This window comes from Dendropsophus ebraccatus, chromosome 1 (assembly GCF_027789765.1).
Source record: "Dendropsophus ebraccatus isolate aDenEbr1 chromosome 1, aDenEbr1.pat, whole genome shotgun sequence".
Classification (NCBI taxonomy): domain Eukaryota; kingdom Metazoa; phylum Chordata; class Amphibia; order Anura; family Hylidae; genus Dendropsophus; species Dendropsophus ebraccatus.
The window spans coordinates 220606648-220671496 of record NC_091454.1 but is presented as its reverse complement, the minus strand read 5'-3'; the positions used below and the strand labels follow the sequence as shown (position 1 = coordinate 220671496).

Here is a 64849-nt window from a genome sequence, read left to right as displayed (position 1 = left end):
CAAACAAAGCTCCCACAGTGACCAAGCACAGCTTCCACAGCGACCAAGCACAGCTTCCACAGCAACCAAGCACAGCTTCCACAGCGACCAAGCACAGCTTCCACAGCAACCAAACAAAGCTCCCACAGTGACCAAGCACAGCTTCCACAGCGACCAAGCACAGCTTCCACAGCAACCAAGCACAGCTTCCACAGTGACCAAGCACAGCTTCCACAGCGACCAAGCACAGCTTCCACAGCAACCAAGCACAGCTTCCACAGCGACCAAGCACAGCTTCCACAGCAACCAAACAAAGCTCCCACAGTGACCAAGCACAGCTTCCACAGCAACCAAGCACAGCTTCCACAGCGACCAAGCACAGCTTCCACAGCAACCAAGCACAGCTTCCACAGCGACCAAGCAAAGCTCCCAGAGTGACCAAGCACAGCTCCTACAGTGACCAAGCACATCTCCCACAGCAACTAAGCACAGCTTCCACAGCAACCAAGCACAGCTTCCACAGCAACCAAGCACAGCTTCCACAGCAACCCTGCACAGCTCACAGGTACCAAGCACACCTTACCAGAACAGTGTAAGAGATGAAAGCTGTGAGCAGTGCGCTGTGAGAGTCATGAGACGCTATGATCTGTCACCCCTAGCAACCAATTAGGTTGCAAGTCTTATCCCTCCAAGGCCTCTTGAAAGTAGTAGTCTGTAGCAGTAGTGGTAATGTGAATAGTTGCTACGGGCAATGACTTCCCCAGGAAGTGTAAGGGGATCACTGCCACTGTGACCGTTGAATTATGAACCTATTTTTGCTTGTGGGTTGGCACGGGCGCTTATTTACACAATGCAGACATTGAAGTCACAGGCTTTGCTGTGATTTTGTGAATATAATGGAAAGAATTTGACTACCCCAGGTTTTCTTATAGTCTTCATCATCATCATCATCATCCTCATCAGACTATTTGGGGACAGGGAAAAAATCTCTTCCCTGATCCCCTGTCTCTCATGTTTTAGTCTTGCTCCATTAAATTATATAATATTATATATTATCTAATAATGTGTCCTCCGCCTCCATATTTTTAAGGGTTTTTAGTCTTTGGGTAACACTAGACCCATTGGTCACTGTTGTACTAACAAGGTCACTGAAATATCTGTATTATACCAGATTCTGGTTGGTCTCACAAACCCTGACAGAGCTCCCTTCCTCGATAAGTGGGAACACGATCTGGATATGTCTTTTGGCGGTCAGTCCTTCCAGAAGATCTGCGAACTCACCCATGGTATCTCCATGGCCGCTAAGGCAAAGGAGAAAAATTACAAGATTCTTTCCCGATGGTATTATTGCCCAGTCTCCTTGCATAAGATGTTTCCTGAGGTCTCTGACCGCTGCTGGCGATGCCTCTCGGAGGCTGGAGATATGCTACATATTTGGTGGGCATGTCCGGGCATCCGAGAGTTTTGGGACCAGATTTTAACCATCTATACCGCGTATTCTGAAAGGACCGTCGTCAATTCCCCACAACTGACCCTGTTGTCACAGATCCCAGGTTCCCTTGCCACCATTAAGAAAGGTATGTTGAGACATTTTCTGACTGCGGCACGTATGGTTATTCCCCGACACTGGAAAACACCCATAGTACCTACAATGGGAGAATGGCTTAGTGAACTTAGGGAGTTGGTAGAATGGAGGAGCTGGTTGCAGAGGCTCATGGTCAGTCTGCTAAATTTGAAAGAGTGTGGTTTCCCTGGCGTTTGTTTATGGAATCAGAGGCCTTCTCTGCCCTCATCCGTTAGGTATGGGACCTTCATACTTTCATGGCTTTGTAACTGCTATAGCTTTTGGTTTCATGGCCGACCCCCTGCCTGCCTCCTCTCCTCTTTCCTTGTCCTCCTGTTCTCTACATCAGTTTCTCTTTTTCTCCCCCTCTTTTTCTTTCTTTCTCTTATAACCTGCATGATTTGTTTTATGCTTTCTGTATTGCATTGTAGGGCACCACCGGGTTGGTGGTGTGATTCTTAGTACTGCTGATATTGCACTGTTCTTTTTCTGTTCTCTATACTTTATATTCAAAAAGTGACGCCTTGCGACTTGCAGGTCGCTATTTACCAATGCTTTACTGTTAATGTATTCACTGTTTTGCGCTTGGTTGTCAATAAAATCAGATTATACATAACAAGGTCACTGAAGCCTCCGGCTGGCCCGTAGGAGAGAGCAGTGGTCTACTGTCTCCACTCTTATTGAGCGACGGCCAGCAGACTGTCAATATCATCATCACTTTTTTCGGTCATGTTTTAAATCAACGGTCAACCTAAATTGTGCATTACCTATTACGCAAAATTATTGGGCGATAATCACTTTGTACCTTAACTCCCCATAGACGCTGCTGGCACTATCTTGTATGTGACCTTTTTTTAACCACTGCCCTGTCCTGGTTCCTCTTCTCCGCAGGTCCACCATCACTCAAGGTCCTCACAAGGCACCTGACTCCCTGCCCCATGACTGACAGTCCTCACTATGTCTCTAGCTTCCCTTCTTTTTATCATTGAACTTTCTAGTTTGGACCTAAGGTCTGACAACCACACAGGGTTCCTGGCTCACCTTCCACATCTTGTTCCCTCGACATGGCCGTACTGATAAGTTCCATAACAAGTTTCTAGCTTTTACATCTTCTGTACCACCAAAATCTTACTGGTAAGGTCCACATCAGGGTTCTGGCTTTGACATTTTGATCCCTCAATATGGTCATATAGATAAGGTCCACACTGGGTTTCTGGCTCTCATATCTTGCTCCCTCTCCATGGCTGTATAGATAAGGCCCACACTGGGTTTCTGGCTCTCATATCTTGCTCCCTCTCCATGACCATACTGGTAAGGCCCACATCAGGGTTCTGGCTCTTACATCTTGCTCCCTCACCATGACCATACTGGTAAGGCCCACATCAGGGTTCTGGCTCTTACATCTTGCTCCCTCACCATGGCCATACTGCTAAGGCCCACATCAGGGTTCTGGCTCTTACATCTTGCTCCCTCACCATGGCCATACTGGTAAGGTCCACCCCCAATTCTTGGCTCTTCTGCATCACCATGGGGCCAAATCAGGGGCCTAGTCTTTCCTGACATCATCTCATGGTCCTACATAACTGATGTAGAGCCATCACAGTAGCTTGGGTCACCTCCTCTCATCTGTATGATGTTGCTCCTCTACGTCGAATAACATAACTCGCAGATTTTACAATGCTTCAGCTACTGGGAACAGCTCTATTCTAACATATTTAATGGAAGACCCATAATAGTAGGCTTTATGGGCAAGAACGGAGTTGTCTGAGGAGGCAGCCAAGATAACTTGATACACCAGCTCAGAAAGTGGTATATCATGAGCTTAGATACACAGCTTAACAACAGACAGCATCACATATGACAGGTAAGTACATTATCCTCAAGTGTAATATTATATGGCCTAGGTGTTACAGTATATTCCACTCACCTCATATATATCCTCCAGTTTCTATAGGTATTACCATATACTCACCTTATATACCAAGCTCTCGTCCATCCGGGGAATTATATCTATAACCACGCAGTGATTTTCTATATATATATATAGACGCTCAGTCCCAGCGCGGATATCTTCTTCAGATTTAAGCAGAAATACATAATTATATTTAATGATATAATAAGACAAAGATCTGTGTGACCTCAGGGAGCGGTTCTCTTAGCGTTATCGGTAGATTATTCTGATTGACAGAAAAGGACTAAAAGCACAACAAATAATGGAAGATAGGAGCTCCATTGTATATTATGCCGTAATTTTCACCCATCTTTTTTTTTATGTCGCCCCAAAAATTGCTGGACACCTACCACAGTTGATAGTGCCAGCAGAGGCTAACTAGAACTGATATATATATATATATATATATATATATATATATATATATATATATATACTGTGTAACAAACTAATTCAGCATTGCTAAGTCAGATTTGAACCAAAATGGGCCATGTGACGCCACAGCCTTCTCCATGGTTAAAGGTTTAAGGGGTTCCTGCCGGTTGTCTCTCAATCCTAGGGGGCTGAAGCAGGTCTGCTAATAAAATAAAAGACAATGGGGAAAATTTATTAAGGATTTTGCACCTAATTTTCGGTGAACAATTGGATTTTTCATCCATTTTTGGTCTAAGTTCTATATATGAACCAGCATTCGAGAAGCAGATATTTTTTAGACGCAACTTTTTTTTTAATCAGCCTGTCAGGATCTGAACCTAGCGACTCCTGCACTCCAGGCTGCAGGTCTACTCACTGAGCCACTTAACCTTGCTGGATTGCTCCAGTTCTGAATATATTGGTCAAGATCATGTCTCTTTAGTTCTCAGTCTTGAATCCTTAATTGGCTCCACCCCTGGACTTCCTAAATAAGCCCCGCCTTTCCATTTCCTCCTGAGATTATTGTGCTTTTGCCCTTTATCAAGCTACTCCTTCCTCTGCTCTTGTTATTATTTACCTGTGTACCAAACTCTGGCTAGTTATCTGACTACGATTCTGCCTTATCCTCCAACTATATTCCTGCTCTCTGTGTACCAGACTCTGGCTAACTATCTGACTACGCTTCTGTATAAACCTCCAAACACATTGCTGCTACCTGTGTATGGACTTCTGGCTGACTGCTGACCACGCTTGTCTCCACCACTTCACTGCAACCTGTGTGCCGACCTCCAACTGACCACTGACCAAGGTTAGTCTCTTGTACTTTTCTCTACATCCAGTGTATAATCCAGGATTAGCGCCACATTTATCATTTGCGACTTTTTAAAAAAGTAACACAAACAGGTGCAGGTTTATGTCTGGGCAGCACCAGGTGAATATAATTGCGCAATTTTTGCACTTTTGCAACTATTTTTGCATCTTTTTACTTAGATACATTCACTATGGCAATGCTACATTTTAATGAATCAGTCACAAGATATTGGAACAAAATACACACCAATCCCCATTAGAATAGTTGCACACATTAGACTCCTTGATAAATGTCCCCCAATGTCTCTACTTTTCTCAAAGGCAACAGGAATTGTGGTAACCCAGGGGCTGCAAGATACAAGAGCCTAAGTCATAGCTAGCTCTTCCTAGGTACCAACACACAATATGAAAACTGTCCCTATTGTTTCTTCCTAGGGTGTGTTGGGTGCAGGAGTAGACATGAGTGTACCAAACATCCTGAACCAAGATTTGTTCTGAACTTTGATTTGGTACCGAACCCTCTTTTTGTAAAGTTCGAAACAAGTTTCGAAAGATGGTGGCTGCATATGTGATGTAACCTGACAGGTGACTCACTTGGTTAACTTCATCCAGGAGAGCTGTGGACACTGTTGGATCACTGGCTTAAAATGACTCAGGGATGTCAGTGATTCACACGCTGTCACAGCTTGGTGTTGGTGAGGTGCAGTAGAAGTCAGCCAACATGGAGACAAGATATCAAGTTTCAACAGTGACTTTAGAAAGGGTAAAAGTGTTTTATCTGTTGAGTACCTTCAAAATGTCCATCGGACAGAGATGGGTGAATAGGGTAAATAAAAGCAGGGTTTTCTCTCAAATACCATTCATATACCTCCTATGCAATATGACAGTAGCATATGTGAATATTCACAAATAAAGTGCAATCGTCATAAATATTACAATCAATAGAAACATAAGTTATAAAGAGTGGAATCGTCTTCTGCCCAATGGGAAACACTCAGAAAATCCTTGATAAGACACTTGTAAACAGCACTTTTAGGCTATGTTCACACTACGTAAAACTACGGCCGTAGTCCTCGCCGCAAAACTACGGCCGTTGTTTTGAGGTTTATACCATGGCTGCAATATATACAAACTACGGTCGTACAATGCACACTATGTATCAGACAATGGCCGTTGTTTATGCGGCACCGTGAAAAAGGAACATGTCAATTATTTCCGGCTGGTAATGCTCCAACAACGGCCATAGATTTCAATGCGGCCGCGCACGGAATACTTATTTCAGCTGAATTAAACTTCGAAATAAAAAAAATTCTGTGTGCTTTATTGGGCTGGGCGCAAAATTCCAAATGAATGGCCTGTATCAGCCCGCTTAGAAACAGGCTAGAAAGCAAAATTAAACAATGGCCGCATTTTCACGACTGGCCCGTATGGCCATATTTCTACGGCCGTAGTTTCAGGCGCACACGTCCGGCCGGGTGAAAACAACGGTCGTTAATTTACGTAGTAGAACATAGAAGTACCTTTTTGTTGACGGAGGTCTTCTAGCACATAGCAAGTAGGGTCCATTCTCTTCATATAGTAGTCACCAAACATGATTCTTTATGAAAGACAGCAGTAGCAGTCACAGTAGTAGCATGTTTTCAAGACACTAAACTCCAAAGGTCCAAAGACCCCCCCTTAACAATAGGCAGTTTTACTGCAACATACACAGTGTTATCACCAGGCACACTTCTTAAATGTTACCTGTTTCCAAAATGGAACAACTTTAAAATTTTGTCAGTTGGGCCTGCATAACATAAAGCTGAACTTCACAAAAGGGTGAACAAAAGAGGCTCTCTAACTGTCCCTACTAGGCGCCTCACGTGTGCAGGACCAAGACACCTCAACCTGTAGACCCTGAGCATCCAATTTTTCCTGATGGCGTACACACAGTTGAGAGTCTGATGTAGAAGTGTAAGTCAATATGGTGGAAGAGACCCCCTTTGGTTCCAAAGGAATGACTGCCAATGGAAGAGATGGTGAGATGGTGCTTCCTTACTTGGGGACTGTCCCTAAAGCAGATGGTGAGATAATGTCTGCCGACTTGGGGATTACCACTAGAGAAGAAGTTGAGAGAGTTTCTGCTGACTTGGCGGCTGCCACTAGAGAAAAAGTTGAGATAGTGTCTGCTGACTTGGGAACTGTCACTAGAGGAGAAGCTTAGATGGTGTCTACTGACCTGGGGACTGTCACTAAAAGAGAAGCTTAGATGGTGTCTGCCGACCTTGGGACTGCCACTAGAGAAGAGAAGAAGGTGTCTGCTGATTTGGAGACTTTCTTGGAAGTAGAAGGGACTGGCAAGGTGAATTTAGCTGCAGTAGGGATGGCTTTTGCTTCTGGAAAAGGTGTTAAGCATTTTCAGCAGGGCCAAGCATTTTCAGCAGGCCTGCGCAGGCTGTTGTGGCCCTTCTTCCTTTCACACATCAGGTTTTGTTGTTGATGAATGAGGTTCCCAAGACAAAACACCCAGATGGGTGATTGTGGCAGACCACCAACGTTTTGGGCCTAAGCATTTCTCTCTTCCAAACACCCTGTCTGAGTCACTTGAAGGGAGGTCAGAAAAGTTTGAATGCTTCAGTGAGACTGCTACACACTCTGTAGCTGGGTGGTGGTAGTGGAAAGGGCCATGGTGGCATATCCTCCTCCTTTTCAGGCCACTCCTTAAAGGACAAGTGCCATGAAAAACTTTTTCCCAGTAATTGAAGCACATTACAAAGTTATATAACTCTGTAATATGCTTCAATCACCTATCTGCCTCCCTTCCCTGTCTTTTCCCCCCTCCACCCCCCACCAAAAGGTGCATTAAACTCACACAGACCTGATTACTGTCCTCACCATCACCAAGCTCTTCTCTCAGCTCCTTCTCCTGTTACACTAGCCTCCCCCCTCCCCTGCCTTGTCAGGTGACTCAGCTTGCTCCCATTGGTTTAACAACTACAAGCCATCACTTGTCACATCTCACTTGCTTATCTTCCCTCAGACTGACTCCGGCACATAGGCAGCTCCCCCCTCCCCTCATACCCTCTCTCCCCCCTCCCCTCATACCCTCTCTCCCCCTCCCCTCATACCCTCTCTCCAGCTGCCGTGGACTCAGTGAAGGAGTCATGTCACTAGAGAAGATAAGCTGAGCAAGCGGAGTCACCTGACAAGGAGGGGAGGGGGGGCTGCTGTAACAGGAGCTAGCCCCGCCCTCCTGCTGATGACTCATCCCCACAAAAAGGAGCTGCCTGGTGACTGTGACGACAGTAATCAGGTCTGTGTGAGTTTAGTGCACTTCCTGGTGGGGGGTGGAGGGGGGAAAAGACAGGGAAGGGAGGCAGATAGGTGATTGAAGCATATTACAGAGTTATATAACTTTGTAATGTGCTTCAATTACTGGGAAAAAGTTTTTCATGGCACTTGTCCTTTAAGCACTCCTTTACTGTCTCCTTTAATGAACTGTACCACTGTCTTCTAATCAGGGGCGTAACTAGGATTCATGGGGCCCCCCAACATGCTCCCCTGTTCCAGTGAAATGGTGCTGTCCCCCCTTCGGTTGCTCTCAGATTCTGTGTCCTGGGATTAGGGGTGAGGAGTAGCAGGCTGCTCAGAGTTTATGGGCTGCTCTGAGTCCAGGGGTGGGATGGGGGATGTTTGACACTGGGGGCTGATCTGAGTCAGGGTGACCTCCATTATACTGACTACTATACAAGTTGCTAGGAAAGCTGTGTGACCTCCATATACCAACTACTAAACAAGATGCAGGGAATACTGGGTGACCGCCATTATACTAAATAATATACAAGATGCTGGGAAAGCTGCCTGACCCTCATTATACTGACTACTATACAAGATGCTAGGAAAGCTGGGTGACCGCCATTATACTGACTAATAAACAAGATCCAAGGAAAGCTAGGTCACCGCCATTATACTGACAACAAGATGCTGAGAAAGCTGGGTGACCGCCATTGTACTGCCTACTATACAAGATGCTGGGAAAGCTGGGTGACCGCCATTATACTGACTAATATACAAGATGATAGGAAAGCTGGGTGACCCCATTATACAGGATGCCTGGGAAGCTGGGTGACCCCATTATACAGGATGCTAGGGAAGCTGGGGACCCCATTATACAGAATGCTAGGGAAGCTGGGGACCCCATTATACAGGATGCCTGGGAAGCTGGGGGCCCCATTATACAGTATGCCTGGGAAGCGGGGGGTCCCATTATACAGGATGCCTGGGAAGCTGGGGACCCAATTATTCAGGATGCCTGGGAAGCTGGGGACCCCATTATACGGGATGCCTGGGAAGATGGGGGACCCCATTATACGGGATGCCTGGGAAGATGGGGGACCCCATTATACAGGATGCCAGGGAAGCTGGGTGACCCCATTATACAGGATGCCAGGGAAGCTGGGTGACCCCATTATACAGGATGCCAGGGAAGCTGGGTGACCCCATTATACAGGATGCCAGGGAAGCTGGGTGACACCATTATACAGGATGCTAGGGAAGCTAGTGACACCATTATACAGGATGCCTGGGAAGCTGGGTGACAGTGGGGTAGCTACCGCAGTCGCAAGAGTCGCTGCTGCGACCAGGCCACTACCAAGGGGGGGGCCCGTGAGGCCCCCCCTTGCCACTGTACTGCTCCCCTCCCACTCCCTCTTGTGACCGCAAGCAATGTTTTGCTTGAGATTACAAGAGGCAGGCTGGGACGGGCCCCCGGCTGACTTGCGGGGCTGGGAGCATCGCGTTGGCAAGAAAAAAGAAAAAACAGGTCCCGGGAAGGCCCACCCCCTGCCGCGGGAAGCTTGCCAGCGCGCATGACTAGAAGACTAGATAAACCATACAGGTGAGTATAGATATTTTTTGTTTTAAAGGGCATGATGAGGGGTGTAGTGGTATGATGATGAAGGAACAAGAGGATGATGAGGGGTGTAGTGGTATGATGATGAAGGAACAAGAGGATGATGGAGGGTGTAGTGGTATGATGATGAAGTAACGAGGACTATGGGGGTCTAGTGGTATGATGACGAAGAACAAGAGGATGATGAGGGGTGTAGTGGTATGATGATGAAGGAACAAGAGGATGATGAGGGGTATAATGGTATGATGATGAAGGACCCAGAGGATGATGAAAGGTATAGTGGTATGATGATGAAGGAACAAGAGGACTATGGGGGTGTAGTGGTGGGATGATGAAGGAACAAGAGGATGATTAGGGGTGTAGTGGTATGATGATGAAAGGGCAGGAGGTTGAAGGGGTAGTAGTAGTATGATGATGGAGGGGCAGGAGGATGAAAGGGGTAGTAGTATGGTGATGAAGGGGCAGGAGGAGGGGACAACATGGGGGGCATCTGTAAGGGGGATAAAAGGGGGGTCCATTTATATGGGGGATAGCATGAGGGAGCATCTATTAAGAGGGACAACACAGGGGGGCCATCTATAAGGTGGACTACACGGGGGGTGTATACAATAGGGCATGCACAGAGGGGGGCATGTACTGTAAGGGGGTCACATAGTGTCAGGGCTACCTACTAAATGAGGGTGTAAAGGGGACAGTAAAGATGTGCAGTGTGTAGAGAGATGAGGATGGTGTCAGTGCGAGGAGCCTAATATTTCTGTCTGGTAGATTCTGTGGATTCGTGGTTCGGAGAGGTTTTCATAATGGCCCAGGGCAGATGGAGAAGATGAAAAGGGAAGAACTCCGATCAGAGAAGACGTCCCCTGTGAGTCACCTGATATAACTGCATTGTAATGTATATGGTGTATAGATCCTGTGTACAGTGCATCTACCTGACTGTATGAAGTGATACTGGTCTATATACAGAGGATTTTATTCAGTAGCAGCGGTGGTGTTAGTCAGTATGTGGTGGTATTAGTCAGTAGCAGGGGGGTGTTAGTTAGTATGTGGTGGTATTAGTCAGCATGTGGTGGAATTATTTGTTACTTGTTATCTGGTACTGTGTTTTATTGGATTTAATATACTGGATTTGGTCAGTAACAATATGGTGGTGATGGTTGTGGTGTGGCGGTAATATTTCCCCTTGCATACTGGTAATATTGGCAATATTGGTCTCAGAAAACAGGATTTGGTTAGTAACAGTATGGCGGTAATATGTATGGTGATAATATTTCCTGTATACTGGTATTATTGGTAATATCGGTCTTGAGATAGTTACCATCCTTTCTGCTGTCCATGGCTCTCTCCTCAGGCCCTCTGCACTCTGCCCAGTAAGCTAATATATCACCCGTGGTGTGCTCAGGGGCTGGGGCTTGCCGCGATGGGGGAGTGGCTTACCGGACATACCCAGCACTGTTGGCAACTAAGGAGAGGGGACATCCCTGCCAGCGGCTGTCGGACAATGTGTGCAAGGGAGGTGCAGGGTCTTAAAGGGGGGATTGCCGCTGCTCCCTTCAGGCCGCTGGCGAACAGTGTGTGTGTTGGTTAGGAGGAGAGGAGGGAGGGAGGCTCCGACAGTACTGTAGTACCATGGAGACAGGGGAGACAGGCCACGCTTTGCCAGGGGGACCCGGGCCCCCCTGGAGCCAGTGCCCCATAGCAACTGCCTTCCCTGCCACTGTCCCCTCTAATGTATTGTACCACTGTCCTGTCTAATGTACTATACCACTGTCTCCTCTAATGTACTGTACCACTGTCCCCTCTAATGTACTGTACCACTGGCACTCCGTCCAAAGAATTGAGATGTCAATTGTTTGAGTGGAGAGCGGAGAATGCAGAGCCAAGCATGGCCCCCCATAGACACGCTGTTTGACACTGAGGCAGACGGAATTCTGCCAAATTTGCCCAGTGTGAACTGGCCCTAATAATACTTAAATGCCTCATTTGCTGATGGAATTCCGCAAAATTTACTCAGTGTTATCTGGCCCTAAAACAAAATTGTTCCAAACTAAGTTTGGTTAAGTAAAATTGCTAGGAATAGGTATACATGATAAATGACACAGTATACATAATCGGTCGAGATACAAAGTAATTACAAGTGATTGTATGGAATTTTCAGTATGTACCGTCACATATCAATACTAATCAAAGAAGTTCTGGATTTTCCTTTATTTACTCAAATCTCCCATCTCTATTTATATGTTACGTTAACCCTTTCTGCAGAGTGCACCATAACAATGCCATTTTATACCCTTCACAAATATATATCCTTTATTGGTAAAATAAAGTAATTCACTTATCTTGATGTTTAATTTCCTTCCTCACAGTGTCTCCCTGGTGAGCAATTATTATTATTATTAACTATTCTGGAGGGAAAACTCATTTGTACACAAACTGGTGAAGAAATACATTTTTTATATTTTAAAGGGAAATACATAAAGTAAGGCTAAAATTATTAAGTAATTTAAATCGGAATTTTATGTTTATTTTGCTTGGAAGCACCTCTCTTTTACATTTTATAATCATGATTACACTGATGTATATATGATATTTAGGGTTGGGAACCAGTTACAGAACCATGTCATCCAAGTATTGGGATCCCACAGGTACATGATTTCCAAAAGTAATTTTATTAAAGGTGTAATCCCATCTGGGACATTTAAAGGGGTTCTCCAGCGTGGGGGCACTTTTTTGGGGGGACCGGTTCCAGCGGCGGGTCCCGCATCACGGCGCTCCGGTGCCCGGTTCCCGGCCGCTTCCTGGTGTCTGACTCCGCCCGAGACGCTACGTCTCAGGGCTGCTCAGCCACTCAGTGAAGGATCCGTTTAAAGTCCGCTCGGATCCCGCCTCCTTTACTAAGTGGCTGAGCGGCCGTGAGACGTAGCATCTCGGGCGGCGTCAGACACCAGGAAGCGGCCGGGAACCGGGCACCGGAGCGCCGTGATGCGGGAACTGGAACTCCTCCCTGGTCCCCCCAAAAAAGTGCCCCCACGCTGGAGCACCCCTTTAACCCCTTAACGACATAGGGCGTATATTTACGCCCTGATGCCGTTAAGGACGTTCAGAGCGGGGCCGCGCGGCGACCCCGCTCTGAACCGCGGCGGTCCCTGGTGCCGCTTGTAGCCCGGGACCGCAGGTATTAGCGGGCACGGTCTGATTGCCGTACCCGCTAATACAGTAATCAGATGCAGCTGTCAAACATGACAGCTGCATCCGATTACCGGATGCAGCGTCATCCCTGGTGTCTAGTGGGGAGATCGCTCCTCCGGGATGTTATCCCAGAGGAGCGATCTCCGTTTCTGCAGCCGGCCGGGGACCGCTCCAAGATGGCGCCGTCCCCGACTCGGCACTCGTTTACTTCCGGCTGCAGCAGCCGGAAGTAAACGAGTGCCTATCTCATGGATCTCTGCAGCATATCTATGCTGCAGAGATCTCTATGAGAGATCAGTGCACTTATACTACAAGTCCCCCAGGGAGAATAACCCTAACCCCAGGGGGAATAACCCTAACCCCAGGGGGGCTTCTAGTATAAGTGTAAAAGTTAAAAAAAAAGTGTTGTTATTAGTAAAAAGCCCCCTCCCCTAATAAAAGTCTGAATCACCCCCCTTTTCCCAGGTTATAAATAAAAGTAAATAAATAAATAAACAAACATGTTTGCTATCGCCGCGTGCGTAATCGCCCGAACTATTAATTAATCACATTCCTGATCTCGCACGGTAAACGGCGTCAGCGCCAAAAAATCCCAAAGGGCAAAATTGCGCATTTTTGGTCGCATCAAATCCAGAAAAATTGTAATAAAAAGCGATCAAAAAGTCGTATATGCGCAATCAAGGTACCGATAAAAAGATCATATCATGGCGCAAAAAATGAAACCTCACCCAGCCCCATAGACCAAAGAATAAAAGTGCTATAAGCCTGGGAACGGAGCGGTTTTAAGTGACGTATATTTGTTGACAATGGTTTGAACTTTTTACAGGCCATCAGATACAATATAAGTTATACATGTTATATATGTTTTAATCGTAACGACTTGAGGAACATATATAACAAGTCAGTTTTACCCCAGGGTGAATGGCGTAAAAACACATTTTCCCCATTTCCCCCAAATAAACAAAATGCGTTTTTTTTTTTTTTTTCTCACCACACATTTTTTTTTTTTTTTTTCTGGATTTGTAGTGTACTTTATGCAAAAATTTCTAAGTGAAAAAATACAAGTGCTATGGCCTTTTAAGCACAAGGAGGAAAAAACGAAAACGCAAAAATCGAAATTGGCTCTGTCCTTAAGGGGTTAAGGCATATCAACAGTGTAAACATGTGTCCTCTAGATGGGTTCCACCTCTGAGATCTGCATCTATTTTCAGATTGAGAACTTATCCCTCCCCCTTCAGCCTGTTCCAGTGCAACAAAAGTGGTCGAGAAGCCAAAAACAGCATAATTGGGGAATTTCACAATTTGCGTAACTTCCATTAACTCCAATAGAAGTTGTGATCCCGCAAGTTATGCAGTTTGTTTGAGTCTCAGAGTTAGTTAAACAGTGTAGCCCATAGACTACCCCATACTGTATGTTCAACTCTCAAAATAGTCATTAAAATAAAAATTCCAATCAGGTCAATACATCAGTAACTAAAAATGTAACCCTAGAGAGGTCTCAATGTCGACCTTGGCTGCAAAATGGATCAATCAACCAAGGATTGACATTTTACTCACCAAGAACCATGCTGCATCACAGTGTAAATGATTGTTGTCCCAATGTGACCTCCAAGTGGCCCCGATCTGACAATGACCAGAAAGAAACCAAGAAGGATTTCTGTTCACGACTGTGGTGTCTTGTGGGTTGTAATACACCCTCATATTTTTTGCTAATTTTAAAATAAAGTTAATGTCAAAGTTATAGTAACATGTACGGCAATGGGTAAACAGATGTTACCCAGTGGTAAATAACAGCTTGTTTACAAAAAATTACACTAGCAGATTTTTTTTATGTTTTAATGATTTGAAGCCGATCAAAAATATATATGTCCTTATAATAACATTTTCCAAGTAGTCCAAAAATTATAACTTTTTTGGAGTATTAGGGTTTTTTTTTAACCTTAAAAGTAAAAATGCTGTGGCTTTTTACAAGCCATCAGAAATAGACTAATTTTGAGGGGTGAAAAAATATCGACATCCTAGAAAGTGAAGATATGGTACACTTAAAGCAACTCTGTATCCACAATCTGACACTGCCTAACCGCTAGTACTTTCAGATAGCTGCTTTTAATGCAAGATCTGTCCTAAGGTCAATTCAGCAGGTGATGCTGTTATTGTCATTAAAAACAACTTTTAAATTTGCAGCCCTGTGTCAAATTGGTGTGGCCTAGATTACCCGTACCCTAAGCTTTTATCGCCTCTCCATCCCTCCTCCCCATCCTCCTTATCGTTAGGAATGCCCCAAGAACAATTTCTCCTATTCATCAACTGTGTGAACACTGCACATGTGCTGGATCATTAAGGCATCTGTGCACTATTCAGACAGGTGATTAATACGAAAAATCATGCCCGGGGGCCTTCCTAGTGATGAGGAGGGTAGGGAGGAGGGATGGAGAGGCATTGCAATCATAGGGTGGATGCACACTCTAGACCAAGTAAATTTGACACTGGGCTACAAGTTAAAAAGTTGTTTTTTAGGGCAATAACTGCCTATGTCCTTGTCTATGTTCAATGGGGCAAAAGATAAATGAATTCACAGGAAATTCATATGGATGAAATTTATAATTTTCAGGCTAATAGTAATGAAAACTTTTTACCAATGTCAAACACAATGTTTTAGATACAGCTGACAAAAAAGAACAAGGGTAAAAAATTTCCTGTTCTAATACTACAAAAAATGTATTACATGCCTAATTATTTTATTAAAAACATAGGCAGAAAGCAGTAAAATGACCAATGTCTCACATTTTTTGTTTCACCATCAGTTTTTCTCTTGAATTCATGTTCGGTCTGAATACAACAATAAAACACTTTGGAAGGAACATGCAAATAACCAGACCCCAGGTTGATGATTGGATAGCAAAGATCTCCATGGCCACCATATATTTTCCGCGGGAACTGAGGGATGCGGGAATGTAGGACACCCAGACACTCAGGAAGGCCAGCATGCTGAAGGTGATGAACTTGGCCTCATTGAAGCTGTCTGGAAGTCTCCTGGCCAAAAAAGCCACAATGAAGCTGATGGAGGCCAGAAGACCAAGGTAGCCAAGCATAGACCAAAAAGCTAAGGGTGACCCTTCATTACACTGAATAATCAGTACTCCTGAATTGCTTTCTGATTTGACTTCTAGGAAGGGAGGAGAGAATGTCAGCCACATAATACAGAGAAAGACCTGAATGAAGACACATGAGATGACTATGAGATATGATACACGGAGTCTAGTCCATTGTCTTAGCTGACTACCAGGCCTTGTAGCCTTAAAAGCTATAACTACCATAATGGTTTTGGCCAAGATACAGGAGACACAAAGTGCAAAAACAATACCAAAAGTCACTTGTCTTAAAATACATATCTCATACTGGGGATAACCAATAAAGACTAAAGAGCACAGAAAACAGAGCGATAATGACACCAGGAGAAGACAACTTAAGGAGTAGTTATTGGCCCGAACAATGGGGGTTGTTCTGTAGTGAATAAAAAGTCCAAAGATCCCCACAGGAACAAATGATGAGAAGATGCCAGTAGCAATTAAGGTGACGCCCAGTGGATCTCCATGTGAAAGAAATTCTTGGCTCTTGGGAACACAATGATCTTTGCTTGGATTTGGCCACATATCCCACGGGCATTTCAGACATTGTAGAGAATCTTTTGGGCAAAAAAAATTTGAAACTTAGTGTAATTGAAATGAGCTTACAATTCTACAATATGGCATGTTTCAGGAGAAAATTAACAATAGACCAAGATTAGAACATTTAATGGTTCAAATATTTTTGATTCCTACCTATTTGGTTGGATATTTCTCCATAAGGGCACTGAATACATTGGAAACAGCACAGAGGTTCACCTCTTCTGGTGGCTTTCCTAAAGCCTGGTTGACAACTGGGGCTGCAAACTGAAAGAGGTACCTGTGGGAAAAAATGCAGAATAATATATTCAAATTTGCAGGTAAAGGGTTAGAGAAATAAACTTGTGCTGATTTTGGGCATATTGATGCCGAACAGAATTACGTTAATTTTATAAAATTCTTGTCTAAACTTTTCCATAGCCCTCCTCTTCTTTGACACAGACCCTTTTTCAGCCACATCTTCTCCCCTCTAATGGATGAATTTGGTAGACCTTTTTTTCAACTGTGCCATAAAACTTGGATTTCCAAATCCTAAAATCTTATTTTTTCCTTTGCCATCAGGTACATCCTCTTTAATTTGACCCACAGATAGAATGGCACCATCGCAGGAAAGCTGGTGCCACGGTCCGTTTTTTGAACTGTGGCACGGTTCCAGTGTATGGTGCCAATCTATACATGGGTATCGGGCTGGGGCTGATGCACTGGAGGCGGTCCGGGCTGGCCCACCCCTAGTGGGAAGGAATTCCCTTCCCTCTGTGACGCGGCTCCTTCAGAATCAATGGAGCCGTGTCATAGAGGGGAGGTAATTCCCTCCCACTGGGGACAGGCCAGCCCGCCTCCAGTGATTCAGCCCCGGCCTGGTACCTGTGGTTAGAATGGCGCCATACATGGGAAACGGGCCACAGTTCAAAAAACGGACCGCAGCACTGACTTCCCCTTGACAGTTTGTTATATTGAAGAGGATGTACCTGATGGTACATCCTCTTTAAGTTTTGTTTGCCTACTCACTGTCAGAAACTGAAAATATTGTCTTGAGGATAACTTAAAATGTCAGAAAATCACTCCTTTTTACAGGTAAAAATATTTCCGTTTTTTTTTTTACCCTGTTTTTTTAACGTTCAGACAATTTTTCTTACACTTTTTTGAGATACAACAAATGTTATAGCCTAACAAATTGAAAGTGAGTCCAAAGGTATTTTTTTCACAGTTGAATCCAGAAAGTAAAAATAAGGATGTTTTGGAAGTGTTTTTCATTCTCCAATCTTGAAATACAATCTAATCCTTGATAACTTGATGCCAATAAAAAGGAAAGTTAAAAAAATACTTTTATTGAAGTTTACCCTGAGGTTTCCAGTTCCCCACTGTATATGGCTGGTGTTAATAGTGAAGACGTCCCCACTGGTTATACTGGTGTCATAGCTGCCCACTTTGACTTGTTGGAGTTTTCCTTCAGGGCTCAGCTGCCAGTTCACTATATCGTACACAGCAGATGGATCTCCATTCTCATCGAAAAAGAGTTGACTACCATCGGACGTGTTCAGACGTAACGTCTTTATGTAATGCAACAACTGTGTGGAAATAATACACTATTCATTATCTTAATACAGCTTCTGGAGTGCACTAAAATGTACTGTAAGCCCCTAAAAGGTAATCTAGAGACAAAACCTTACATTTAAAAGTTCACAGGGAGAAATAATAATAATAATAATAATAATAATAATAATAATAATAATAATAATAATAATAATAATAATTTCTGCTTATCCACAGCCAGTGCCTTTCCGATGGGGCCTGCACAACTGCCTAGAGACAGAATTTCTCCAACCGCGTAGGGTATGCCTGTGGCCCCGCACACTGATTGACTGAGCAGTATGTGCCCCCGGGAACCCCCGATGCAAGCTGGATCGCAGACCAGGTAATGTAAATGCTCCAGCCGGGGGTTTACGGGGTGGTCTTCTGACATACTGGCAGCAGGATGTCCATGCAGCTGCGAGTATGTCTGCCCATAGACTTTACAGGGCAGGATCCACAGCGGATCCATCATGTGTGAAGGCCCCCTTAATGACACAAAGGTGTAGTTTTTTTCCATTATGTACACATTATCTGTAGTCCTTGATATTCATGAGGACATGCTTTTTGATCCATCCTCTTCCCTCCTGGCTCCACCCTTCTTTTTATCTCTATGTCCCTTCATTGTTTAGTTTGCTTTTGCCCTAAAAGACAAGGTTTGCAGTGATATAGTAGATAAAAGGACTAGCTACAGAGTTCAACACCTCTCCTTACTCACACTTCCTGTTTCTTCTGTGTGTGCATTCTCTAGTGTCCTGTGCGTGATTCAGTCTGACATCTCTCTCTCTCTCTCCTTTGTTCATCAGAAAACAGGACCTTTATATTAACTTTGAATGGTATCTATAATGATAAAATTATCCTAAAATTTAGCAATTTCCATTACGACTAAAGCTAAAGCTAAGCTAAGATTTCCTGTTGTGTCTGTTATTATAAGGAGGCTGCTGTTAAGTGATCTATACAATATTAGGCCATGTTCACATAATGTATAACACAGACTGTTCTGTGACCCGGCCAGGTCACAGAACGGCCGGTGTTACTGAAGATAATTCCGGCCGATACTGCAGATGATCTTTACTTTTGCTGAATTTGGATGTGGGCGCATCCGAATTCCCTGCTGCACACAATGGAGCATGGGGCTGGAGCCACATGCTCCATTGTGTGAACTGACAGGTTCTCTGAGGTCTCTTTTCAATGAATAGCGGCCTCAGAAAACTGGCATGCCATTACTATGGGGGACATTTATCAAGCCAAAAAGGTGTATTTTTCGGTGGAAAATGGCCAAATGCAAATAAATTTATTTGCAAATGGCCATTTGGCAAATAAATATTCGCATCTGGCCATTTTCCACCCGGTACGCCAGAGGGGCAGGAAGGGGCGGAACGGGGTGTGCAGACTCGGGGTCCACTTAATTCATCATTTATCTCCCAGAAAAATTATCAGGAAACCTACGCCAGCTCAGAGCTGGCGTAGGTTTCCTGGCGCACACACCGGTGTTCACGGGATTGATGTAGAGGCAATGCGTCTCTACATAAATCTCCATACTGTCGGAGCTGCAGGGACATTTTTAAGTCCGGCAAAGAAAACACCAGACTTAATAAATGTCCCCCTATGTGCATACACTCCAGCTGGGATTCCCTCTAGCTGCAGCACAATGTAGGTAAAGTATTAATCACGGCAGTGTTGCAAATCGGCAACTTAACTTATGTTGTGCGAACATAGCCTTACAGTGAAAGGTGATACCAGCGTATAGATAAGGAATGGATGGTGTTCACATTCGTAACTGCTGTAAAAAATAATCTAAATAATTCCAGAAGTAAGTGTATACAGCTCTTACACTTATCTATGTGAATCCGCAAATTCCTAAACAGTATATTATGAATAAAAAAAAGATCATTTATATCACGCTAACCTGCCAAGGCTTAAAGTTCTCAATATCAGCACATGTTCCATGGGGAAACGGTCCATCTCCCTTCTTGCATTTTTCCAAATTGCTCAGAGCTTTGGCTACTGCATGAACCGCTAGATAGACATTATAGTTTACCCTTAGACTGGATAAGTCATTGTGACTGCTCCAGATGCCCTCAAGACTTTCTTGGCCTGTACATTCTTTTATCGATGAGTTTGATGGAACTTCAGAGGATGTCTGGTCTTGAAATTTGCAGCCAAAAACTTGTTCCCAGAATATTTTTATGTATTGGTTTCCCACAACCATGGATGGATTGATCTTGTTAAGGAAATCTCCAAATCCCGGCATGATTCCACTATGGAGGGCAAAACCGATTGTCCCAAGAAGTAGTCTTGAATATTTACTGACTGACAAAAAAGAGGAAGTAGACCAACCTTCAGTGGCAATCCATACTTTTCCTGTGATGTTCTGCCTCAGCATCTCATCTAGTACATAACTTATGTCTATGTCAGTAGAGAAGATGACCACCACTGTGGCCATTGAGCCTTTAACCACCTGAGCAATATGTGGGGCGTTCCGATCTTGTCGGCTGGAGATTATGGTCTCTGTAAACGCCACACAGACTCCAGCGTTTATTATATCCCTCTTGACTATTTGGATACCTTGTTGCCCGTAATCATCGTCGATGGCCACCAAACCAATCCAGGTCCATCCGAAGTGCAACACCAGCTGTGCTAGACCCCGAGACTGGAAGGCATCACTGGGAACTGTTCTAAAGAATGATGGAAACTGGATACGATTACTGAGGAGAGAACTTGTAGAATAGTGACTAATCTGTTGGAAAAGAATGTTGCATAAGAGTTATGCTTCAATATAACTTATATGTATACCACTTACACAATGTATGACAATATAAACTAGTATTAACTGTACCCAATCATAAATGGACAACTATATGAGTTTTATGTCAAGTCTACCAGGGTAGCATGGTTTTTTGTAGAGACTCTCTTTCGTGGCCAATAAAGTAGCAAACTCTTTAAGGCTATGTTCACACTGCGTACGATTCTGTCCGCAGTTCGTACGCCGCCGTACATGTGCGGCTGAAACTACGGGCGTGGGAAAAATCAACATGCGGCCGGATGCGTACGAACCGCGATCATACACCCGTAGTACAGTTATGCTTCCCTAGCTTTTTTCGAAGCGATCTGAAGCAGGTCATTTACTTGGAAATCTTCGCCCAGCCCAATAAACCACACAGAACCTTTTGGATCGAAAAATCAAGTTCAATTTGACTGAAATAAGTACTCCGTACGGGACCGCATGAAAATCCACGGCCGTGAGTTCGAACATTTCCGTCCTCAAACAATGGTCTTGTTCATTTTTCATGGCACCGTATAAGATTCGGTCGTAAGTTCATACGTAGTGTGAACTGTGCGGCCGTATATCGTATACTTTCAAGCGAACGCATCAACCTCAAAGCTACGTGCGTATATTCGCGGTTCGCACTATGAGCGGAAGGATACGTAGTGTGAACATAGCCTAAAAGGATTTGTATTGGGGCTAGCCATAGAAAATGTAAAATTAGTGTTGTGAATGTCCCAGAACTTACTTGTGGATATCTGTATAACCCCAGGATATGAGCCATTGCAATGGAGTATGTAGATGCAGAATGTCCGATCATTGCAGCCAATCGGGAGTCTTGGTTACATTGATAATTGGGCACAGGTTGTCCATGTCCACTCAACATCTGTAGAGTTCCTGACACGGCTCTCTGGAGGACTAAGTAAGAGTCAAAGATTTGGAATCCCAAGGTGATATTTGCCAAAATGTTGGGAGTTTTGTTGATTTCCTCCACAGCAAAATGCAGGGCTTGGGCGTCCTGGTAGACTTCTAACATGAAGCTGAGGACAATATAGACAAGACGTGAATATTTCCTAATTATATTGTATTTACTGACTTCAATGTGACAGAAGGTAGTAGAATTATAGCCAATCAAAACTTTCTTTTTACGAGACAGCAATACTTTACCGCAAAAACTAGAATGGGAAAAATACATCTACTGCACATGTCAGCTCCTTGATACTAGGAAACACCGTAAGACTTCAAAATTAAAGGGCTCTACTTTCAAACTGGTAAAACAGATGTACTGTACGGCCTATTCACAGGTAGGTCATCAATTATTGATCAGCTGACACACGAAACGTCTTCCAGATGTTCGGCACCCCCACTTAAAAAATGAATGGGGCCAGAAGCAGTTGTCACTGTTCATTGTGTGGCCAGACATGGGTACTGCAGCTCAGCCGCTGTCAACTTAACTCCTAGACGACCCTGGACGTACAGTTACGTCATGGATGTCTGTCACCTGACGACCCTTGATCGATCTGGGTCTCTAAAGTGCTATGAAGCACGCTCCTTTCCGCTGCATAACAGGAGCAGATCCAGTCACTTACCGATCTGGACCCCCGCAGTGTGACTGCGGGTTTCCCGTTCGCTTTCACGGACCACTGGAGGTCTCTTACCTTCCTCCGTGCAGTCAGATTGGCACTCAGCTCATTGAGTCTGCCGCAGGCAGGCTAAATGAGCAGAGCACCTACAACACTGATAAATAGCAATGGTCAGTGTATGCAATTTAATAATTGCATGTAAAAGTTTCCCCTGGGGGACTTAAAATGATGTTTAAAAAAAAAAAAAAGAAATATGTTTTTAAAAATACCCCAAAGCCCCTCCCCCAATAAAGATTAAAATTTCCCCCATCCCATAATATAAATAAAACATATAAAACAATTAAATAAATAAACATTTTATATACCGTAGCGTGCGGAATTGTCTGATCTATTAAAATATAACAATCGCCATCGCGAGCAAAAAGAGGGAAAAAAGCGCCAGGATTACAGATATTTGTTAATATATATTAATAAAAAGTGATCAAAACGTCCAATCTGCACAAATATGGTATTAATAAAAACTAGAGATCATGGTGGAAAAAATGACACCCCATACAGCCCCGTAGGTGAAAAACTAAAACCATTATAAGCGTCACAATAGGGCCACTTTATTAAAAATTAATTGCATAAAAAAAGGATTTCATAATAAAAAAAAATACATTCGAGAATCTGTGTAACCTGCATGTGGTTGTGTTCGGGCTGACCTATAGAATAATGGTATCATGTCACTGTTACCATATAGTGCATTACGTAGACACAGGAACCCCCCAAACGTTACCATATTGCATTCTTTTTTTACGATTTCACCAATTTATATCTTCATAAATAATATAGTTGGGATTCCGTCATACATGTTATGGTAAAATGAAAGACGCCATTACACAGTACAACTATTCCTGTAACAAACAAGCACTTACATGGCCTGTAGATAAAAAACTGAAAGTGCTAGAGCTCTTAGAAGGGGAGGAGGGAAAATTGAAAACGCAAAAATGAAAATTGGCACACTTCACTGGGTCATTTTGGGCCTGGTCATTAAAGGGTTAAAGGGGTACTGGTGTCAATCAACTGGTGTCAGAAAGTTATATACATTTGTAGTTTACTTCTATTTAAAAATCTCAAGTCTTTCAGTACTTATCAGCTGCTGTATGTCCTGCAGTAGGTGGTGTATTATTTCCAGTCTGATACAGTGCTCTCGGCTGCCACCTCTGTCCATGTCAGAAACTGTCTAGAGCAGCAGCAAATCCCTATAGAAAACCTCTCCTGCTGTGGACAGTTCCTGACATGGACAGAGGTGGCAGCAGAGAGCACTGTGTCTGAATGTAAATAAAACAACAGCTTCAGAGGTCAGAGAGGTCAGTGCTGACTTCAGAGTAGATAGCCCAGTGGTGTTGCTGTAAATTAACTCTTTGTTGTCCTGTTTTGGTGCTTCATCTCCCTCCACACCTCCCCTCTCCATAGAGAATAATAAAAAGGGGGGGGGGGCTTCAAACTGCTTTTTTATGATAAAAATGCGTTTTTCCTCTAATAAACCCAATTACAAAGTTTCTTAAAATCGCCTGTACTATTGATTTAGGCACAAAAAAATTAAAAGACAGTGACTCTTTAAGCTGGAACATCCCTTTAATACAACGATGGCCGACTTTTACCCCCACTCTTAGAAAGAAGAAAACAGTCTTACGTCTTACAGGCGGCCGCACTAGGCCTCTCCTTGTAATCGATCTTCAGATATAGTTTGTCGAAATGAATGGGCATCACCACCCCGATCATTATCTGCCCCTCCAAGGCCATGGCTGGGGTGAGCTCGCTGCCGCTCAGTCTGCAGTTAGATTCTGTTAAACTATAGAAATGTTGGATACAGAGAGTGAACAGAAGCCACATGGTCCTCAGTCGTTCATAGATGGAGAAGATGTCATGTGGTTTCGGTATCAGTCCAGAATCTCTAAATAAAATAATAAGAATTCATTCAGCTTAGTTGTTCCTTTCTATCTGAAAATCCCTGCAACCCTTGGGTCATGTGATCTCCTGGTGACCCCATGGAAATTATATGTGTTTCTGTGCTCTCAGTGGGGTCACCATCTCAGATAACCCTGTGTATTGTGAAGATGCATGGACTGCTCCACATATACTATCCACGGGGGAGGCAGAAACTCCTACCAGTTACTGATTATACAGTTATAATTTATGATGGTTACCCTTCTTGACCATTTACGTATGGTCACATATATTTATTACAGATATAGAGAGATGAGGATTATTACAATTTCCGCTCAGCAGGCAGTGATGGTACTGGCTCTAGATGCCCATATGATGGTGTACTGATGCTTCATGGGATTGAAAGCATATATGTATATGTAGCAGCAGTGATTATCTGCAATACTTAGGGGTGGACACAGACTGCAGAGGGCCCCTGTGCAAACCATGTGATTTGGCCCCCAGTAACCTAATCGTACTGGCCGCCCCATGGCTAATGCAAAGTAAATGAAAGACTGGCCCAAAAAAATGGACCAAAGATGGAGGATTTAAAAAATTCTGAATACCCACTTTAATTCAGATAAGCGACATGGGGAGGCTGCACTCATTGTCTGCCATGTACTTTTCACCTGCACAGGGTGATGATGATGATGATGATGATGATGATGATGATGATGATATAAAAAAATTACTGCTACTAACAAGTGCAGTATCTTTATACACAGGAAAAGATCAGATATACAAAAATACACTGGGACAAGAGAAGTGGTACTGTGCACTGTGTGTATATATATATATATATATATATATATATATATATATATATATATATATATATATATATATATATATATATATATATGAGAAAGCCGCACATCCAAAAGCGCCTGAGGCGGGTGCTGCACGGAGTCAGTCCCCTGGCTCGGGGATCCCCAGAAGTATGTCGAGATATTCATGCTTGATAATGATCTCGTGAGGAGATCGAAACGTCGCATCTTTTGCATTTTTTGTACTTTTTGGAATAAATCACCTTTTTCACGAATGCTGGTGTGCTGCGGAATATCTCGACATATACTGAGGATTACACCCAGTATACAGGACAGGAGAAGTGGTACTGTGCAGTATTTATACTGTATATACAGAATTAGGCTATGTTCACACTACGTATAATTACGGCCGTTGTTGCCATCAACAATAACGGCCGTACTTTATGCTCCAGTGAACATTGCCTGTTTCTTTATGGGATCCCGGCCGGAGCGTATACACATTGTACACACTCCATCAGGGATCCCGTGCAGCACCGCAAATAACTGACATGTCAGCTTTCTGCGGCCGCAATTCAATGAATTGCGGCCGTAGGAAACCCTCTCAGTTCACACAGTGAAGCAAGCTGCTAAAGCCGCTTGTTTCACTGTGGGCTATGGGAAGCTCTGATGCGGACGCGCACTGATGCGCCCGCATCAGAGCTCTGTGGCCAGAAAGATGATCTGGGCAGAGACCGGCCGTTCCGTGACCCGGCCGGGGTCACAGAACAGCCGGTCCCTTACGTTGTGTGAACATAGCCTAAGAGCAGATATTGGTACTGTATATGCAACTTGCATTCATCAAGACATAAAACGCACAAAGACAAATAAATAGATTTCTTTCTCTCTGCAATTAAAGATGCTCCAACTTCCTTTTGAGAACCTGCAGGTCATGTGACCTCTGGCGGGTCCTTCAGTCCTCTGCATGATAATGCTGGGCCTAGAGATAATGGTACACTGGGATATTTTCTGTGATTTGCTGCTGGGTACAATCTTCAGGGCTGATGATCTTTTCTCGGGGGTGGAGGACACTTTGTTGTCCCCTGGAGCATTGGGAGAGTGACACCTTGAAGCAAGAGGCTCAGCTCTCCTCAAGGACGGCGTTTGTGATGAGCGAATAGCGAAATATTCGAATATTCGATATTCGTACGAACATCCCCCGAATATTCAATCCCATTCAAGTCTATGGGAACAAGTATTCGATTATTGAAAAACATCTATTCGACCACTTGGAGGTAAAAAACGGACGCTGGGGGATTTGAACGCTTATCGAATATTTATCGAATATTCTGAGAATATTCTATAGATTGAATACCTTACTATTCGATCGAATATCTATCATCACTAGACGGCGTGCCCCTGGACATGCACAACTACAGCCTCAAGTGTTAGCAGCTCACAGCCCCCCCCCCACCCCTACAGGTTACCCATATGGTGTAAGCCACATTACAAGATCTGAGAACACGCTCAGCCTCATGTGCTTTGCAGCTCGCACTACACAGCCAGCTCTCCTCACCCACTGCCACCATCTCATCCCGGGATAAGAGAACCAGTCACATTCTCTCTATAACATCAGATCTGATGGTGAGCGATCACCCCAGCCGCACATGTGGCCGCCATGTTCATGAGTTTATTTCACCGCTCCCGTCCTCCGGCTTACCATCACTCTCCGGCCTCCACCCCCCCCCCCCCCCCACCTATCCTACTGTTTTCTCATACTATGTCCCCTGCCTATTGTTCACCTGACTGGGCCCTCCCTTCAGCTTTACATCACACAGAACCAGCTTAGATATTCAGGTACAGCAAATGGTATCACACCTGATGAGCTTAGATACATCCGCTTAGCAGTACATTGGTCACTCACCTCATATCTCTCTCCCCGTCTCTGCTAGTATTCCCGTCTTCTCGCTATATATAAAAAGCTCTAGACCAGGGAATTATATCCATAATAACACATTCATACAGATGCTCACATGTATATAGATGCTCATATATATCATCATCCTCCTCAGAATATAGAGAAATACATAATGATATATAATGATATAATGAGACAATCGGCTGGGTGGCTCCAAGGACCTTCTCAATTCCTCAGGGAATTCAGTATCTTCTCGTACTTCTATGATGAAAAATATATATGAGACTTAAACAAATCCGACTAATTTTTCCAATATAAATGATTGAGTTCTCCGATAACTGTATCCACACCCTTTCAAGCTCTTTAAAGCAGTTGTTCACCAATATATTTCTTCTTTCAAATCAACTGATGCCGTAAAGTTTCAGAGATTTGTAATTAACTTCTATGAAAAAAAAATCTCAAATCTCCCAGTACTTATCAGCTGCTGTATGTCCTGCAGGAAGTGGTATAGTCTTTTCAGTCTGAAGAGCAGGAGAGGTTTTTTATGGGGATTTTCTGCTGCTCTAGACAGTTCCTGACATGGACAGAGGAGGCAGCAGAGAGCACTGTGTCAGACTGGAGAGAATACACCACTTCCTGTAGGACATACAGCAGCTGATAAATATTGGAAGCCTTGAGATTTTTTTTAATAAAAGTAAATTACAAATCTCTGGCACTTTCTGGCACCAGCTGATTTGAAAGAAATTTTAACTACTGCTTTAAGTAACGTGTATGTGCCGGCCCAAGTGCTGTCACAACCCCTGTTGAGCCCTTCAGCCTACATGTCCATTCTCCGTTGGTATAAATATATACTTGGATATATATCTTTACTTGGATATTTGGATATTTAGGGGAGAATGAAGTATGATTACAATGTGCTGCCTTGTGCTGAACAATGCCACAGATGGATGAGCCGACAAGGAATGAATGCAGCAAGTGCTGCAACCTTATTGATCGTGCAAAAGTGTTGGGAGGTTGGGAGGGCTGTGATATATATATATATATATATATATATATATATATATATATATATATATATATATATACACACACACACAGGGGGAGATATATATACACAGGAGTACATACAGGATACATATGTACAGTAGGATGCATACACAGGAATACATAGAGAACACACATATACAGGAAGAGACATATATAGAGGAGTACATAGAGGATATTTATATACAGGAAGAGACATACAGTATATAGAGGATACATATATATATATACAGGAGAAGGCATACACAGGAGCTGGGCCGTTTCTAGCAGTGGGCAACCGCACGGAGCGCCGTCAGCTAGGGGGCGCTGGTGGCACCCACCACCTCATGTAGCGGCAAACACCCCTGCCCGCCTGCCTCATCACCTGGCTAACTTATCAACTGCCCACCTGCCTCATCACCTGTCCACCCGCCTGCCTCCTCACCTGCCCCTCTAGGACCGCACTGCCCAGCACCCTCTTCCCCGATCGCTCCCAGCCAATTGCTCATCACCTGGCAGGCCACCTCCGCCCCCACACACATCTTCTCCCGCCATCATGCGCAGTGATATGACATCATTGTGTCTGCTGGAGGATCCGGCTAGCTTGTCGCAGACTGGAGGAGAGGATAAGAAGAGAGAGGGACCTGTTGTATGCCAGGATGAAGTGAGTTTAATGTTGCTGGTTGTTGTTTTGTGTGTGTTTGACAATGCGGGGAAGGGGGGAGGGGCAGCATAAGGGACATTTCTACTATGGGGGTGCAGGACAGGGGAGATTATTACTATGGGGGTGCAGCACAAGAGGAGATTATTACTATGGGGGTGCAGCACAGGGGCGGAATGTTATTATGGGGGTGCAGCACAAGGGGGATTATTACTATGGGGACAGTACAGGGGGGATTATTACTATGGGGGTGAAGCATAAGGGGGAATTATTACTATGGGGACAGTACAGGGGGGATTATTACTATGGGGGTGAAGCATAAGGGGGAATTATTACTATGGGGGTGCAGCACAGGGGGGGTTATTACTATGGGGACAGCACAGGGGAGATTATTACTATGGGGGTGCAGCACAGGGGAGATTATTACTATGGGGGTGCAACACAGGTAGGGTTATTACTATGGGGGTGCAGCACAGGGGAGGTTATTACTATGGAGTGCAACACAAGAGGGAATCATTACTATGGGGGTGCAGCACAGGGGGATTATTACTATGGGGGTGCAGCACAGGGGGGATTATTACTATGGGGGTGCAGCACAAGCAGGGATTATTTATGGGAAGGCACAGGGGAGTATCACTATGGGGACAGCACGGGGGATTATTACTATGGGGAAAGTATAAGGGGGGTAATTACTATGGGGGCAGAGCACAGGGGGATTATTACTATGGGGGTGCAGTACAGGGGGCATCAGAACACAGGGGGATTATTACTATGGGGGAAGAATAAATGGGGACATTATTACTATATGGGGGTACAGCAGGGGATGCGACATACAGGGGGCAACCGACATACCTACTGACTGTACTACACATGACACACAAAAAAATGCAATTTGTAAAAGTGCAGAGCCAAAAATGTTTGTCTGGAAGTTTTAGAAGAGATGAATTGTAGCTGCAAGAAATTATCATCATGGTGGTCTGGGCCAGAAGGAGAGGAAAAGCAAAGTGATGCCTCAGATCAAAGAAGACGTCGCCTGTGAGTCACAGTATGACTTTTTTTGGCTCAAGTTAAAAAAGGTTGAGTTAAAAAAGGTTGAGTAACACTGCTCTAGGTCATAATACACACACTGCTTCTTCAAAATTAAAGGTTTGCCCTGTAGTCAACATTACCAAAAACGGCCCTGCACAGGAGTACATAGAGGATACATGTATACAGGAGGAGACATACACAGGAGTACATATATATATATATATATATATATATATATATATATATATGCATATATTCTAATACACACAGAGGATACATATATACAGGAGGAGGCATACACAGGAGTACATAGAATATATGCATATATATATATATATATATATATATATATATATATATATATATATACACACACACAGAGGATACATATATACCGGAGGAGTCATATACAGGAAGAGACATATATACAGGAGTACATAAAAGAGACATAAATACAGGAGGAGACATGTATACAGGAGTAAATACAGGATACTTATATACAGGAGGAGACATCTATACATGAGTACATAGAGGAGTAGAGGTGTTTTGTTTATTGCACACATGAGGGGGTAGTCTGAAGGGAGGAATAAACCATCAGTGTGGGACTGCCTACACCGATGGTGGGATTGCTGGGGGGAAGAGGGGGGGGGGGTGATAAATACTATGGTGAAAGCCCCAGTTTCCCAGCATCTTGTATTGTAGTCAGCATGATGGAGGTCACCCAGCTTTCCCAGGATCTTACACTCAGTATAATGGAGGTCACCCAGCTTTCCCATCATCTTGTAGTCAGTAGGATGGAGGTCACCCAGCTTTTCCCATCATCTTGTAGTCAGTAGGATGGAGGTCACCCAGCTTTCTATGCATCTTATACTCAGTATAATGGAGGTCATCCAGCTTTCCCACCATCTTATACTCAGTGGCTGGTAGCCTTGTGGAGCTGCACAGTAGATCTATACTGTGCAGCTGAAAACCATATCAGAACAATTGTGCTAATTGGTTCCCTTTTAAGGAGCACCGCAGCCCTTATTACCCTCCTCACATCAGTGCAGGGACAGTAGTCGTCAACCTGGACCTGTACTTCTGCCAACGGCAATGTTCCAACAGTTCGGATAACTACTCCAGCCCCTCCGGTCATTTGTGACCAGGGAATTCCTATTGCTCTCTGTGAAGGTGCCAACAGTCACTTTGTCAATGTAAGTCTATGGGAGGGTTCTGTGTCAGCACTGAGCCGTCCCATAGACTTATTCAGAAAAAGTGACTTCCGAACCCCTTCACAGGGCCCAATAGGAATTCACTGATCACAATGACTGGAAGGGCCGAAGATTTTATCCGAACTGTCGGAAGAAGTATGGGAGCAGGTAGTCATCTACCTTCCTCGCACTGATGTGGGGAGCGTAATAATAGGTACGAGCTAGAGTGGTCCTTGAAGGATGAGTAGCCTTCTACTCATGCCCAGTGCTGTGTGCTTGTCCCCCGGGCTAAAATTTCAGTTCAGCCCTGGGGAAGGAAGGGGGGGGGTACTCGGGTTACTAGGAAGAAGCGGTGTGTGTATTGCGGGACAGAGGTCCCTACCAAATAATGTTCTACTTAATACAAAAATGTAATTCAGTAACTCACAGGTGACATCTGCTTTGATCTAAGGCGTTACTTTCCTTTTCCTTTTCATCTGGCCTTGACCACTATGACGATTTCTTGCAGCTACAATTCGTCTCATCAGAATCTGCCAGATAGACATCTTAGGCCTCTACACATTTTCACCAACTTCCTCCCCCTTTTCCCTCCTGTAGGCTCCCAAACTGTAGTAATTGCGCTGTTAGGTGCAGTAAAGTCAGTTAGTATGTGGGTTTCCCCATCTATGTAGGATCCCCTGCTGTGCCCTTTGTAGTAATAATGCCCCATGCTGTGCCCCATATAGTAATAATGCGCCCTACTGTGCCCCTATATAGTAAAAAAGTGCCCTGCTGTACCTCTATATAGTAATAATGCCCCTGCAGTGCCTCCATATAGTAATAATGCCTCCTGCTGCGCTCCATATAGTAATAACTAGAAAATGTACCCGGCGCTACCCGGGTATAAAGTGTCAGTGTGTTAATTAGATTTGTTCTAAGGTGCCCAGGAGGCCAAGCTAAAGGTATTGTTTCATCTAAGTTAATCAGTGGAATTAGTGTATACCTGTAGTGCATAGTTGGAGGGGTTCTGTATACCCACAATGTATAGTTTTTAGGGGTCTCGCATATCTGTAGTGCATAGTTGGGGGGGCTGTATACCTATAGTGTATAGTTGAGGGAGGTCCTGTATACCTGCAGTGTACAGTTGGTGAAGGTCCTGTATACCTGTACTGTATAGTTCGGGGGTCCTGTATACCTGTAGTATATAGTTGGTGCTGTATACCTGTAGTGTATAATTGGTGGAGGTCTTGTATACCTGTAGTATATAGTTCGGGGGTCCTGTATACCTGTAGTAAATAGTTTGAGGGTCCTGTATAACTATAGTATAGAGTTGGTGGAGGTCCTGTATACCTGTAGTGTATAGTTTGGGGTCCGATATACCTGTAGTATATAGCTGGTGGAGTTCCTGTATACCTATAGTTTATTTGGGGTCCTGTATACTTGTAGTATAGAGTTGGTGAAGGTGCTGTATACCTGTATTATAGAGTTGGTGTAGGTCCTGTATACCTGTAGTGTATGGTTTTGAGGTCCTGTATACCTGTAGTGTATAGTTTGGGGTCCTATATACCTGTAGTATATAGTTAGTGGAGTTCCTGTATACCTGTAGTGTATAGTTTTGGGGTCCTGTATACCTGTAGTGTATAGTTTGGGGTCCTGTATACCTGTAGTATATAGTTGGTGGAGGTCCTGTATACCTGAAGTATATAGTTGGTGGAGGTCCTGTATACCTGTAGTATATAGTTTTGGGGTCCTGTATACCTGTAGTGTAAAGTTTGGGGTCCTGTATACCTGTAGTATATAGTTTTGTGGAGGTCCCGTGCACTTGTAGTGTATAGTTTTGGGGTCCTGTATACCTGTAGGTGTCCTGTATACCTGCAGGGTTGTATTTACCCGTATGGCAGTGTTATTCAGTCACAGAGTGTCGGTATTGGTCATGTCTGGTATGGGGGTGTTATCCAGTCACAGTATGGCGGTATTGGTCAGGTCTGGTGTGGCGGTGTTATCCAGTCACGGTATGGTGGTATTGGTCAGGTCTGGTATAGCAGTGTTATCCAGTCACAGTATGGTGGTATCGGTCAGGTCTGATATGATGGTGTTATCCAGTCACAGTATGGTGGTATTGGTCAGGACTGGTGTGGCGGTGTTACCCAGTCACAGTTTGCCGGTATTGGTCAGGTCTGGTATGGCAGTGTTATCCAGTCACACACAGTATGGCGGTATTGGTCAGGTCTGGTATGACAGTGTTATCCAGTCACAGTATGGCGGTATTGGTCAGGTCTGGTATGGCAGTGTTATCCAGTCACAGTATGGCGGTATTGGTCAGGTCTTATATGACAGTGTTATCCAGTCACAGTATGGCGGTATTGGTCAGGTCTGGTATGACAGTGTTATCCAGTCACAGTATGGCGGTATTGGTCAGGTCTGGTGTGGCAGTATTATCCAGTCACAGTATGGCGGTATTGGTCAGGTCTGGTGTGGCAGTGTTATCCAGTCACAGTATGGCGGTATTGGTCAGGTCTGGTGTGGCAGTGTTATCCAGTCACAGTATGGCGGTATTGGTCAGGTCTGGTGTGGCGGTGTTATCCAGTCACAGTATGGCGGTATTGGTCAGGTCTGGCAGTGTTATCCAGTCACAGTATGGCGGTATTGGTCAGGTCTGGTATGACAGTGTTATCCAGCACAGTATGGCGGTATTGGTCAGGTCTGGTGTAGCAGTGTTACCCAGTCACAGTTTGGTATATCTGTTGTGCCCTGTATATACATGTACTGTATGGATGGAGTAGGGGGCCCTGTATATACATGTACTGTATAGATGGAGTAGGGGGTCCTGTATATACATGTTCTGTATAGATGGAGTAGGGGGTCCTGTATATACATGTTCTGTATAGATGGAGTAGGGGGTCCTGTATATACATGTAGTGTATAGATGGAGTAGGGGGTCCTGTATATACATGTACTGTATAGATGGAGTAGGGGGTCCTGTATATACATGTACTGTATAGATGGAGTAGGGGGTCCTGTATATACATGTACTGTATAGATGGAGTAGGGGGTCCTGTATATACATGTACTGTATAGATGGAGTAGGGGGTCTACCACTTATTACTGTGGATGTTGTGAGGCAGCTTCCCTAGCAACCATTGCTCCCTGTGAAAATGAAAGCAGTAATCCTATTGGTTGCTAAGGCTCCAACTGCCGTGTCTGCTGCAGCTAATTATATCACCTGTGTTTGCAGTGAGGAGATTTTCCCATTCATCTCTATGGGGCGCCTCTCGTTCCCCTCCCCCTCCCCTCCTGTACATCTGGCGGGGACGGGAACTTCGCAATAACCTTCCCGGGCACCCAATGTATCTGTGTGCCAAATTTGGGGTCAAACGGTTCAGGCGTTTGGAAGTCTATAGAGGACAGACAGACAGACAGACAGACAGACAGACAGACTTTAATTTTTATGATATAGATGTCCCTTGCTGTGCCCTCCATATAGTAATAATGCCTCCTGCTAAGCCTCCATATAGTGAAAATATCCCCCGCTGTACCTCTATGTAGTAATAATGCCCCCTGTTGTGCCCCCATATAGTAATAATGTCCCCTGCTGTGCCCCCATATAGTAATAATGTGTCCTGCTGTGCCTATTTATAGTAATAATGCCCCTGCTGTGCCTCCATATAGTAATAATGTCTCATGCTGTGCCCCATATAGTAATAATGTCCCCTGCTGTGCCTTCCATATAGTAATAATGCCTCCTGCTGTGTCCTCCATATAGTAATAACTAGAAAATGTACCCGGCGCTGCCCGGGTATAAAGTGTCAGTGTCCTGTATACCTGCAGGGTCGTATTTACCATTAGGCACCCATGGTCTGGTGTGTAGGGTAGCACCTTGCAGAGGGGCAGTACCCTCCTGTTCAGACTTGCCAGAAAATCTGGTGTCTTTTCGAGGGGGGTATGGCGGTATTGGTCTGGTATAGCGGTGTTTTCCAGTCACAGTATGGCGGTATTGGTCAGGTCTGGTATGGCAGTGTTATTCAGTCACAGTGTGTCGGTATTGGTCATGACTGGTATGGCGGTGTTATCCAGTCACAGTATGGCGGTATTGGTCAGGTCTGGTGTGGCTGTGTTATCCAGTCACAGTATGGCGGTATTGGTCAGGTCTGGTATGGCAGTGTTATTCAGTAAAGTGTGTCGGTATTGGTCATGTCTGGTATGGCAGTGTTATCCAGCACAGTATGGCGGTATTGGTCAGGTCTGGTGTGGCAGTGTTACCCAGTCACAGTATGGCGGTATTGGTCAGGTCTGGTATGGCAGTGTTATCCAGTCCCAGTATGGCGGTATTGGTCAGGTCTGGTGTGGCGGTGTTACCCAGTCACAGTTTGGTATACCTGTCCTGTAGTGCCCTGTATATACATTGTGGACATGTCACTGGTAAAGTGCTCGAGGGGATGTACATCTCACCCAGGTTGATACATAGTGTGAGATGGTGAGTCCAGGAGGCATCTGTGCTCAGCAGTGTTATGCTGCTGAGCTATTATTTATTATTGCCGGGCCTGGACTTACATGGAATGGCAGGTAGGTTTTGGTAGTGGGACTTGCCATTCCCTCCCCCTCGATCCAGTGTGGGTTTTGGGATCAGGTGAGCTCTGATCCCAATCAGCCTGAGAAGGCAAAAGGTGGGCTCAGTGTACAGGTCCTTGCTCTCAGACAGGAGTGAACAGCCTGCATGCTGTTTGGTGAGAGCTGGGAAGACAGCCGCTGCTGGGGCCTGTTCACACCCCGCAATACTGCCGACTGAAGTGTCAGAGAGGTAACCTGCTGTGTTAGTTAGCGCCCAGACGGGCAAGACCTTTTTGTTTTGTTCTTAAAGCACAGTATTGCTACATTTCTGTTATGGACTGTTTATGCTGCAAATAAACGCCAAGCTGTTATTTTACAAGTCCAAGTCTGCTGTGAACTGTGTCCAAACACACCATCCCCCGGGAAGATCCCTACAACATGTACTGTATAGATGGAGTAGGGGGTCCTGTATACATGTACAGTATTGATGGAGTAGGAGGTCCTGTATATACATGTACTGTATAGATGGAGTAGGGGGTCCTGTATACATGTACAGTATTGATGGAGTAGGAGGTCCTGTATATACATGTACTGTATAGATGGAGTAGGGGGTCCTGTATACATGTACTGTATAGATGGAGTAGGGGGTTCTGTATATATGTACTGTATAGATGGAGTAGGGGTTTCTGTATATACATGTACTGTATACATGGAGTAGGGGGTCCTGTATGTTTATATATATGTACTGTATAGATGGAGTAGGGGGTCCTGTATATACATGTACTGTATAGATGGAGTAGGGGGTCCTGTATATACATGTACTGTATAGATGGAGTAGGGGGCCCTTTATATACATGTACTGTATAGTTGGCGTAGGGGGTCCTGTATATACATGTACTGTATAGATGGAGTAAGGGGTCCTGTACATACATGTACTGTATAGATGGAGTAGGGGGTCCTGTATATACATGTACTGTATGGATGGAGTAGGGGGTCCTGTATATACATGTACTGTATAGATGGAGTAGGGGGTCCTGTATATACATGTACTGTATAGATGGAGTAGGGGGTCCTGTATATACATGTACTGTATAGATGGAGTAGGGGGTCCTGTATATACATGTACTGTATAGATGGAGTAGGGGGCCCTGTATATACATGTACTGTATGGATGGAGTAGGGGGTCCTGTATATACATGTACTGTATAGATGGAGTAGGGGGCCCTGTATATATATGTACAGTATAGATGGAGTAGGGGGCCCTGTATATACATGTACTGTATGGATGGAGTAGGGGGCCCTGTATATACATGTACTGTATAGATGGAGTAGGGGGTCCTGTATACATGTACTGTATAGTTGGAGTAGGGGGTCCTGTATATACATGTACTGTATAGATGGAGTAGGGGGTCCTGTATATACATGTACTGTATAGATGGAGTAGGGGGTCTACCAGTTATTACTGTGGATGTTGTGAGGCAGCTTCCCTAGCAACCATTGCTCCCTGTGAAAATGAAAGCAGTAATCCTATTGGTTGCTAAGGCTCCAGCTGCCGTGTCTGCTGCAGCTAATTATATCACCTGTGTTTGCAGTGAGGAGATTTTCCAATTCATCTCTATGGGGCGCCTCTCTTTCCCCTCCCCCTCCCCTCCTGTACATCTGGCGGGGACGGGACCTTCGCAATAACCTTCCCGGGCACCCAATGTATCTGTGTGCCAAATTTGGGGTCAAACGGTTCAGGCGTTTGGAAGTCTATAGAGGACACACAGACAGACAGACAGACAGAAGGACAGACAGACAGACAGACAGACAGACAGACTTTGATTTTTATGATATAGATATCTCCTGCTGTGTCTCTATATAGTAATAATGTCCCCTGCTTTGCCTCCATATAGTAATAAGGCCTCCTGCTGTGCCTCCATGTTGTAATAATACCCTCTGGAGTGCCTCCATGTCATAATAATGTCCCCTGCTGTGCCTTCCATATAGTAATAATGCCTCCTGCTGTGCCATCCATATAGTAATAATGTCTCCTGCTGTGCTCTCCATATAGTAATATGCCTACTGCTGTGCCTCCATAAAGTGATGTCCCCTCCTGTCCCCACATATAGTAATAATGTCACCTGCTGTGCCTACATACAGTAATAATGCCCCCTGATGTGCCCCCATATAGTAATAAGGGCTACTGCTGTGTCCCTATATAGTAATAATGCCCCCTGTGCCCCCATATAGTAATAAAGTTCCCTGCTGTACCCCATATAGTAATAATGTCCACTGCTTTGTCTCCATTTAGTAATAATGACCCCTGCTGTGCCTCCATGTAGCAATAATGTCCCTGCTGTGCCCCCATATAATTATGTCTCCTGCTGGGCATCTATATAGTGATAATGTCCCCTGCTGTGAATCCATATAGTAATAATGTCCCCTGCTGTGCCCCAATGTAGTAATAATGCCCCATGTGCCCCCATGTAGTAATAATGTTCCTCCTGTGCCCCATATAGTAATAATGTCCCTTGCTGCGTGTTCCCCATAGTAAAAAAGCCTCCAGTGTTGTGCCCCCATATAGTAATAATGTCCCCTGCTGTACCTCCATATAGTAATAATGTCTCCTACTGTGCCCCCTCCATATAGTAATAATGTCCCTTGCTGCATGTTCCCCATAATAAAAATGTCTCCACTGCTGTACCCCCTACATAGTAATAATGCACCTGCTGTACCCACCATAGTAATAAAGTTCAATGCCCCCCACACACACAAACTACCCTCACCTTACCCCCCTCCACACATTATATCCCACTTGACCCCCTACACACAATATATCCCACCTGACCCCCTACACACAATATATCCCACCTGAGCCCCCTACACACACTGTATCCCACCTGAGCCCCCCTACACACACTATATCCCACCTGAGCCCCCCTACATATACATTTTATCCCACCTGAGCCCCCTACACACACTGTATCCCACCTGACTTCCCCCTACAAACACTATACCACCTGACCCCCCCCCCCATACACACTACCACACCTGGCCTCCATCACAACAGACACACTACCAATGCCCTCACCCCGTTCGGAATTCCCCCACGCACACTACCCGCCAGCTGCCATCCCCCTGGTTGTGATGCTTATCCTCTCTGGGGAACTTGAACAACCCGCTGGGTGACAAGAGGCAGGAGAGAGGTGCCGCAGGAGCGTGGCGCCTCGGCAGCCGTCCGTCCAATGAATGAAGGACATGCCATATGACATCACTGGAGAACCATGACCCCAACACAGAGGGGTCCGGTCCCCGGGAAGGGGGGGATTGGGGCGGGGGACGCTGTTGATGTGGTGAGTGTGGGTGGGTTGGGCACTGCCGGGCACTCCCTAGATGTCGGTGCCCCGTGCGGTGCCCGCTTGGTCCTAAAAACGGCCCTGACTGTAATGCTAAAAAATAACCCCAAACAATGTGTAAATGCAAGAGAAACTGCCTCTACCAGTATACAACAATATAATTATATACAATATGGCTGATGATACAGGAACCAACTTGAGAAAGAGGGAGCTGTAATCCTAAGAGCGATCTGGGTCCCTTTAAGAACGAAATGGGTCCCTTTAAGAGCGACCTGGGTCCCTTTAAGAGCGAAATATGTCCCTTTAAGAGCGAAATATGTCCCTTTAAGAGCAAAATGGGTCCCTTTAAGAGCGAAATGGGTCCCTTTATGAGCGACCTGGGTCCCTTTAAGAGCAAAATATGTCCCTTTAAGAGCGAAATATGTCCCTTTAAGAGCAAAATATGTCCCTTTAACCCCTTAGTGACCGCCATGCTGCCTTTTCACGGCGGTCACTAATGGGCTTTATTCCGATGCGTACGCCTTTTAACGGCGTACGCATCGGAATGAATTGCCGCCTGGCGGCGGCAGTACGGGTGATCAGCTGTCAGTATGACAGCTGACCCCCTCCTGTAACTGCCCGGAGCGGAGGGTTCTCCGCTCCGGGCAGTTTAACCCGTTAAATGCCGCTGTCAAAGCATGACAGCGGCATCTAACGGGTTCCGGTGTGTACCGGACGGCGCCGCAGGTCCACTTACGTGATCGGAGGTCACGCGGCGCTGTCCGGTTCCACCGATGTCCCCATGGTAACTCAGGGGTCCTAATGAAGGCCCTCGGGCTTACCATGGATAAGCCATCCTGCTGACAGGGGTGGCTGTGCTAGTGCCTGTCAGCAGGATGGTCACATGACACAATACACTGTACTGCAGAAGCAGTGCAGTGTATTGTATAATGTCAGCAAAGTCTTACACTAGTGTACAGTAATGTACACTAGTGTAAAAAAGTAAAAAAAAGTGCACCAAACACGATCCCCCCCTCCCCCATAATAAAAATGCATTACATTCCCCATACACTATAAAACATTACATACAAGTGATCAAAAACACAAATCCTATACATATTTGGTATCGCTCAGTCCTTAACGACCAAATCTATAAAACGATATCAATAATTATATCGCACGACACACTCTGTAAAAAAATGAACAAAAAAACTGTACCAGAATAGCTGTATTTTATCAATCTGCTTTAGAAAATACGTCATAAAAGAGATTAAAAAGTCATATACATATAAAACTTGGTATCAATAGAAACTACAGATCTTCCCGCATAAAATAAGCCCAAAACCAGCTCTGTCGCGCAAAAGATAAGAACACTATGGATCTTGCAATGCGGCAACAGTTTTTGTGGGTTTTGGCTAGGAAGATAGTTTCTATTGCGCCAAAGCGGTAATAGTTAAAAAAACCTACACAAATGTGGTATCGCCGTAACCGTAGTGACCCAGAGAATACATGTATTATGTTATTAGTGATCGCCGATATGAATTTCTACGGCGATCACTAATGGGCTCTATACTGCTGCCATCAGCTCTTTATGGCGATGGCGCAGAATAGTGCAGCGGCACCGGTAATGCCTGCAGCCCCCTCCTCTCAGCTACGGGAGGTTGCTGAGGGGTTGGGGCAGAGTGTGGGCTCAGTCCTGGTCAGTCCCCGCACCGACGATCGCCGTTATTACCAGTATAACGGCGGCCACAGTGAGAGGAGATGAATACATGTCCCCCCCCCCCCCGTCCCTCTCCCGGAATAACCTTAGTGTTCACAGTGATTAATTCCTTAGGGTACAAACACACTTGTCGCATCGGCAGCGAGTTTCTCGCTGCGTATTCGCAGCAACACTCGATAAGGATCCCGACCCTGTGTACTCAATGGCAGACAAACTCGCAGCAGGGATGTACATCACTGCTGCGAGTTTGTCCAAAGGCCGACCCGTTAACCCCCTGGCCGCCGTAGACTATACATCACCTGGTCCCGACTATACATCACCTGGTCCTTCGCTGATTTCCGACACGTCCCGCTCAGCCAATCAGTGCGCTGCCCCACCGCAGCACTGATTGGCTGAACGGGCCGTGAAGACGTCGTGAGCCCCGTAGCCGGGATCAGGTGACATATAGTCTCCGGCGGCCGGGGAGTTAACCGGGCGAGCTGCGGACAAACTCGCAGCAGGAATGTACATCCCTGCTGCGAATTTTGAGTTTGTCTGCCATTGAGTACACATGGCCGGGATCCTCAGCGAGTCTCACTGCGAATACGCAGCCAGAAACTCGCTGCTGATACAGCAAGTGTGTTTCTACCCTTTAAAAAAAAGATCAAACTCTCATTCTCTCCACCACCAGAGGTGGCGGAGAGCATGGGGCAATGATCAGGGACTAGCCGATGTGGTCCTGGTACAAGTGATCAGCGGTATATACTATATACAACTGATCACTTGTTCCAAATGCTTCCGGCACTTTTTGTCCCGTCACCAAAAATCATTGATGACGGGATAAAAAGTCAAGTGCCCCGGATTACCCGTAACCACCTCGCATTACCTGTAACCACCTCGCATTACCTGTAACCACTCCGCATTACCTGTAACCACCTCGCATTACCTGTAACCACTCCGCATTACCTGTAACCACTCCGCATTACCTGTAACCACCTCGCATTACCTGTAACCACCCCAGGTTACCTGTAACCACTCCACATTACCTGTAACCACCCCACATTACCTGTAACCACTCCACATTACCTGTAACCACCCCAGATTATTCATAACCACTCCAGTTTACCTGTAACCGCTCAGATTACCCGTAACCACCCCAGATAGCCAGTAAACACCCCCAGATTGCCTGTAACCACCCCAGATTGCCACAGGCTACCCATAACCACTACAGATTGCCACAGATTGCCGTAACCACCCCAGATTGCCCATACCCATCCCAGATTGCCTGTCACTCCTCTTCCAGATTGACCATCACCACCCCAGTTTGCCTGTGACCCCCCCCCCCCCAGATTGCTCGTCACCACCCCAAATAGCCAGTAAACACCCCCAGATTGTCCGTTACCACCCCATATAGGCAGTAAACACCCCCAGATTGTCCGTTACCACCCCATATAGCCAGTAAACACCCCTAAATAGTCGGTAAACACCCCCAGATTGTCCGTTACCACCCCAGATAGCCAGTAAACACCCCCAGATAGCCAGTAAACACCCCCAGATTGCCCGTAACCACCCCAGATAGCCAGTAAACACCCCCAGACTGCCCATAAACACCCCAGATTGCCACAGACTGCTCGTACCACCCCAGATTGCCCATCACCACCCCAGATAGCAAGTAAACACTCCCAGGTTGCCTGTAACCACCCCAGATTACCTGTAATCTCATTTAAAACATTTTTTTTTAGCAACTGCGCTATTCTAATAACCGATACTAGCTGCAGTTTTGCACCAGCAAAATGACGCTCCTTCCCTTCTGAGCCCTGCTGTGTGCCCATACAGTGGTTTATGCCCACATATGGGGTACCGTTTTACTCAGGAGAACCTGCTTTACACATTTTACAGTGCATTTTCTCTCCTGTTTCTCGTGAAATTGAGAAATTTCAAACTAAACAAACATATTATTGAAAAAATTAATTTTTTTCTTTTTTACTTTCTAATTTTGAATCCTTTCCTCTAATACCTGTGGGGTCAAAATGCTCACTGCACCCCAAGATGACTTCTTTGAGGGGTGCCCTTTCCAAAATGGGGTGACTTTTGGGGGTTTCTCTTCGGCGGACACTACAGGGGCAATGCAAACTCACCCGGCACTCGGAAACTTCTTCAGAAAAATCTGCACTGCAAATGCTAATTGGCGCTCCTTCTGTTCTGACCACGGCTGTGTGCCCATACAGTGGTTTATGCCCACATATGGGGTACCATTGTACTCAGGAGAACCTGCGTTACAGACTTGGGCATGCAGCTTCTCCCCTGTTCCTTGTGAAGTTGAGAAATTTCAAACTAAACAAACATATTATTGGAAAAATTCTAGTTTTTCATTTTTACTGTCTAACTTTGAATACTTTCCTCTAATACATGTGGGGTCAAAATGCTCACCGCACACCAAGATGTATTCTTTGAGGGGTTAACTTTCCAAAATGGGGTGACTTATGGGGGGTTTCACTCTGCTGGCACTACATGGGCACTGCAAACGCACCTGGGGCCTGAAAACTTGTACAGCAAAATCTGCACTGAAAAAGCTAATTGGCGCTCCCTTCCTTCTGAGCCCCGCTGTGTGCCCATACAGTGGTTTACGCCCCCATATGGGGTACCATTGTACTCAGGAGAACCTGCATTACAAATTTTGGGGTGCTTTTTCTCTCCTGTTGCTTGTGAAAATGAGATACTTTATTCTGAACGAACATATTATTTGAAAATTTCTATTTTCCATTTTTTTCCTGCCTAATTGTGAATACTTTCCTCCAGCCCCGGTAGGGTTAAAATGCTCATTATACCCCTAGATTAATTCCTTAGGCAGTGTTGTTTCCAAAATGGGGTCATTTATGGGGGTTTCCAGTATACAAGTCTCCTAAACACACTTAAAAAAAGAACTGGTCCCTAAAAAAAATTAGTTTTGGAAATTTCATGAAAATTTGATAATTTGCTGATACATTTCTAAGCCCCGTAACACCCAAGAAAAGTAAAATATGTTTACGAAATTATGCCAGAATAAAGAGGACATATTGGTAATGTGACCTAGTAACTAATTTATGTGATACAACTTTCTTTTTTTTAGAAGAAGAGAATTTCAAAGTTTGTAAAGTGCAAATTTTTCAAATTTTTCATGATATTTTTATGTTTTTCACAAAAAAACACAAAAGATAGTGACCAAATTTTGCCACTAATATAAAGTGCCATATGTTACAAAAAAACAATCTCAGAATCGCTAGCATATGTTAAAGCATCACTAAGCTATAAGCGCATAAAGTGAGACAGGTCAGATTTTGAAAAATGAGCCTGGTCATTAAGGCTCAAATAGGCTTGGTCCCTAAGGGGTTAAGAGCGAAATATGTCCCTTTAAGAGCAAAATGGGTCCCTTTAAGAGTGAAATTGGTCCCTTTAAGAGCGACCTGGGTCCTTTTAAGAGCGACCTGGGTCCCTTTAAGAGCGAAATATGTCCCTTTAATAGTGAAATTGGTCCTTTTAAGAGCGACCTGGGTCCTTTTAAGAACAAAATTGGTCCCTTTAAGAGTGAAATAGGTCCATTTAAGAGCAACCTGGGTCCCTTTAAGAGCGAAATGGGTCCCTTTAAGAGCGACCTGGGTCCATTTAAGAGCGACCTGGGTCCCTTTAAAAGCAAAATATGTCCCTTTAACCCTTTAAGGACCGGGGCAATTTTTATTTTTGCGATTTAGTTTTTTCCTCCTTGTTCATAAAAGGCCATAGCAGTTACATTTTTTCACCTAGAAACCCACATAAGTCCTTATTTTTTGCGCCACTAATTGTACTTTGCAATGACAGGCTGAATTTTTGCATAAAGTACACTGCAAAAGCAGGAAAAAATTCAATGTGTGGTGAAATTGAAAAAAAAAACCACATTTTGTGTTTTTAGTGGATGTGTGTTTTTACACCGTTCGCCCTGGGTTAAAACTGACTTGTTAAATATGTTCCACAAGTCGTTAGGATTAAAACAATATATAACATGTATAACTTTTATTGTATCTGTTGGCCTGTAAAAAATTAAAACCATTGTTTACAAATATACGTTCCTTAAAATCGCTCCATTCCCAGGCTTATAGCGCTTTTATCCTTTGGTCTATGGGGCTGTGTCAGGTGTCATTTTTTGCGCCATGACATGTTCTTTCTATTGGTACCTTGATTGCGCATATACGACTTTTTGATTGCTTTTTATTAACATTTTTCTGGATTTGATGCGACCAAAAATGCGCAATTTTGCACTTTGGGATTTTTTAGCGCTTACGCAGTTTACCGTACGAGATCACGAATGTGATTAATTAATAGTTTGGGCGATTACGCACGCGGTGATACCAAACATGTTTGTGTATTTATTTATTTAATTATTTACTTTTATTAATAACCTGGGAAAAGGGGGGGTGATTCTGACTTTTATTAGGGGAGGGGGCTTTTTACTATTAACAACACTTTATTTATTTATTTTTACACATATACTAGAAGCCCCCCTGGGGTTAGGGTTATTCCCCCTGGGGTTAGGGTTATTCCCCCTGGGGTTAGGGTTATTCCCCCTAGGGGACTTCTAGTATATACAATTTGATCTCTCATTGAGATCTTTGCTGTATAGATATACAGCAAAGATCAATGAGATCGGCACTCGTTTGCTTTCGGCTGCTACAGCCGATAACAAACGAGTGCCGAGCCGGGGACGGCGCCATCTTGGATGTGTCCCCGGCCGGCATCAGACAGGGAGATTGCTCCTCCGGGACAAGGTCCCGGAGGAGCGATCTCCCCCACTAGACACCAGGGAAAGGTTGCCTCCGGTAATCGGAGGCAGCTGTCAACTTTGACAGCTGCCTCCGATTAGCTAATTAGCGGGCACGGCGATCCGACCGTGCCCGCTAATAGCGATGGTCCCGGGCTACACGCGGCACCCGGGACCGCTGCGCGACCCCGCTTTGAAGTGCTAATGAGGACATATGACGTACGGGTGCGTCATATGTCCTTAAGAGGTTAAAAGCAAATCGGGTCCCTTTAAGAGCGAATCGGGTCCCTTTAAGAGCGAAATGGGTCCCTTTAAGAGCGACGTTGGTCCCTTTAAGAGCGAAATAGGTCCCTTTAAGAGCGACCTGGGTCCCTTTAAGAGCGACCTGGGGCTCTTTAAGAGCAAAATATGTACCTTTAAGAGTGAAGTATGTACCTTTAAGAGCAAAATGGGCCCCTTTAAGAGCCACTTGGGTCCCTTTAAGTGCAACGGGGGCCCTTTAAGAGAGACCTGGGGCCCTTTGAGAGTGAAATTGGTCCCTTTAAGAGTGATCTGGGTCCCTTTAAGAGCGAAATGGGTTCCATTAAGACAGACCTGGGTCCCTTTAAGAGCGACCTGGGTCCCTTTAAGAGCGACCTAGGTACCTTTAAGAGCAACCTGGGTCCCTTTAAGAGCAACCTGGGTTCCGTTAAGAGTGACCTGGGTCCCTTCAAGAGCGAAGGGACCCACATCGCTCTTAAAGCGACCCAGGCCGCTCCTAAAGGGACCTATGTCGCTCTTAAAGGGATGGGAGCCAAGTTGCTCTTAAAGGGATGGGACCTAAGTCGCTCTTAAAGGGACGGCACCCAGGATTAAAGTTAAATGGAAGTCACTGGTAAAGGGGCGCTCTTTTCAAGCACTATGTATTTAACTGGAAATGCAAATCTAGTTTCAAATTGCCTTGCACTCAATCCATCTCCTGTGGGTGTTTTAAACAGAGATTAGCTGGATACTTCAAGCCCAGTTGGAGTCCAAGTGAGGCCATTGCTAGTGTGTGGCCATCTCTTTCTGAGGGGTCACCTTAATGTAATGAGATGGTACACTCTGATCAAATAGTTTGCTAAGAACTCGTTTTTTAAAATCTTTGGACTAGGTTTTTATTGTGTGTACACTGGAGGGAGTAGGTACGGTAAGTCCTGGCACTTGCAGATTGTTGTTGCACTTTCCCTTTTTGTGAGTGTATATAGCATAGTCATTATACACAGCATGGACCATGTATACATCATATTAACTATACACAGCATGGACAGTATACGCTGAGCAGATCTAAAGAGATTATGCTAAGGGCCCCATATTTAACGGGGGGAGGGGCGACATGGAATTGCAACCCCCCCCCATTTGTACATGTATAGGCTGGGTTCACACTACGTATATATCAGTCAGTATTGTGGTCCTCATATTGCAACCAAAACCAGGAGTGGATTAAAAACACGGAAAGGCTCTGTTCACACAATGTTGAAATTGAGTGAATGGCCACCACTCAATTTCAACATTGTGTGAACAGATTATTTCTGTGTTTTTAATCCACTCCTGGTTTTGGTTGCAATATGAGGACCACAAAACTGACTGAAATATACGTAGTGTGAACCCAGCCATAGTTTGTATAAGGGCATACGTGGTCTGTCCGATTACCTGTTGTCGACCCCTCTTTCTCCTTACAGTTGGTTAGGTCTAGTTCTGTAATAAAGTTGTTCAGTCTGGCAGGTACCATCAGCTCATTGGCCCACTGGTCGAGCCGGAACTTGGACCCAAAAAGTGATCTGGTTCTGATTGGCTGTTGGAGATCAGTGCAGGAAAACAGCGGCATAGCGGTGTTGGCCCAGTCGTCGCTAATCCCTAAATAAAGAAGATCCTGCCCACCCACCCATGGCTTGGTCTTAAACCGTTGCCGCGGACTTCATAGTGGGGTGTAAACGCCCACGTTATTCTGGGCTGGATAGTGACTGTTTAATGGTTTATGATATTAATTGTTTAATTATCTATTTATATTGGTCAATACTATTTATTGTTTGCAAACCCTTATGAAAATCCGTGGCCATAATGTTTATCCACTGTAAAACCGGCTTCAGCCCTCCAGGACCGAGGGACAATCTGCAGGAACTACTCAAGCCTGTGACCATGACAAGGCTGTGGCTCCACAAGGCCCATCCTGCCAACAGATATCATATACTGCAATATAACGGCATATGTATATAGGCTTATTCCTGTCAGCAAAACGTGTTTGGATTGACCTAAATCCAACAATTTTAGGCTCAATCATGCAGAATAAGGCTGGGTTCACACTACGTCAATTTCAGTCAGTATTGTGGTCCTCATATTGCAACCAAAACCAGGAGTGGATTAAAACACAGAAAGGCTCTGGTCACACAATGTTGAAATTGAGTGGATGGCCGCCATATAACAGTAAATAACGGCCATTATTTCAATATAACTGCTGTTGTTTTAAAATAACAGCAAATATTTGCCATTAAATGGCGGCCATCCCCTCAATATCAACATTGTGTGAACAGAGCCTTTCTGTGTTTTTAATCCACTCCTGGTTTTGGTTGCAATATGAGGACCACAATATTGACTGAAATATACGTAGTGTGAACACAGCTTGAGTTTGTCACACAGTTGTTTTGGAAGCACCCATACCACCCAAAGTCAAAGAAGTATTCCAGGAAAATTTACCTTTCCCCTATCCACAGGAAAGGAGAAAATTAGAAGGTTGCGGGTGTCCGACCTCTGTATCCCGTAACCCCCCCCCCCCCTTCGGTCTCCATATCTGGCCCCGTCGGTTCTGTTATGAATAGATCCGTGGGTATGGCGTATGACCCGCGGCTCTATTCATTCCTATGGAGCCAATGGAAAGAGCTGAGTACAACACTCTTCCGACGTACTCATCTCATAGAGTCACGGGTCACGTGCCGTACCCGAGGTTATATTTATAACAGAGCCGATGGGGCCCGACACGCAGATCGGTGGGGGGTACAGAAGTCGGACCCCCTGTGACCGCCTACTTTTCCCCTTATCCTGTGGATAGGGGAACGGTAAATTTTTCCTGGACAATCTCTTTAATTTAAGAACTGAGTATATATTACTTATAGCCTCTGCTGGGACCATGAACTGTTAGGTGCCCAACAACTTTTTATCAAAGATTAGTGAACATTAGGACACACTATACAGCAGAGCCCCCATTTAATATGGAATCTCTGAGTATCATTTATTTACTCTTCTATTTTATACTATTTGTTGCGCTTTTTGTCCTTTTTTGACCAACAGAAAATCTAGAGATTACACTAAGTGAGATGGTCCCTGGGGTCACACAGCTCTTTGTCTTATTATACATAATTATATTAAATATAATTATGTATTTTTGGTTAAATCTGAAGAGGAGGATGATTATATCCGCGTTGGGACTGAGCGTCTATATACAGGAAATCACTGGATGTGTAACTATGGATATAATTCCCAGGATGGACGAGAGCTTCTTATATATAGTGAGTATATGGTAATGCCAGAGGTAACTGGGAGACATATATGAGGTGAGTGGAGCTGTGTATCTAAGCTGTTATACTCTACAACGTATGCTTAGTATAAATCACGGCCACAGCAATTTTTAACAATGGCTGTGATTAATGCTAAACATACAGTACATTGTATTGGAATGAATGGAATCCCGGCCGGAGCGTATACACAAAGTATATGCTCCGGCTGGGATTCCATCCAGCTGCACGTAAAACTGACATGTCATTTTTGTGCGGCTGCTATTCATTGAATAGCGGCTGCACAGAACATGTCAGTTCACACAATGGAGCGTACGGCTCCGGACGCACACTCTTTATTGTGTTAGTGGTAAATTGGACTGCCTGCACCCACATCCCAATTCAACAAAAATGAAGACCATCTGGAAGATCTTCTTTGACACTGGCCATTCCGTGACTCGATAGGTCACAGAACGGCCGGTGGCTTATGCCATGTGAACATGACCATATACCATATGCATAATATACATATTTAGAATGGCAAAAGTGCTATAGAAAATTTTTTGGGGGTTCTTAGCAAACCATTTGATCAAATAGTATGTACAGTAGCATCTCACCACGGTAAAATGATCGTCCTACCCTGACACTGGCCACTTTTGGGCTAATACATTTCCTTGTTTTTTTATGCCTATAATAGGTTATACTATACTGCTGTGCTGGTGTATCAAGGCTTTCTGAGATGGTGTATCTATATATCCTAGCTACCTCTGGCTACATCATTGTCCTTGCTCATAAAGCCAACTGTAGGGGGGAGGGGGGTTTTTGGTTGGAAGAAGCACAAGGGTGCCCTCTTGTGGTAAACCAACCTCACCTATAATCATTACAAATCTGCCTCATACACAACTGGACATCATATGATTATATATATATATATATATATATATATATATATATATATATATATATATATAAATTTTTTTATTTTATTTTTTTTATTTTGCAGGTTTTTTATTTTCTGGCTTAATTGTAAATGCGACGCCATGCAATATCTGTAACTCGTTTTACACCGGACGCCATCATTCTTATAGACGATGCGGCTTCGGTTCATGCTCTGTATATTACATTTCTGCAAGTGCATTGAATCTAGTTGTAGACTGAGCGGCAACGAGATTTCAGGTATATCCCTGGACGGGAAGATCATAATCGGAGCCGTGATGAACGTTCACATGGACAAAATCTACCCAAACACCAGTTACAGGGAGAGGCCGGGTCCTGCCATCTGTAAGACGTAAGACTTGTTTATTATATACTGTTCAGATGCTTGCCGAGAGGGGGAAATATTGACCAATATTGTATTGTATTCAGACCGTAGTTATGTGTTATACATATACACACTGTAAAGTACAGTGCTTGGCTCGTTTGGCGGCTCCATATAGAATGAATAGAGCCAAGGGTCATATCCCATACCAACGGCCATAGAGCCGCGGGCCAATAAGGAGATCGGCGGGGGATACAGAGGTCAGATTCCCCGCAATCACTTCCTTTTATCTTGGAATACTCCTTTAATGCTGTTCCATTGACTCTGATGTATGTCGGAACATTAGGACTGAAACGTTACAAAGGCTGTGAATTGATCTTCTAATGATAAATACTATAAGAATTTGCATTAGTCATAACTGTGGATGTGCAATCCACATCCTTCACCGATTACATCGCAGTGTGCTACAGAGATTGAATTCAGCTGTCAGCGTACCTGCACACTACGGAATCCCGACGGAAGACCCATTGTGGATTCCACAGCTCGCAATCGCTTGCAGACTCTGGCAGCCGTGTGCATTTCCACCTGTGCCATAGACCCCATTCTATGCATGAGCAGATTCCGCCCTCCGTCCAAAGAATGAACAGGTTTATTCTCTTTCGACGGATGGCGCAATCTGTTCATGCATTGAATTGAATCTATGACACGGGCAGAGATGCTGGTGCATGCTGCGCAATCTGCGATGTTTTTTTTTTTTTTTTCACAATTCCGTAGTGTGCATGTACCCTTAAATACAAAATATTGAGGAAACATTAACTTGTCTGTGTTGTCCTCAGCTTCAAGTTAGATAACTACCAACGCGCCCAAGCCGCCCATTTTGCTGTGGAGGAGATTAATAAAAACCCAGATTTTTTGCCAAATGTCACCTTGGGATTCCAGCTGTATGACTCATGTACATTCATCCAGAGAGCAGTGTCTGTAACTCTACAGATGTTGAGTGGACATGGACAACCTGTGCCCAACTATCGATGTAACCAGGACTCCCGGCTGGCTGCAGTGATCGGACATTCTGCATCTACATACACAATTTCACTGGCTCATATACTGGGACTATACAGGTATCCACAGGTAAGTGCTGGCGAATCCATTCAGAATGTTTTAAGTTGTTTAGATCTTGTGGGTATTATTGGCTTGAGTCCTCACATCCACAGAGCAGGGAGAAAAAGTAACCCTTTCATATGGATTTCTGCATTTGTTACTAATACAATTTGGCCTGATTGTTCTCCCAGCTATAGACAAACACAATGTAATTAAATTAATACAAAATAAATAAAAAAATTTTTTATAAAAATACAAATAAACACAAAAATAACAATTATTTTTATTGAACATGTTGCGTTTATGTTAACAGAGCAGGTAGGAAGTAAGTTAACTTTGTGTTAAATGAAACTAATCACCACAAAATGTGGTATTGGTATTTGATTAGCGGGGGCTGCTGAACTTGGATAAAGCTCTAAGGTTGTCTGGAAAACATGGATACCGCCAATGACTATATCCATGATTCCCACATAGCCTTAGGGCTTTATCCAACTTCAGCAGCCACCGCTAATCAAATGCCGAAAGTTCGGGTTCGGATGGACTCAAGCATGCTCCAGGTTCGCTATTTTCACTATTTTATATTTCTGGAATGTTTCTGCAATTTTTATGTTGTCATACCCTGTTCTTGTCCATAAACAAGTGAAAGTCCATGTTAGGACCATATATTTTACCTGAGAACATTCTAGTCTGTAGGAGGGGCCTATCTTACTTGTGGAGTCTAAGTTAGAAAAAGAAGAGAGAAGACCATCTAATATCGCTCCTTCAAAAGGCAAGCATAACTTGTTATTTATTTGGGCTGAACAACAGGTATACTTGCAAAAGATATATTAGCTCCGGGATGCAGAAGGCTTGAGCTGTCTTCTGCTCCCCACACAACCCGTTGAAGGTTACACTGATAGGATCTTATAATATGCAAAAAGAGTCCTCGGAGACTCATTGAAAAATTTTGAAACACAAGACTAGCTAGATTTTCCTCCAGAGAAGGACCCAGCCATGGGGTGGCTCCTGAAAGGGGACCACCAAAACCACCATGTTAAGTGCCCCTTTTAGTCAATATCCAGCTCAAATTACGAGTCTATGGACATAACAAGGGAAAACCAAAGCCAGGTATGCATCCACTGATCTTGGAGCTTACATTTTCTACAATCCATCTTGGAGCCTACATTTTCCAAATTCATTTAAAGAAGTCACTTTAAAAAGAAAAGTCATTACTATGTGTCATACAGAAGGTATCACATTTTGACATTCTTGAATTTTTTAACAGATTAGTCACTTTGCCACAAGTTCCCTCCTCAGTGACCGCATTCAGTTCCGATCTTTCTTTAGAACAGTTCCCAGTGATGCCTTCCAGTCTCAGGGTCTAGCACAGCTGGTAATGTACTTTGGATGGAATTGGATTGGTTTGGTGGCCATCGATAATGATTACGGGCTGCAAGGTATCCAGTTGGTCAAGAGGGATATAATAAAAGCTGGGGCCTGTGTGGCTTTCACAGAGACCATAATCTCCAGCCAAAAAGATCGAAACGCCCCACATATTGCTCGTGTGGTTAAAGACTCAACAGCCACAGTGGTGGTCATCTTCTCTACTGACATAGACCTAAGTTATGTCCTGGATGAGATGCTGAGGCAGAACGTCACAGGAAAAGTTTTGATTGCCAGTGAGTCTTGGGCTACCTCATCTTTCTTGTCAGTGAATAAATATTCCAGACTTCTTCTTGGAACAATCGGTTTTGCCCTCCATAGTGGAAGCATGCCAGGATTTGGAGATTTCCTCAACAGGATCAATCTGTCCATGGTTGTGGGAAACCAATACATAAAAATATTCTGGGAACAGGTTTTTGGCTGCAAATTCAAGGACAAGACATCCCCTGAAGTCCCATCAAACTCATCGATAAAAGAATGTACTGGTCAAGAAAGTCTTGAGGGCATCCATAACAATTTCAATGATGTTTCTAGTCTACGGGTAACATACAATGTCTATACAGCAGTTTATGCTCTAGCAAAAGCTCTGAGCAATTTGGGTAAATGCAAGAAGGGAGATGGACCATTCCCCAATGGAACATGTGCTGATATTGAGAACTTTAAGCCTTGGCAGGTTCGTGTGAACACTCTAGAACACTCTGACATTGTTCTCACCAACATGGCTGATTTATAACATTTTTCATATACAGTATACAGATGTTAATTTATATTCCTTATATACTGTTCATGAGTTCATGTATACACATACAGTAGGTCACTGTATACACAAAAAGGCTATTTGGAGAGTTGATTCATGTTTACATGGGTACATGCAAGAATATTAAAAAAAAAAAAAACTTTTTGATATGTTATAGAAACATAATGTTATGGATTTCTTGGACAGGTAGACCCTAGGCTGGAACTGGTCCTCCTATTCCTGCCTACTTACCGTTATCTTCCACTTGGTGTTAGTGGGTAACTGGATGACGGTCCCTGGCCTGAATAGGGGAAACACAGAACAAGACAAGACAATACAAACACAGTAAAGCAGAGGGAACAATCTGGGTCACAACAGGCGGGCAACAAGGTACCAAATCACAAATCAGAGACATACTGTACTCCAAAGTCAGGCAGGTAGGGAAGGCAACAAACATGAATAGTCAGATACCCAGGCAGAGGTTAGAGAAACAAGGCAATGGGAACACAATACAAGGCTTGCAGAGGAGCAAAGTTTAATAGCCAGCAAGGTGTTGACTGGCTGGGGGTGTAATATAGGAAGTCAGGGGTCTGGTCCAAAATGCAATTGGACCATTCCCCCGGATCTCCAACCACAAACACCTGTCAACAAAACACAAATTCTCAACAGTACACAAAAAATGCAAAGGCATATAAACACTAGAAATATAGAATATTATCAACTGCATAACAGCTATAAACATGTAGGTAATCTTAAGGCACTTAGCACATATATTTGGTCAAATAGTGACCACCCCATTCACCATGTGGAAGGGACCCCAGATTGAATGGGTCCCTAAACACCAAAATCACCAGCTTAGTTAAGACCTCAATGTACTTCTGCAGCTACAAGAAGATGGTTAATGATTATATAATTTCCTTACAGCTGTTGCACTACATGAAAAGGTTACATATGAACATTTCCAGTGATAGACAACTCTTTTTTGATGAGAACGGAGATCCACCTGCTTCATACGAGATAGTGAATTGGCAGCTGAGCCCTGAAGGTCAACTCCAACAAGTCAAAGTGGGCAGCTGTGATACCAGTATAACCAGTGGGGACGTCTTCACTATAAACACCAGCCACATACAGTGGGGAACCAGACACCATGGGGTGAGATATTATAGAAATTACATCTAAAAAAAATTTCAATTTTTTTTTTTTTGTTTTTATCAAACAAATTTAAGGTGAAATAATAGCCACCAGAAATCTTTCAATGTCAAGTTAATCTTTAATGTTACTTAAAACATATATATATATCTCTTGACACATAAACTTTATTGTGTTAACCAAGTAACCAAAGGGATCCTTATAATATGTCATGAACGTATATGGCAGAAAATCCTCCTACAATGTTTATGACAGTATTTATGTTATTTATGATGCCTGCAGGGCAGATAATGACTCTGTATTAGGTTGAATGAGGACCAGAGTGAGGTTTCCAGCAAGACCCCAATACTGGTCATAGGAGGATTTTATGTAGAATTTTATGATGAGAAGAGTTGCGCATGATAAGAGTTGAACCTGCTAGCCCCACTCCCCACTAAAACCCTTTTGTCTCTGATCAGCCTTACCTCGTCCCTTTTATAACTACAAGCCCCACACCTCTGGCCCCCTTATACCCCCCCAGGTATTCCCTCTGCATAGCTAATCCCTTTGTTCCCACACAAAGCACCCGGCTACATTCCCTCTCTCTGTCTGTTCTCCAGTGGCCATTTTAACCATACCACAGTATCTCTCCATATCACTGTGCTGGACCCATTTTCTACCCTAACAGCCCCCTAGCAACCATCTGACCATGGTCGCAGAGACACCCCTTATGGCTCCTCATTGGGAGGCCCATTAGTCCCAACTCATTAATCCTTTTTCTTCTTTAAGGTTAACATATCTCTTTGATTTTCTGAGACTGATTAGAGCCAGATACTGACACAAAAAGAAAAGTAGCATAGAGGCTGCACTTAACATAAGTAACCAAAGATAAAAGACAAATGAAAAAAAAAAAATTAAAACAAGACATACCACAAAGGGAGAAAGATCAACAAATTGAATCTCCCCAGAACTTTAAAACCAATCCTCACTGTAAAGAATCAATTTAAGGCTATGTTCACACTGCGTATGTTTCCGGCCGTAGTGCGATCCGCAAATATACGCACGTAGTTTTGAGGTTGATGCGTTCGCTTGAAAGTATACGTTATATGCCCGCACAGTGCACACTACGTATGAGCCTACGGGTGGATCGTATACGGCGCTGCGATAAGTGAACAAGACCATTGTTTCAGGACGAAACTGTTGAAATTCACGGTCGTGGATTTCCATGCGGTCCCGTACGGAGTACTTATTTCAGCCAAATTAAACTTGATTTTTCGATCCAAAAGGTTCTGTGAGTTTTATTGGGCTGGGCAAAGATTTCCAAGTAAATTAACAATTTCAGATCGCTTCGAAACAAGCTACGGAAGCAGAACTGTACTAATCCAGCCGCATGTCGATTTTTCCCACGCCCGTAGTTTCAGCCGCACATGTACTGTACGGCGGTGTATGAAATGCATCCAGACTCGTATGCAGTGTGAACATAGCCTAAATATGTATAAACCATATTTCACTGGTTAAGGAGGCTGTCCAGGGAAAATTAAGTTGTTCCCTATGCACAGAATAGGGGACAAGTAAGAGATCCCGGGGGGTCCGACCTCCGTACCCCCGGCAGAGCTCCATATTGCTTCCGTAGCTTCTTTGTTATGAATACATGCTGTAAACAGGGCTTTGTCATTCCTATGGAGCCACAGAGGACAGCCGAGTAAGCCAGAAGAATGCTTACTTGGCTCTTTCTGGCTCTTCTGTAGGAATGAATAGAGCTGCGGGTCACGTGCTGTACCCGTGGCTCTATTAATAACAAAGAAGCCGAGGGCCCCATATGGAGATCAGTGGAGGGTACTGAAGTTGTACCCCCGGCGATCTCTTACTTGTCCCCTATCCTGTGGATAGGGGACAAGTGTATATTCTCTGGACAACCTCTTTAAGTGAAACCACATCAATACATAATGTAAAAAAGTGCAAAGTGTCATCTCTAAAGTTCTAAGAACAAAATGGGAAAAAAATGCAGTAAGGAAAAGTAAGGTTTCACCCAAATCAAGGGTAGACACCAAGAAGATAGTGTCCCCAAACCCCAATGTGTTCCTGTGACTTCTTCACTGCTTAGTGATAGACACTTTACTGCAAGCCCTATGGACATAGACAACAGCAGTGGTGAGCTGTTTCCTAGGAATGATCTGTGATATATGCAGAGGACGTTACAGGGAGGCAGAGGCTGAGCTGAGAGCTTTAGCTATTGTTAAGATGCTGTCTTAGTTATACACAGGTGTTACCTTTCATCAAAGTCTTTTCTGGGATAATGAGGAGGACAGTGATGAAAAGTGACCTGTACAGGAAGTATCAGCTTAGTTTTAGGATTATAGATCATAAGAAAAAGTGCAAGTATTAAAGTAAATGTATTAATAGGTACATTGCTTTGTGTTTTTTTACATGAACAGACCGTCGCTGGGGAGAGGGGATGCCGATGGAGCAGTGCTTTTTCTGAGCCACCGCCTGGTTCCTGTGTACAGCACAGTTCTATTCCCGAGCACTGGCCCGGCATGAAGCACTAGGGGTGATCCCACCTGCCCCCATTGTATAGAAACCCCCTCCCCTCTGTGACACAGCTCCATTACAATCAAGGTGCCACATCACAGAGGGGAAGGGAGATAGTGACACTGGGGGGCGATGGTCCTATCCCCAGTTCTTTATGCCAGGCCAGTACTCGGGAATAGACCAGAGCCATGCACAGGAACAGGGCAGCAGTTAAAAAATAGGACCGCACCACCAGCATCTCCACCCCATTGTCATTCTAATCATGCAAAAAAACACAAAGTGACGTACCTAGTGGTACATTATCTTTAAGGATTATTTTAAAATTAAACAAATTAAGAAAACAACAACTAAATTTAAACAATAGTCCATTTCTGGTGACACTTTCTCTTTATTCCATTAGCTGAACATATTTGAAAATATTTTCCTTCAAAATTCTTCCCAGGTTCCTGTTTCGGTTTGTAGCCCCAGTTGTCCACCAGGCTTCAGGAAAGCAGCCAAAAAAGGCCAACCCTTATGCTGTTTCCAATGTATCCCGTGTTCTTATGGAGAGATAGCCAACCACACAGGTAGGAAACAAAAACTAATTGTAACATAAAATGTACTAATCAATTAAATAAAATAAAATAATAAACCATCAGTAACTCCCTCACTCTGATCCAGGAATGAACCCATCTTCAGGATCCGGTTGGCACCCCAGTCATCTTTTTGGAGTGCAGATCATGTTAATGCAGAATAAAAGAAAAAATTGGTCAGCTCTCCTAGAACATTGTTCACACTAGGCAGGAGCACGTTGCCATGGCTGAAATTGCAAACACACAAAAACACAGAAAAATGCAACAGCTCACCGCAACAGCAAGATACAGACCCACCGTAGACATAAAAATAGTTAAAAGGAGCCCCCCCCCAACTGCCAAAAAAAAATTGCCACAAAAATGAGTCTCTTGGTTACTATTTGCAAACAGCATAAACTGCCTCACCACGATAGGGTGGACTCATATCAGGGCAGACCCTACACTGTAATGACCTCTCCATGGCGTGTAATACGCCTATGCTCTGGGCATGCAAGATCCGTCTAATACCTGCAAAAATAATTGCACCACCTGGGTGAGACAGTCATATCTGTAGTGGGTCTGTATCTTGCTGTTGCATTTTTCTGTGTTTTTGTGTGTTTGCAATTTCAGCCATGGCAACGTGCTCCTGCCTAGTGTGAACGGTGTTCTAGGAGAGCTGACCAATTTTTTCTTTTTTTCTATGTTCCAGTTGGGGGAGTGGCTGCCTCTATTTGGTCGTGCACTCCACCTGTCTCATCCAGGTGGTGCAATTATTTTTGCAGGTATTAGACAGATCTTGCATGCCCAGAGCATAGGCGTGTTAAATGCAATGGAGAGGCCATAGTACAGTGTAGGGTCTGCCTTGATATGAGTCCACCTTATCGTGGTGAGGCAGTTGACGTTGTTTGCAAATAGTAACCAAGAGACTCATTATTTTTGTGGGAATTTTTTTTAGCAGTTGGGGGGGCTGCTTTTAACTATTTTCAAGTTTGTGGTGGGTCTGCTGTCTGGTATCTTGCTGTTGCGGTGAGCTGTTGAATTTTTCTGTGTTTTTGTGTGTGACCATGTTAATGCTGCAGTCAGTCAATCATCAGCCTCAGCAGGCATATGCCATACTCAGTGATGGAAGCCATGATGCCAGGAGAACAGCAGGGCCCAGCTAAGGATGCTAATTGACTGCAATGTTCTTGTCTTACCTGGTCCCGATTGAAGCCTCACTAGGGGTTCAGCATGAGATTGGAGAATTGAATAACTGTTGTATTGTTACTTTATTTTGTTAAAGGCCCCTTGAAAGCTTCTTTTTACAATTTAAATAAACTCTTTTTGTTATTTCTGGAATACAGCATATTATAGAATTTCAAGTCCACCTACTGTATTTAACGTAATGTTTCAAACTTTGCTTTAAGATTCGCTGGAGTGTTCAAAATGCCAGTGGGATATGTGGCCAAATCCAACCCAAGATCAATGTGTTCCGAAGACCCAAGAATTCCTTTCTCATCAAGATCCACTTGGTGTCACCTTAATGGCTACTGGCATCTCCTCATCACTGGTTCCTGTGGCAATCTTTGGACTATTTATTCATTATAGAACAACCCCCATTGTTCGGGCCAATAACTTTTCTTTAAGTTGTCTTCTCTTGGTGTCATTATCGCTCTGTTTTCTCTGCTCTTTAGTCTTTATTGGTTATCCCCAGTATGAGATGTGTCTTTTAAGACAAGTGACTTTTGGTATTGTATTTGCACTTTGTGTCTCCTGTATCTTGGCCAAAACCATTATGGTAGTCATAGCTTTTAAGGCCACAAGGCCTGGTAGTCAACTAAGGAAATGGACTAGACCCCGTGTATCATATCTCATAGTCATCTCATGTGTCCTTATGCAGACCTTTCTTTGTATTATGTGGTTGACATTCTCTCCTCCCTTTCTAGAAGTCAAATCAGAAAGTAATTTAGGAGTACTGATTATTCAGTGTAATGAAGGGTCACCTTTGGCTTTTTGGTCTATGCTTGGCTACCTTGGTCTTCTGGCCTCCATCAGCTTCATTGTTGCTTTCTTGGCCAGGAGACTTCCAGACAGCTTCAATGAGGCCAAGTTCATCACCTTCAGCATGCTGGCCTTCCTGAGTGTCTGGATATCCTACATTCCCGCATCCCTCAGTTCCCGAGGAAAATATATGGTGGCCATGGAGATCTTTGCTATCGATTCATCAACCTGGGGTCTGGTTATTTGCATGTTCCTTCCAAAATGTTTCATCATTGTATTCAGACCTGACATGAACTCAAAAGAGAAACTGATGGAAAAACAAAAAAAACCTAAGTCATTGACAGACATTTTCTGATTTCTACCTCTGTTTTCAGTATTTCTATTAAAATAAACCTTTTTAGCTCCCAATCATTGGGATTTTTCAAGTAAAGATTATTGCTTATTAGAACAATTACCCGTCCCCCCCAAAGTATATAGTTTTTTTTTTTTTTTTTTTTACCTGATCCAACTCTGGAGTAGGAATCACAAAATTGTCTATAGGAGAAACATGCAGAGTTCAGCAGTACACAATGAATGACCTTGGGACATTATTTATCATCATTGCAAATAATTGAATAGCTTAGAAATCACAGATGCACCACCTCGTATGGGCGTGCAATAACCATGGTCCAAATACGCGTAAATTATATTTAATTTCCCAGAATCACGTATAAAATCTAACTTTTATTAGATATGCATTAAAAGTAAAAAATGTATTAAAACAAGTGTTCTACACATATGAAATCGGCACTTCACAACAGATCTAGGGTGTTGACCCTCTGACTTAGGGATAGTGCAAGTGCATGAAGCATATAGACTGACAGTGTTTGCCAAGACAGCCATCATGATAAAAAGTCACAGTGCAGATATGGTGCCCATTCTGGGCACGTTGGGGGTAGTGAGTAATCCCTGTGGGGATGAGTACACCATACTTGCACTGTGACTTTCTATCATGATGGCTGTCTTGGCAAACATTGTCAGTATATATGATTCATGCACTTGCCAGTTTCTGTGATTGTACCTGCTGTATGAGACCTTTTTCATCTTCCAGGATTGGATGTTCCTCTAGTACTTGGCAGACATAGCTAGTATATGCATGGTTGCCATAGATTATCATAGAGGTTATGTATGTTATCATATTTGCATGTGGCTTGTGACATCATAGGATACTGGTATCTAACCTGAACCCCAAAGGACTGTCTCTGAGGGTCATTGCTATCCCTATTGGTCATACATACAGTTTCTGAAGTGTAATACTGCAGCCATAAAAGTGTACTCCTGACTGTGTGTGGTTTGTCTGTGTCTTGGGGTTATCCTGACCTGTCACTCCAAGTGCTTATCGGAGGCCGGGCCAGGGTGAACACCCGACGCACACATAGAGTATACACACTATATCCCCACTTGTCTCCTACCCTTTTCTATATTTATCTGATTTTTCTATTTATTTAAACACAACAATTCTATATAATCTCTAAACAGTAACCATTGTGTTTTGTGAAGGTCTCCTGATGATCCCAGGGACATATCTGGGTGAAACGCGTAGAGACTTGGATTGAGACAGAGATACCTGTTTATCGCAATTTTTTTCTGAAGTCTGGTTTTATCTTTATACATCTGGGCTAATCTATCGATAAGTATACCAGTCTATCAGAGGGTCAACACCCTAGATCTGTTGTGAAGTGCCGATTTCATATGTGTAGAACACTTGTTTTAATACATTTTTTACTTTTAATGCATATCTAATAAAAGTTAGATTTTATACTTGATTCTGGGAAATTAATTGAATAGCTTAACTGAAAACCAATCATATGAAAAGGAGGACGTCTCTAAACGTGCATAAAAAAGAAAAACCCAAACAACCAGTCAAATTCCAGCTCTCATCTTTTCAAAGATCCTTTGATAATAGTAGTAATCTGATTGGTTGTTCTAGGCAATGGCTTCACTGCAAAGTGCACAACCTGCTACTCTTAGATAAAAACATATAAAGAAAGAAAAAAAAAAAAACATAAAAAAGCATTTAAAAAAGCGTATCAAAAAAGCATCTGGAGGTTACACCAGACATAAGGCAATTTTATACTGGTATAATACAGACAACATCTATGCCCATCAGATTACTATGAATATAATAGTTCAGGTCATTCAGCCCGCGGTCACATCTGTGACACTGGATTATTAGTGCAACAGAAAAGGTTGATGTCCCAGAATGACAGCCCGCCTGGGCATCAGTGCTGTCCCTTCTCAGTCACTCAGTGATTGGCTTAGTGGGATGTTACTCTATGCTCAACCAATCACTGACTTACAAAAAATGGGCAGTGCCAAAGATTGGCTGAGTGGGCTATCATTCTTTTGTCTCAAAAGGGACAGCTCACTCAGCCAATCACTGGCCGCAGAGCTGTCCCTCAGTCAGTGATTGCCCTAGTTGGCTGGAGTCGGTTGAAGACACAGAAGAGGACACTGGGAGAAAACAGACAGGTGAATAAACATTTGTTTTCATTAATTTTAATGAAGGAAATTGCTGCTAAATTCACTGCAAATCCAGCTTCTTTTTCATCTTTCTGTAGATCCGGAAGCGGGGATGAAGTACACTGTCAACACTCCCACTTGCTATTCCGACCTTGCATCAATATAGATTGTTAGGATCTTGTGTGCTTCGCAAGTACATTGGCAAAACTTACTCGAAGTATGGAAACAGAAGTGTAATGTGGACACCGTGAGTTCTGGAGCTGACATACAAAGCGTGTTGACTACTAGATGAACCTGACGATCAGGGACACTTGATCCTTAACCTTTCTTTTGGTCTCCCTGTAACTATCCGTTGTTGTCTACAGTATAAATTGCTGGATCACCTGATGCAATACAGATAATACCGTCTGAAAGTATTCTCTTTACTGAGTGATAGCTAGAACTTATCGGTATCAAGCTGCATCCTTGGACGCCTAGCAACTTGAGATCGCACACTCAGTTACTAAGCAAAACTTTATATGCTGATGTTATTGGCCGTATGTTACTATAGGGTGTTCCAATAGTGAGGACATGCAGACTACATATGTTCAGTCGCTTAATGGGGCCCATGTTAACAGACTTTCTCTATGGAGAGGTGAGTACTGTATTTTACCACCTCCTAGTTTGTTTATTCCTTGAACTCATTATTTTGGTTTTAAATAATCCACAAGGTTTATTTAAGAGATAACTGTGTGATGTCAGTGGGGGGCGGGGTTACAGATGAGGGATTACAGCTTGCCTGGCAACAAAAGAGGCAGAGATCATGTGACTTCTGTCTCAGGAGGGAGGGGGAACAGAGGATTGGAGACAGAGTGGACCAGGAAGTGAGGATTTTCTGCAACTTCAGAGAGTGAGACACAATGGGCTGCAGACAAATGGTCCAATTAATGTAAAAGACACATTACACACAAGCTTTGATTATGGGTGGGCATTGAATGGGGTTAAATATTTCTTAACAGGAGTATTCTTTTAAATCAAACATTAGAAAAACATGGTCACTTTCTTCAAGAGACAGCATTTTCAAGCTAATCACTTGAAACTTTGTTTTTACTGTTGCAGGACGTAAAGTACGTTCCCGCACCCTTCCTCCCTGTGTGAATAGAGTTTTGATCCATAGCCTCTGGCTCCATATCTGTCTCTGTTGCCCACACAAATGTGGTCAGCAAAACGTGATGAATACGATCAGGCAGAAGTAGAAAGTGCTCGCACTATCGGTGTAACGGGCTAAATGGATAAGGTGAGGCATGAATATGGTAGACAGTCACTGTGTATGCGCTAGACTAAGTCCGGGGTGCATCGGCAGAAAACAGGGTATGGTATGGCACAAGCAGGTAGGTACAAAAATCCAAAGCACTCACCGGATTGTAGCAGTCTTTAGCGGTTTATTTCACAGATCATCACAGGGAGGGGGAAGGGTGGAAAAGGTGCAGGAGCATCTCTGCAAACAACTGTTTCACGTCGAAGCACTTTGTCAGTGGGTGTATGACCTACAGGGGGTTATAGGCAAATAATGTTGCTACCATGACCCAAAATGGAGATATAAAAAAGATGTACAATGATGAGTTGCCCAGGCACGATGTGCAGTCAGAACAAGTGATTAAATGACACCGGTATCATACAGTGAAAAAATAAATAAAGAGGATCTGTGCCTAATAAATACTCTATCCAAATAATTCAAAAGTAAATAATTGTGTTATAAAGCCCACAGATGCACAGAGCACATATGTATATAAATCACAATATCTGTAGAGAATAAGAAAAAAAGAAACTGCACAGAAAAGAAAACCATATCAATCATATCATCCAATCAAAGAAGTGATGAGGGGTGCCTGGGCAGAGAAAAAGGGGTCATGGGGCAAACACCCCTGAAAGGAAAGCTCCACGCGTATGGTCACCCTCCGGTGACTTCGTCAGGAGTCAAGACCATGTATTGTGGTGTCCTTAAATACTCAAATATAACACGACATTTTGTACAGCTGTGTAGGTATAAAGCATATCATTAGTTACAATTACCTGGTGGCGCCGCATTGTGTGGATGGACATACAAGTCATGGCCGCCCCGTCGTCCCGGAATACCCAGTGCGCATGTCCGTACGTTGTGTCACATGATCAAGACGTAACCCGGTATTCAGGATCATGTGACTACCACGTCATGCGCTGCGCGCGCATGCGGGAAAGCTTAGAAAACAGTTCAATACTTCATCTAAGAGATGCAATGGATCGAAGTCCCTATGACCTCCTTACCTCCTTACACAATAACCAGGGGCTCTATGATACCGGTCTCTGACAGAAGAAACAATGTGTAGAACTTAATCCCATGTGATGGGACAAAAAGATTGGAAAGGAGAAATAAAAAAGAAAAAATATAAAAGACAAAGAAACAATAGTAACCAAGTACATTAGTTGATATTACCAATGACCTTAATTATTGGTTATAGACTACTCTTTGTGTGTTATTCCATTATATGATTGTTACTATTATGTTATTACTTTATTTATTTATTCATATTTATTGTCCCTTATTATATATTATTGTTTTATTATTTTATATATAATTTTATTAGGTTTTATTTTATTTTATTCTATTTATTCCTGGACACCCTAATTATGATTATTTATTCTTCTCATAATAATTGAGGGTCAGAGATTCCTAAAATAAATGGTATTCAATGCCAATGGGTTCTAACCCTAAAATGCCTACGTACAATTAAATTGGGTCCAATAAGCACTGGGTGCTCCCAGTACCTCCAATAGAATATCAAACTCGTCCAAAGGATATACGTACAGGGATGAATCACCCAAGTAGGTAAAAATTATTTAATTGTACTTGGTCACTGAGCACACATAAACAAAAATAATAAATAAATGA

At 43.8% G+C, this 64849-nt stretch overlaps 2 protein-coding genes across 2 annotated transcripts; one reads left to right on the top strand and one right to left on the bottom strand.

The window, feature by feature from the left end:
• Nucleotides 1-15575: 15575 nt before the first annotated feature.
• Nucleotides 15576-24257, bottom strand: LOC138784735 (extracellular calcium-sensing receptor-like). Its single transcript, XM_069960406.1, has 6 exons — nucleotides 24058-24257; nucleotides 21545-21836; nucleotides 19939-20769; nucleotides 17801-18028; nucleotides 16617-16740; nucleotides 15576-16480 (listed from the first exon to the last, which is right to left on the bottom strand). Exons 1-6 carry the CDS (start codon nucleotides 24255-24257, stop codon nucleotides 15576-15578), a joined length of 2580 nt encoding a protein of 859 aa, XP_069816507.1.
• Nucleotides 24258-49825: 25568 nt separating this feature from the next.
• Nucleotides 49826-59794, top strand: LOC138784727 (extracellular calcium-sensing receptor-like). Its single transcript, XM_069960395.1, has 6 exons — nucleotides 49826-50022; nucleotides 50829-51120; nucleotides 52355-53185; nucleotides 54173-54400; nucleotides 57309-57474; nucleotides 58866-59794. Exons 1-6 carry the CDS (start codon nucleotides 49826-49828, stop codon nucleotides 59792-59794), a joined length of 2643 nt encoding a protein of 880 aa, XP_069816496.1.
• Nucleotides 59795-64849: the final 5055 nt, after the last annotated feature.

What these genes read in the sequence shown, in the direction of transcription:
- LOC138784727 (XM_069960395.1), top strand. Translation starts at nt 49,826, where the DNA reads ATGCGGCTTCGGTTCATGCTCTGTATATTACATTTCTGCAAGTGCATT. An exon ending in AGAACTTTAAGCCTTGGCAG is followed by an intron (nt 53,186 to 54,172) that starts GTTCGTGTGAAC and finishes ATTTCCTTACAG; the next exon opens with CTGTTGCACTACATGAAAAG. An exon ending in AGAGATAGCCAACCACACAG is followed by an intron (nt 57,475 to 58,865) that starts GTAGGAAACAAA and finishes CTTTGCTTTAAG; the next exon opens with ATTCGCTGGAGTGTTCAAAA.
- LOC138784735 (XM_069960406.1), bottom strand. Translation starts at nt 24,257, where the DNA reads ATGTGGCTTCTGTTCACTCTCTGTATCCAACATTTCTATAGTTTAACA. An exon ending in GGTTATACAGATATCCACAA is followed by an intron (nt 20,770 to 21,544) that starts GTAAGTTCTGGG and finishes CTTTTCCAACAG; the next exon opens with ATTAGTCACTATTCTACAAG. An exon ending in AGAAATATCCAACCAAATAG is followed by an intron (nt 16,481 to 16,616) that starts GTAGGAATCAAA and finishes TTTGCCCAAAAG; the next exon opens with ATTCTCTACAATGTCTGAAA.